This window comes from Thermobia domestica, chromosome 9 (assembly GCF_964235325.1).
Source record: "Thermobia domestica chromosome 9, izTheDome1.hap1.1, whole genome shotgun sequence".
NCBI classification, from domain to species: domain Eukaryota; kingdom Metazoa; phylum Arthropoda; class Insecta; order Zygentoma; family Lepismatidae; genus Thermobia; species Thermobia domestica.
The window spans coordinates 131,894,502-131,966,590 of NC_137462.1; the positions used below are offsets into that span (position 1 = coordinate 131,894,502).

Below are 72,089 nucleotides of genomic sequence, written 5' to 3' on the forward strand. Positions count from 1 at the left end.
TCACCTTATTATGATAGTGCAAAATTTTGAAAGTCAATCTATGTTGCAGGCTAATAGTAATCGTAATCAAGCCAATACTAATCGTAATCAAGTTAGTTGTGTACCTGTTCGCAACATTAATGTCAGGGAAGAAGGTAATTTTAATGCTAGAAATAATAATAGATTCCATTGTAACGAGAATAGGACCTAATTTTACCGGTAATAGAACCGAATCTAATTTTAGGAGAAATAGGAACAATAATCGTAATGCATTTAGGAATCAAGTGAACAATAAGTTTAAGTTTCCACGAAATGGATTTCACAATAGATTCATAGGTGGCACAAGTTATAAAAATAGAAATCGGAATACCGTTGAAGTACATAATAGGCAGGACGGTACACAAGATTGTAGTGTACAATGTAACTTAACCAAAATCTTTGGCAATGAACTAACTTAAGCTAATGTTGTGGCGTCCGACGAAACATATTCAATTGATTTTTTGTTTTATTTCACTTTGGATACAGTTAGTTAAGACATTCTTTCCTTCAGAAGTTTTATCCAAGATTAACATAGATAATATTGAGTTTTCAGACTGATCCTTGTTATGATATTTATTATTTTATTTCATACGTATAATGAATTGTTATAATTTCTTTGTAATTCGTAATTTTTCTGAATTATGTTATTTACATCTATGCGACGATACAAATATTGTTTATCAGTATTATACGTTTGCTCAAATGAAAGAAATAAGTTATATAGTATGTCAACATATACTGAGTTGATTCGTTTATGAGCTCCGACGATATTGAACTAAAGAATATGCCTTAGGACCTGAATAATTAAAAGAAGTTAATCTCGTTTTGGATAAGTGATTTTTGTTCATAAGTTTATAAAAATAAAATGGAATTGATTGTTAAATGAATATAAAAATGAGATAAAATGAAATTAATATATATGTATTATAATATATATGAGGGCTATTCGGCAAGTAATGTAACCATATATGTAAAAATAGGTAACGGTCCAGGATTCTTACTTAAATTGTAACCAATTCAAGAAGTCATCGTAGGGAGCCATATATACAACGATATTGTATATTTATTTTTTGAATTTCCTCCATTTTTATATCTTGGTTTTGCGCAACGGTGCATACAAGTACACAATCTGTCATGTAGAAGAAGAAGAAGAAGAAGAAGAAGAAGAAGAAGAAGAAAAGAATTTATATATTGTTGATTCTATACAGAAAGAAATAAGATTTAACCTTAGTAGCTAAAGATATATGCTGATTTTATGTGTATAATAAGTACTCTTCGTTATCATAACAGCGGATAATTGTTTATTTTAAAATGTTGCTATGACAACCACCGAAAAAAAGGAAAAGTATTATTAATGAAGTTAAGTGAAAAGGAATAAAAAGCTAATAGTGTTACAAGATGACTTGTATTATTTAATGTATTTTGACCGTGTTGATATAGCTAAAAATTACGCGACCTGTGGGCTGGAATGTAACATAAATATAGCGTTACAACAGTGAGGAAAATCAAAGATCTGATCATGGAAGACCGACGTTTAACCATCCATAACATAATTTACCATTAACCGATGGCAAGTTTGGCTAAATTATTGTAGTGTGTTGAAAGTTATTCATGAAGAATTGAACATGCTAAAGTATCAGCACATTGGGTTCCGCGTTTGCTGATTGCTATTCAGAGACTCAATTGGTAAGATGCGCCAGGCTCAAGAAGATACATGCATTCACAAACAAAAACTTGCAAAGAATAACACGTGTCTGGTGGTGGCAGTGTTTCATCTAAACAAAATTTTGAGGAGTTGTGCCCTCCTGGAGTTGGAGAATTAAGAAACAATTAAGTTGCTATCCAGCCCAGTCCCCTGACAGTTTGATTCTGCCCAGCGGAAAAAAAATCTGAAAGAAATCTTGGGTAGTATTTATAAAAAAAGCACACACATTGAGGCGTAACTTTACGGCCAGCAATGCAGGAGAGCTCGTCATGGTTTAACGGCCCGTAGACTCCGTCCATTTCTGATTGAGAGACGCCAGATTATGTATTACGGTAGTTTTATAGTATAGCCCTAAGGATGGACGCCCGCAGAAGGAAGCAAGAGAGGGAATTTTCCCTCCCTGGATTTTCGAAAGGAGTTTGGTTCTTCAAACAACACGTAAAAACATATTAGGTTTGCTTACTCACTCACTACAGTGTTTAATATATTTACTGTAGTTAATAAAGTTATAATAAATAAGCGTCAATGATAATTGTTTTACTTGAAGAATTAATTGCATCAAGTTGCATATATTTATGACTTAACTTGTGTATTAATTTCCCCCACCCTTTGCGGACGAGGAAAACTCCTGAGGTTGTTTCTGGTCCTAAATATTCATTATCGATATAACAAAGGTATTACCAAAATATGAAACAATTTAGTATTTTAATTTTGGGCTAAAGTCGGTGCAGTTTTAAGAATGCTCACTGTCTCAAAAACTGTCCAATATCGGGTCTCTGTAAAGCAAAATGTTTCCCTTTCGTTTGGTATTGTAATACTACTCGTTGTGAAATCGAGAGATTCCAACATAGAATACCAGGAGGTATATCTAATGAAAAACTGAAGTACAAATGTAGCAAACGATTCACAAATGTTCAATGGACTTAATATTTATGATACTCCTTCCCATTCCATTAATATCTCAATATTTTTCACTGTCATATAAGTAACTTTCATGAAATGAAATATTTCAGTTTTACGTACCGTAGTTATACCATGTAGGCTAAAGGAGACGGTAAGGATAAAAATGAATGAAATGGTGGAATAAAGAATGTAGGAGGAACGGGAAAATCCCGAGAAAGCCCGCTCACATGGTGTTTGTCCACCACAAAGGCCACTTGACGTGAGCTTTGGTCAATCTAGGGACCCCAAGTACCTTTTAATCTAGGTAATACCGTAGTTTGTGACAATGAAAGAATGATATTGGGGATTTTAATAATAAATTATTAATCTTACTATGTACAGAAGTCTATTTTGCTTAATCGGTACGTTAATTTTGATTTTGTGGGCGCGGTGACTCAGTGATAGAGCTTTCACCTCCGGTGCTTGGGGTCCCTGGTTCGATCTCAGCTCGCGCCGTGTGGACTTTGTGGTGGACAAACATCGTGCTCATGGGTTTTCTCGGGGTTCTCCCGTTTCCTCTCACTTTCTTCATTCGACCATTTCACTCATCTTTCATCATCACCGTCTCCTTTAGCCTAACCGGCATAACCGTGGTACGTAAAACTTAAATATTTCATTTTTATTTTTTAATTTTGATTTCACCAAATTCTGTTGTTTAAAGCATCATTACAGTTAAGAATTGAAATGAGAAAGACTCAATAAGCAAACGTACTTGTAGTATGATGTATAGAAGAATAATAAACCAAATCAAATCACATAAACATTGATAATAGCAGAAATATCTAGTGTTTGCCATCACGGTACGTTCTTCTTTCCTACCTCTAAATATACTTCCACCACTCACAAAAGAGAAATTCCGATATTCAGAGTACTTTCAGCATCAAATTAAATATTTTTCCAATTCATGATAATTCCCATGGATTGAAAATCGACAATTCGTTCCAAATATTAATATATATATTAAATGATGTCTCGAAGAAAACCCTGCTGCAGATCTAGTGACTAGAGCGTATGCCTTTGGTGCGCCTGGTACTGAGTTCGTTTCCGGAGGGAGAACACAAAAAGTAATCCCTCAATTATACACTTCCATTAATCATCTGTCCGTATTAACTTAAAGGACATAACCGTGGGACATTAAGCTAAAAGTTAAATTTCTTTCTTTCGTTTTTTTCTATTTTGAAGGGGAAAAAATGTAGATTTCATGCTTCTTTACGAAATGAAATGAAATCTTTTAATTTTAAGTCCCACTCTTATCCCGGCTAGAATAAACGAGATGGTGATGATCAGAAATGAATGAAATTGTTGAATGAATAAAGTGGGTGGAAACGAGAGAACTCCGAGAAAACCCACGAGCACGCTGTTTGTCCACCACAAAGTCCACTCAGCGCGAGATGGAATCGAAGCTGGGACCAGAAGCACCGGAGGTGAAAGCTCTACCACAGAACCACCGCGCCCCCTTGTAAAGAATAAAGAAGTAGATTCTGAGAACTCATTTTCCCGATTTCTTTTAGAGCTGAACAATAAATTTTCTAAAACTAATTTGGTTTTGATACAACATTGTGAATATTTTCTTTGACTCTTTTCTGTTATTTCCTGTGCTTGGGATCAAAATTAGTCAAAAATGAACACTAAATTTAGTCCCCTAATGTGGTATGGATTACTCCTCCATCCCCCTCAGATTAAAAAATATATGTCCGAGATATGTTTCGAAAAAAAAAAAAAAGAAATGATATTAGATTTTCATGGAATATGATGAATAGTTTTGAGGCTTCACAATCATTTCCACTGCTTGGATTTAAAATCAATCAAGAATTAGATAATGAATTTCTTTTCCTGTCTCCCCTCCTCCCCAAGATTTATAAAATGTATTCTATGATAACTTTCGTAAATATTATTCGAATTCAGCACAATATGATATACCGGTACCTTATGTGTTTATTGAGGTTTTCACGTAATGCCCACTGTTGCCGTTGAAGGGAATCAAATATCAAGACTCAGTTACCCCCCAAGGGCGCCGATCCTTGGGCGGGGGCCGCCCCCCGAAAGCTCATGTGGGCCCACCTGTATTTTTATGGATATGTATATTTTTTCTTGTTATATGTATTTTTTTAATGAATGGACCCACCCAAAAGTTACAGAGAAGTCGGCACCCTTGCCACCCCCCGCCTGAAGATTTAAATAAAAATTTTATGGTAACTTCCATAAAACATACAATTTTGTCATATATGGTGTATTTTGTTCTGAGAATTTCCAATGATATCAATTGCTTGTAGTTCAAATGAGAGAGGAGGTTCTACAAAATTTTCGATATTTTCCTGAATATCTATTAATTACACTCAGATTTTTATAAGACATTTACAAGACGGAAAATAGAGTCTTAATCTTATACTTTGGGGTTGAAATTAGTGAGAGGGGGATCACGTTCTTCAACCCAACACTCCATCACTAGTTAACTAAATTACGAATGGCTAAAGGTAGTTCTCTTGTGAACTCCATTTCCTCCCAAACTTACGAGAGCTTTATTATGCTATTGACATGTTTCTAAATTGACTTCAGAATAGAATGTACGTTTTATTGAAAAAAAAAAAAAAAAAAAAAACTCTGCGCAATTTTAAAATAGTTTCTACAAGAGTAAGTGTGGTTTATCGTATGTGGAGGTTTTAGCAAAGTAGCAGTCTTCTTCTTTTTCTTCTTCACTGAGAAAAATCTGTTACCCGGAAAACAGTATATTATACAAATATACGATATCCTTATGTTTACTACAGAAATCAGCACGGAGCATACGTTATCCATATCCTACATATGTACTTCCCCTTTTTCCCGCTTCGATATTACATCATGCCTTTGCAGGATGTCTGATATCTAGCAGTCTTCCTTATATTACATACGTATTCGTATCTTACATAGGTAAATTTGTATGTGAGATCCTGACCGCCGATATGCAGCTCTTTCGGTCGGACGGAAAGTACGTTTATTCGGAACACTTATACGGAAGGTACGTATAAAATATAATTTTTCAGTTATACGTTTGCTGTACGTGAAGTACAAAAACTACAGGAACAGGAGAATCTTTAGAAAGTTCGCGAACAAAACGTTGTTCACCGCATACTCAGTAATCGAACCTAGGACTCCTCGCACCAAAAGTTAGCGCTCTATCACTAAGCCACCTCCTTCACTGCCATTCTTTTGATTAAATCTTGAATGCTAATACAAGAATGGTAATGGTAATATGAAGAATCAAGCAGGCCGAAAATGAAAATAAAAGACAGAAACTGTAAAGAAGAAAACAAAAAGAAGACAACATGTATCCCTAATGTAGTACAAACACAATCTGAAGAAAGCATTGTGCTGAAAAACAGACGATTCAAAGAAATATATCAACAGCAAGAAAGTCAAAAATACATTACATTTAATGAAATGCGTGAAGACCTGCAGCTGCAACGAAAGAAGGAAAAGAAATTGCATTCCTGAACTTTTGCACGACTACAACTAACTTGCATCTTGAGTTGCAAATAGCTCTTCTAACGAGGCAGTAAAGGAAAATCCAGGCAATTTCTCATTGCTTCATCGTACAACAACAATAACAACTTTGTAATGGGTGTGTGTGTGTGTAGGTAATGCATACTTCTTCAATGTTACAGTAAGAAATAATAATAATGGTAAAAAAAGAAGTATAACAAATCTACACACGCCAGGCTCGCCACTCCTATATCAAACAGAACCGAACTGGATATGGAAAGTTGAATGCTCCCGAATCTTTTTGGTTTGCAGATGTAATAGAACAGAGGAGGGGAAGAGAGGACGGAAACTAGGTGCACCAATCTTGATGTCTTCCGTACCAAACCCGTCTGAACGGACGAAAGGGAAAGTGCTATGATATCCATGTGTATGAGTTTGTGGATCGGGCAGGGGGCGCTTCACTAAAAAGAAGTTTTCAGGGACGTTCCAAGAGAAGATTTGTGGCAGAGAAAGCTAATACTGCTTGGGCAGTTTGAGAAAATGTGTCGTATATAAGACTTTGAGGCGTGGTAGGAACAGTATTCATTTCTCTGTCTGCCACAAAACAAGTGACCAGTGCTTCTTGTAAAACCTTTAAGTGACTTTAAACCAAAAATGAAGATCTCGGTAAGGGAATAGGCTATACATAGGCTTTTGCCTATATTAGTAGCTTCTAATATTCATGTTATTGTTAGTGCAAGTGTCGTATTTGGTATGTTTGTTAATGAAAAGCAGAACATAAATTATTCTTATAAACTTTTCTTTCTGTGAAAGATATCTTACTGTCAAATGAAAATAAAGATGTATTTTAACAATACATTTTATTGGGAAAGTTCTAATGAATGTAACTGCGATTGAAACGACTCAATACCGGACCGGGTTGTTTTATCTTACTGCAGACAAATCAAAGTGTTGTTTAGCCCTTCCTGCTATTCTAGAGGATAGTTCGCGCTCCTTTAGTGCGTAGGGTTCCGGGTTCCGATTCTCGGAAGAAACTGACGTTTGAGATTCCACCTTAAACTGCAGGTTCACATCTCATATAGTATAGCTACTGAAAAGAGACACTTAACTTCAACCAAAAAACAAATTGCTGTCTTTTAGGATTATTATGTTTACTTGTGGGGTATATCTACCCATTCAGGTTTATTACATAGATGCAAGTATAATATCTATTTCTAAAAAGACTTTGATGCCAGTTTCATCGAACTAAATAACAAAAAAATCTAATATCCATATTAAGAGTCCCACAATTAATAACTTTTATTCTAGCTAAAAGAATCCTTCAAACAAGTAGATTAAATGTTCCTTAGATAGCGCCCACGCTTATGGCCAAATGTTTCATGAAAAGTCATAGATAAAATTTCTGTATATGACTCCCCCTCGCCGCCAAAAATGGCTACAATGTACCATTGAGACAGATGAAAAGTTTACTTATTTATAATGTTTTAAAATTGTTACTAATATAAAGTTTTAAAACTTTCGAATAGAAGTTATAGATAAAAATACATTTGTTATTTAAAAGAAGTTATACCAATATATCTCAACGTATTTTGTTTAAAATAACTTAATTGATTTATTTTAATGAAATACAAATGTAAAAGATAAACACAATTTATATTTCTTTGTTGCATTATTAAATGTTTAGTTTTCTGCAGTACAATCTATCCTTCAAAATTGCACTTTTGAACTTTCATAAAATTTCCTAAAAATTAACTTTAAATTTATAATTCTATATCATAGCCACTAAATCATTATAACTGTTAGGAGAGAGAAAGGTAATATCTTGGCAGGTATAATGGATTGATTTCTTTCTACCGCAGTACCTTACAAAGCGACCCCTTTGAGTGTCTGTAAATTTAACATTAAATAACAAGAGAAATATCAAACCAAGTTAATACTGTCACAGAAATGAATACAAAACGTTATTTAATTATTTTCTTCACGATTATGCACTGTAGCCGAAAAGAGTATTATATAAAGATAAATGATTAGGGAAGTATTAGTTGATAGTAAAAATGTGAGAGAAAACTGGAGAAATCTAAGAAAACCCATGGATATGTTTTATTTTTCTAATCTTTATCTCAGATAGCTTGGTATCAAATCAGACTCATCTTATACCAGAGGTGAGAATTCTATCAATCACCCACTGTGTTCTTTATTGTTGCCAAAAAGGTAACATAAAAAATAATAATAATTTTAAAACATATTACCTGACCGCGAAATTATCGTTGATTAATATAACTAGGAATGTAATACTTTCTATTTTTACCAGGTTTCCAACATGTCTTCGTCTTTTTCCGGTCCGCGATTTTCGAAAAGTTGAAAACAACTGTTATATACTTAACGGATTACGTTGTGATCAGAATAGTTTGTTTTCACTGAGATTACTTTAAAACAAAGAAAATAAAAAGTCAACAGGCAAGTGATTAAAAATGAATAAGTGAATTATTTCAAAGGCCCTACTTACATGATGTGGTGTGATTTTGAGTTTAGCGTCCATTTCAGCAGCGAGGCTATATGAGACGTGGACCTGCTGATTAACGTGGAATTCGAACCATATGAGCTCCTGCCGAGAATCGAATGCGGGTCTCCCACGCCAAAGACATTTACGCTAACCGCTTAGCCACGGGGGAGCTCTCCCTACTATGTATAATGAAGTCATTGTTATACAATAATTATTAGAAATTTACTCATATAAATGCTAGGTTAATTGTTTTTGGATCGAACCAATTCTAAAGAGTTCAAATCAGGAACGTATATAGGAATTTATTTCGGAGGAGGTCTAAATCCAATACAAGGATAAATTTCTTAGTATATTAACAATTGTAAAATCACCTCTAAAATTATACTATATTTACAGAAAAGTCTGGATTTTGTTTGTGACACGACCCCCCTCCCCAGACCCCTCTGTGTACGTCCCTGGTTCAAATCTATTATCTATATCACTAATTTGCCAATAGTTAGCTCCTTGGTTGATTGGTTTGGAGTGCAATAACGTCCCTTCTTAGCGCCAAATCTATGAGACATGGATCTCCGGCGTGAGAACCGAACCATGTTAGATTCTTCGGGGAACTGATCCCGGGATTCCTATGCTAAAGAAGCGTGAGCTAAACCAAACAACCACAAAGAATATATACTATATTTTTTCAACAGTAATATAACATTAGCAACTAAGATATCACCTTAAAATTGACATCTATCGTAAGCTTTCTCCTACATATCTCAAATCAAGAAAAGAAAGAAAGATAACATTCAGTCAAATGTGATCCTATATAGGATAAGATATAATTGTACGTGACACAGGATAATACGTGACTATCAGATTAAGATTATGCAACATACAACATACAACAACATACTGAACAATTCTCTTTCATTTTTATTATACAGTATATTGGTAGTTTATTGAAGTTTTGCCGCAAATTCAGGAAAACGTTGTATACCGATTCATAGGTATTTATATGGTATTTACTCAAGAAATGTTGTTTTTCTGTTTTATAATATACACGTGTATAATGTTAATATATATTATTAAAATTATAAAGAACAAATCTCCACCGTTATTTCTTCTGAATTTTAAATATGTTTCTACCTTTGATGTGGCACTGTGAATTTACTATGAAACCATAGCAGATGTATTCACAAGTTTTCTGCGCCAAAGTCGTGTACGCTTACATGTACTTCTAGCCAGAATGGGAAGTGGGTGACAACGAAACTCATACAGCGTATAGTAGTGTAACGTGGAAGCGCGTTAAGTTAATTTGAACGTTTTATGTTCCGTTGATACAGACATTTTTACATGACACTCTTTACACTATAGCCTATGCTTACTCAAGTATAAAATACTTCATTCTTAGCAATAGGGACAGCATTCAACATGAAATTCTGTAATAGTAAAAAGTAAATGTAATTATCACTTATTCAACTATGTCTTCGAGGCGAAACAGTGTGCGTTCGATTTTCGAAGGGAGCTCATGTTCAGATTCTATTTAAACCTATGGGTTCATGTCTCATAAATTGCTGAAAGTAATATAAATTAGAAGTCTAAACTTATTTTTGATACATTGTATAACTAATTGCACACGTTCACAAAACATAATAACGAAAGAACCAGCATGTTTTTATTATTATTATTATTATTATTACAATGTCAATTTGAACGTAGTGTATCAGATGACGAAGTTTCAGCTCAAAGACCAAACTCGCACTCAGGAAGGCAATATTGGAGTGGGGTCAGATTTCCAGAAATTTTCAAATTTATACTGAATAAACTAGTAAGTCTATGTTAAATCTCCATTATTATAGTTTTCAGATTCTTTATATTAGGTCTCCTTACAAAACGAGTCTTCAGCCCTTCAGACAGTTCAAGTCATCTACAAGACGACGACGAGACAAAAACGAGACACAATTTTAATGATGAGTTATGAGACGAGACAGAGATGAGAAACTTTTGCAACACATTTTCGAGACAAGATAGCTTCAATTTTTCTCTCACAGGCAAACCTAACAGTATTTGGAACTGTTAAACACTGCCGTCTATTTTGATTTAATCCGGTTTTCATGTTGAAGGCGCGAGCCATGCCTAGCAGACCTCTGCCTTATATAGTAGCTATTTTCTTATTCGATAACTCATTTCCAAAAACGGACTATAATTTATAAACCGAGGATGACATTTGCTTTGTTAGAAATTTAAAAGCATGACCTACACAACTGACGAAATCAAGACTACAATTATCAGCTTATTTCTATTAGAATACTATTTTTTAATTATTGATTTCTTGTTAGTAATGAAAGCAAAAGGTTTCGACCTGTCTGTGAGCTAGATTTGAGAATCTATTTTGTTAGGATAGCCAGATTTCAGGTGTAAAAACGGAGCATTGTCATTCAGAAGTGTGGTTTGTGTATCTAGGTATATTTTAAAATTCCTCTCCAGAACATGAAATCTGATCGAGAATCGAAGGCATTTTATCCGCTCAAACAGTAACCAGTTAGCCAGGGGTGCCCACAAGGGGGGGCTATGACGCAAACTGCGTCATTGAAATATTTGGGGGGGTTAAAATCTATATAAATATGTTTGATGAGGGGGGGGGTAAAATTAATCGAAAAGAAGATTTTTTCATGGAAGAACACCTACGGATAGACAATTGGGGGGGTGCGTCATAGACATAAGGGGGGGTGGGCACCACTGAGTTAGCCACAAATGATCTTGTTTCCCTCTGGGTTAGTTTAAATGAGCGCTAACCACCACAGATGGCAGGGCATTTCCCCTCTTTCCAATGTTTTTCGTTGGAAGGGAGTGACAATATGCGCACAGTTCACTCAAATCTTAAAAGTGAATATTCAAACACTGTCCAAAGACAAGCTAAATAAATAATTAGATTGTAGTCTATGCAGTTCTCTTATATCTGCTTTCTTTCATTGTTGATAGTTTCATTATTGGAAACATTTTTCTGAAAAGTGCTCTTAACATTTGAATAAAATGAAATAATTAGAAAGAGTATGGATTGTTGTTCTCTGATTATTATTTGTTCAACTTGTCTTTGCTCAAAGCTTGAATGTTTGGAATTTGATTGAAATATTTTGAATATTACCACTCCTTACAAAATACATTGGATAGAAAGAGAAAGGTGCTGCCATCTGTTGGTCACATGGGAAATTTACACACACTTTATGAATTTCCATACAAGACAAATAATAAATCTCTTGACGATACCATTTGTAACTCATATTCGGAAGGATTCTTGATCGATTGTAAGACTTTTTTATTTATTTTTTTTTAATCTGTTAGTTAGGATTGCGAATATTCAATTAGTTACTTCATAGTTTCCATCCAAAGCTCTCTTCAACGAACTGTGGTTTATTTTGTGTCTAATCAGGACTAAGTCTGATTTACGAAATTTTAGTCAAAAATTATTTTAAATTTAATTCTCGTGGAGGTCAATATTCACTTATTCAACACCTATCTATTATACAGTCATTAATAAGACAGGATAAACTGATATACAGTTTCTTTTGTCAAGAACTTTAAAGTGATTTGTTCGATTTGAGTATATACTATATTGTATCTTGAAGGAAAGCTTGTCCTCTTTAAGTTACATTAGTCTGTACTTAAATAGTTGTCTTCATTTCAGAGTTGTTAACATATGGGAGCTACCGTAGTCGGCTTAAGACATTCTTTAAGAACTAGTATGTGTCCTATCCAAATATCCATATTTCAGAATCCTGTGATACTTCCGCAACAATTTTTATAGAGGTTAGCCAAACTACCTCTATAAAAATTGTTGCGTGAGTACGGTACCTTACGATTCTGATACATGTGTTTTTGGATAGCGCACATGTTAGTTCCTAAATGAAGGCTTGACCCGACTACGGTAGGTCCTATAGTATTGGAGCTATGGACCACTAAACTTATTTTTTCATGTTTTTCGTAGCCTATAACTCCGAAATTAAGAATTTCTGCACCCATGTTGGTCTATACTTTTCGTCTTATCTTGGTGTCAGGAATCACCTCCCAAACGTTGTCAATGTTGTTTTGAAACACCCTGTATATAAATAACATCTTAACTTGTTTTTGTCACTCAAAACACTGAAAGAAATAGCCCCTCGGCCCCGGTCTAAATCCGCCACTGCTTTTGAGAAGCTAGGGTACATGAGATGTGGACCTGCAGTTGATGGTATAATCTGGACTACCATAACATGTTGAAATTTCAAAGCTCTCCCACGGGAAATCGAACCCGGGTCTATGTGCACCGAGGGCACACACAGTAGCTACTAGATCAGCAAGGGAGGCTGTGTGTATGTGCATGTATGTGTTTTATAACAAAATACTTTGGTTTGAGTAATATTTACCTGTACCTTGGGCAGAAAGTACTCATACATGTGCACTATACTTAGTAGAATGTTCATTTCATATTAACAAAAGAAGAATGTTTTTAATATATGTAAGTGATTATTATGGGATAGTTGTTGATATGGACATGTTTTATGGTTACCTAGTCAGTGAGTTTGTGTGCTTGAAAAGTTAAGAAAATGATATTATAAGTTATATCAAATAATAAATCAGTTTAGCACCGTTCATAGACTTTGTCATTCTTGTTAAAAAGGTGAGATTAATGGTATTTAAATATCGAAGCTAATATTTTCATGCCAAAGAAATACTACCACTTCAGATTTTTATCTCAGCAAACGAACCAGGTTTACGACTATCTTTTTGATAAGTCGTTGTAAAAATTTTGGTTTACCTCACCCGGGACTTTGTAAATTCAATTCCCGAAGAAGAGTAAGGTTGAATTTACTTTTATACTACAGTTAATGAATACGAACTTAACCATATTGCGAAGTGGTAAAGTGATCATAAGAAAAATGGACAACGAAACAATGCAGCAGGAATCAAATACTAGTGACAAAGGTGAAACTAGTGTAACACCAGGTTTGACATCGGAGGATCGATTCTTATTAGCTTTACAGCGACAATTAATGCAGATGTCTACCGAGATAAAGCAGACCATAGAACAGAAGTTCAACGAATTTAACAAGACCATGGAACAGAAGTTCAACGAATCTAACCAGACCATGGAACAGAAGTTCAACGAATCTAACAAGACCATGGAACAGAAGATAGAACTGAGGTTTGACGAAGCTAACAAGCAATATGAAGAAAGTTGTCCGAAGAGTACTGATGAGCGAAACATAGATGGTGTGACGACACAGCACGTCATGGATAGGAACTATCACTCAACAAGAACAAGGAATGAGAAAAAGAAGGTAAAATTAAGTGTTAAGATAAGTGAAATTCGAGCTATGAGCAAATTCATTGGTAAGTGTAATGAAAAGGACTTTTTGCTGGCGAATAGAGATGCCACCCTTAGAAATCAACACTTCAATCCTCGATTGCACAAATCTGTTGTAGAGTTTGTTGTAAATGTCTACAACGAATTAAAGGTCGTTAATCCTTTGCAATCGGAATCGAGAATAATAGCATCGATTCGAAATTTGCTTCCATTTAAATTGCAACAGATCTTATTTTCCACACAGTGTATGAGTTTCAGCCATTTATTGATGCTTGTCCAATGCTACGAAACTCAATACCATGCCATGAATCCACAATCAGGAATGGGTAAAAATAAGAATAATTCACATCATTTGGTGCCTGTTCGGAATTTAAATATCCGAAGTGTGAATGATATGAAACCTAACCTAAGCCGAGTATACTCTAGCAATCCAAATGAGCAAAATAAGCAAAGTTATGTAGGGAATCCGCCTAACCTAACTAATCATGGTAATTATGATGTCAGATCACCCAACAGCAGTAGATATAAAAACAATCGAAGTACCGAGAGAAATTCCAGGAATACAGCGAACTATGTGGATAGACGTAATTGGAGATCAAGAGATGGCACTTCATATCAAAATCAAAATCACGATGAAAGACATGTACAACATAATGTAGAACCTAATCATGATTGTGCGGTACAATGCACTTTATTAGATTAATATGCAAGTACGAATGTAACATGATTACCGTCAATGAAATTAGGTTAAACCCATATTAGTTATAGATTCTTGTGAATTTTCATTTTAAAGTTTATGTGTTAATATCAATAATGAAAACGATTCTTCATACTTCGCTGGTTTCCAGCTTTCTCATTTGAGGCATTGTTTACAGTGTCAAGTCCTGACTGAGGATATTACGAGCTTGTGGACGCAAGCCCGGCAGTTCTCAGTGGCGGGCGAGAGGGTGAGAGAGACAGAGGGTTTCACTCGAGTGGAGACTGCACTACTGTACACGTTAGTGTGCATATTTTTGGAAGCTTGCTTCATCATCATCATCTCTTCATCTTTCGTTCAACATACTGATCTTCAATCATTGGTTTTCCATCCACCATCTTCATTGGCCACTATGGCCAGCGGACAACACCAGTCTCTTCCTGTGACAGCTCCTACACCATCAGGCCTCCCTGCGGCTGCTCATAAAGTAGAGAAACGAAAGAGCTATAAGGATGCGTTTGAAACACCAGTCCTTGTGACACCACGACCAGATGAGAATACCAGGATTACGGACAACGGTAACATAGCATCTACATCTACATCTCCACCTCACAAGAAGCACCATGACGATAACATCAGTATTGCTAGTTCCGACGATAGCTCCCGACTCATGATAGTAGACGGCATCCAGCAACTCTCTCACAAACCTCAACCAGACGTTCATAACTTTCTTCTACAAAACTTTGATCCAAAACTCCGCAACACCAAACTGTTACTTCAACAAATTCTTAAATACCGACCACGCACAGAAATTTTACAAATTGTTCAAACACAAAACGGCTACATCATAAAGTCACCTCTGCCGCATTTTGCTACAACAATACGAAACAAGCACAGTTTCGAAATCTTTGGCAAGACAGCAAAACTTACAAAACTCCACGACCAACGTACCAAACTACCGCCGCCACCCAGACGATCTCCTACACTATCTGTGGTCATTCGCGGAGTGGATCCATCATACAGCGATGACGAAATTGAAGAGGAATTACGTCAAGAAGGGTACGTGTTCAAGAAATGTCTTCGCATCCGTAACAACCAAGGAGCTACTTACATGGTGCGGGTCTTGACCGAATCACAAGACACTATTGACGATCTATTGGAACACGGGGCATACATCTACAAGAAACGACACAGAGTTGAACCGTCGAAAACTCCAGCCCCTCTACCAATACGTTGCGACCGTTGCCAGGAGTATACACATCCAACATCAAAATGTACTAATACTTTCAAATGTGGTTACTGTGGTGGTCCCCACCACACCCGAACCTGTCCAAACATGCAACAACCACCTGACTGCCCTACCTGTCACGAACGTCATCCTGCTTATAGTTACAAATGCAAATCGAAACCTGTTCCTCAAGAAGCACAGCCAGAATTAGTTGTTCCTCTCCGCATGCATGATGCACAAAATCAAACTTCTGACACTCATACTACCTCAGATCAACCTATAACAATCAAACAACTCCTAGCTTTCATCACGCTCACGCTTCAAAACATACATCCGTTCGCACGTCCTCTAGTTTTGCAACACGTTCAATTCGCTGCACAATCAGTCTTTCACCTTCAATTTCATGCAACTTACAATGGACCTACGGCCTACTTTCATACTTTTCCATCTCAGCAAGGCCTTTAAATTCCATCCTGTCATGAGCATTATGGGTTTAGTCTTTCTCTTTCTAAATATTCGTTCACTCTTCACTCACAAACTACTTTTCGAACAACTCCTTCTCGAAGAAAAAGCAAATGCTTTCCTACTGAACGAAACTCATCTTACTCCAAAATTGCAATGCAAAATTCCAGGCTACACATTAATCCGCAAAGACAGCACTCTACCAGCACGACGTGCAAATGGTGGCGTTGCTATCGGCTTCTCACCCCATATCCCATATCGCATACATACATGTCCAGCACAGAATCTACCAGAACATCTCATAATCACCCTTTACTACAAATCAGATTACATCACCATAGCAACAATCTATGTAAGACCAGGCCACCCAATCCCTCTGGGATTCTTTCAGTATATTTCAAACTCGTTTCAGCGCTATATCATCTTAGCTGACATCAATATTCATAGTCGTTCTATCAGAGACAAAACGAATTTTGTGAACTTCATCACCACTGCTACAACAGGCACATATCACCAACTACCAAAACCGACACGCCCAGAATCAAATACGACCCCTGACGTAGCTATTACTTCAGCTACCTTAACACAGCGCACAACACTTGAAGTCTTAGACCCATTAGGAAGTGATCATGTACCGATCAAGCTATTCATTCAATGTCGCACTCCTCGACCTCTTGATGCAACCCCACCTCATATGATCTTAAGATATGATAAAGCCGACTGGGAGAAATATCGTTTATATCTTTCAACACACCTAGAAGGACTTGATCCACCTACTACCGAAGACGAACTATATCATCTATTGGATACTATTACACGCCATATCAATCACGCTTCAGCACAATATATACCACAATCACAATATACGCCATATAAGCCTAAACTTCCGCCGCAATATCTTGCCATGGTGCAGCGATCGCGACACTTTTTTCGGGACTACATTCATACAGGAAGTCGAGAGGCTCTTCGCCATCACAGAGCTCTACAACGTACAGTCCAAAACTATGTTAAAGCCTATAAATTACGTCAGTGGGTAAAAACCTGCAACACTCTTGCAGAGACATCCCACCCGTCACGTTACTGGAAACGCCTCAACGCTCTTTCTGGCAAATCAAATAGAACGTCATATTCACTCATTCTTAACGACAAACCTCTTCACTCTGATCTCGATAAAGCAAATGCCTTTGCCACATATCTTCAGGATATCTTCACACCACTTACTCCTGACCGTCCTGTTCATAATCATCCGGTGGATCAATTTGATTTTTCATCTGCTCATCTTCAGCCAAACAGCAACCACCAGCTGAATATTCATAAAACACTAACAGCGGCCATCACTCCTGATGATATTACTTCAGCCATTCGAAGAAAACGTAATACAGCCCCAGGTATAGACGCAATCTCTTATCGCCATATTAAGGAATGTTCATATGCAGTTCTCTACCTTCTCTCACTAATCTATACTTTCATCTTACGTACTGGATTCATACCATCACAATGGAAGACGTCTAAAATTCTGATGTTTCTCAAACCTAATAAACCAGCTGACAGTATTTCTTCATATCGACCTATTCAATTAACGCCTGTGTTCAGTAAAATTCTCGAAAAAATCTTAGTTCAACGACTGCATATCCATCTTACTCATTATAATCTTTTACCACGGACGCAAGCTGGATTTCGCCCAAATTTTAGTATCAACGACCAATTACTCCGTCTTCTCAATCACATCACCAACCAATATAATACATCACGACCATCTTGCCTTACCTTATTTGATTTGGAGAAAGCATTTGATAAAGTATGGCACGCAGGACTTATGTACAAACTTTTGAGCTTCCGGCTTCCTCTTGCTTATATTCGATTCATCTATAACTTTCTGCATTGTCGCTTGGCATACGTATCTATTAACGATACATTCTCTCATCCTATATTCCTTTACTCTGGTGTACCACAAGGATCTTCACTCTCCCCTCTGCTTTATCTTCTTTATGTGGCTGACTTACCACCATTACCTCCGAACGTTCATGTTTTTCAATATGCAGACGATACAGCGTTCCTAGCACTTGGTAAAACTGTTCACCAACTTAATATTTCAATGCAGTCCGCTATAGATTCATTTATTAACTGGTGTGAAAAGTGGCGCCTCAAGATAAACGCTCTCAAGACCCAGACTATAGTTTTCTTGCCGCCCAAAAAACGCACAAAGGTCCACCGAAACCCCAATCTACTTCATCTCACAGTCGAAGATACACGTATTCAACTCAGTAAATCTGTCAAATACCTCGGCCTCACCTTAGACACACATCTCACTTGGAAACCACATTTACAGGACGTGATTACAAAAGCTTCAAACCAGCTCAATTTATTAAAACGTCTCACGGGCACTACCTGGGGTCTCAGTTCTACAACTGTGTTAAATACTTACAAGGTCTTTTTGCGTCCAGTTCTGACGTATGCTAATCTAGCTTGGATCGCTGCACCACCATCCTTCTATAACAAATTAAAGATCTTAGAACGCCATGCACTCCGCATTGCTTATAGGATAAAATTGCCAAGTCCAACATGCGAATTGTACGAAAGAATCCCTTTTCCACATATTCTCTTCCATCTCGAATCTCTCCGTCTCAAATATATCGATAAACACCTGCATGAACGCCACCCGCTTCTCATAGACACCATGAACGCTCACATAGACTTTCCTATTTCAACTCCCATTATACATACGCCGTTATCTCTTCTTTTCACGATTTACCATTACACTCTACCTCCAAACCACAGGTACCTCCACATAGCAGAAGAATTAAAGACCGACGACCCACAGCCTCTCATCTGTCCATCATACGCACTGTAATACCTCTGTCACTAATCTGGGCTTTCCCTTGTCTTTCATCAATGCTTGGAGCAGCCCCCAAGCGAGAAGATTAACCAGCATCAGTCAACTAACATAACCCAGTGTTGTGTTTGTGATTCGCACTTCACCACATCATGCCATCTCATCTTCACCTCATGATTGTGATCTAAAGATCACAATGTTCAACCTACCAATGCTAAAGATCAACAAATAAAATAAAATAAAATAAAATAAAATCCTCTGTATAATAACGATAACACCTTCCTTCATTCCTATACCCCTTTTCTAACCCAGTAAGACAAACATCCCATAGACCAACCACCACAACTCTTATTTCTTCTCATTGTAATGTTACCCAATTCCCCATAGAGGGCGTAACCCTCGAGCGGGTAGCTAGCTCTGGCTAGCAAAAAAAAAAAAAAAAAAAAAAAAAAAAAAAAAAAAAACGATTCTTAAAAATACTTGAAATGCTTAAATAGAGTTTTAAGTAGACTGGAAAATTGATTTTCAAATGATTTTTATTCTTTCTTGTTAATGTGAAGAATCATAATTCGATTCATAAATGATTAAAAGCAAAGATTATTTATATTAGATTGATTTGTGTTGAAAACTTAATTGTCATAGATTATGTTAAGTAGAAGATCTATTCTATAAAACTAATTATTCAACGACTACCTTGAATGAAATTCTTCTTTATTATAATATCTTAGTGCTACGATGTATATCTTTAAATGTAACATCTAACTTATTTATTATATAATGCGCTCTGACTATTTATAACCCACGTTTGTCCTTTACGATTTTTGAAATCGCATCCTTCGACGACTAATTAAATAAGCGACGATATTTTTAATAAGAAAATGTAATAATAATATAATGGATAATAATGAAATAAATATAATTAATGTAATTAAAGATAAATATTGATGAAATGAAAGATTTGTTATGAATGTATTTATATATATGTATATGTGAAATGTAATGAATAGATACACAAGGTGCGATCAAGATATGATGGACATATGTAATGTAAGAACACTAATGTAAACGGACCAGTGGTTCTTGAAGATAAAAGCCAAGCCAACTCATGACTTTTATATTCAGTCCCTTTGTCGAGCGACATTTTTATATAACAAAATACTTTGGTTTGAGTAATATTTACCTGTACCTTGGGCAGAAAGTACTCATACATGTGCACTATACTTAGTAGAATGTTCATTTCATATTAACAAAAGAAGAATGTTTTTAATATATGTAAGTGATTATTATGGGATAGTTGTTGATATGGACATGTTTTATGGTTACCTAGTCAGTGAGTTTGTGTGCTTGAAAAGTTAAGAAAATGATATTATAAGTTATATCAAATAATAAATCAGTTTAGCACCGTTCATAGACTTTGTCATTCTTGTTAAAAAGGTGAGATTAATGGTATTTAAATATCGAAGCTAATATTTTCATGCCAAAGAAATACTACCACTTCAGATTTTTATCTCAGCAAACGAACCAGGTTTACGACTATCTTTTTGATAAGTCGTTGTAGTTTGACTCTACGAAACGTAAATAGTTTTTGTTCCGTTGTGTCGTAGTAACGATGTACCTTCCTTACATATCTTGGAAACATTTTTTTTTTTTTAAGTAATAACAGGCGTGCCAGCATTTCACATTTCAACAAAAACAATAACATGTAAATTTCGCAGAACTATTTGCTGAGATAGTAACTTGACATCAAGAATATCCATGACTGGATTTTTTAATACTGATAAGAAATTTAACATCGGTTATCAGTATTATTACGATACAATATATGGGCATTTTGTATAACGTAGAAATCGAATTAGATGTGTACTCATCGAAGTGTTATTGAGCCTTGAAATGAATTGCAGACAGTCGATATAGACGCCGATACATAAGAGATTGTTAAAAGGCCTTTAGACATTTATTAAAGCTTCTAAGCAAGGAGCAGGGAGATGAAAGATTTTTTCATTATTATTGTGAATATTTCAGTATATTTTAAAATGTATTTATTATATATATTAACCTTGCTATTAAATCTACTAGCAAATTTATGCTTATTGATTTTTTTTAAAACTTCTAGGTATTTATAGTACTGTTAGCCTTCGTTCTCTGCATAAATGCCGAAGAACCTTCTAAACAACCTGCAACAAAGAAGGACAAGCGTGGAGCGCTTGGTCTTGGAGGATATGGCTTAGGAGGATATGGCATTGGAGGATATGGATTAGGAGGATATGGTTTAGGAGGTTATGGATTAGGAGGTTATGGCTTAGGAGGATATGGTGGTCTTGCTCTAGGTGGATACGGAGTAGCCGCCGCAGCTCCAATTACGTCTGTGACATCAGTAAATCAAGCTGTACCTGTCCCAGTGCCACAGCCCGTTGCTGTTCCTGTCAACAGACCCGTAGCTGTTCCAGTTCCACAACCTGTACCAGTCTCTGTCCCAAGACCTGTTCCAGTTGCTGTTCCTCATGCTGTTCCTTATACAGTTCCAAGACCATACCCAGTTGCTGTCCCAAGACCAGTAGGTGTTCCTGTTCCCCAACCTGTAGCCGTACCAGTTCCTCAGCCCGTTGGTATTCCTGTTCCTCAACCAGTGCCAGTTTCACAACCAGTAGCTGTTCCAGTCAAAACTCCAGTGGCAGTGCCTGTCCCACAACCTGTTCCAGTAGCAACTAAGCCTGTTTATGCTGCTCCAGTATCGCTTGCAGCTCCAGCTTTATCACTTGGATCCATCGGCTATGGATACGGATACGCTGGTTTGGGATACAAAGGCTAAATTCAACTTAAGGTAAAGTAGAAACAGATATTAGTTTTTAAAGATATCTTTAACATACACTAGAGACTTATTCTCCATAACTATGAAGTTTTATTATACATTAGCAAAAAGCTTCTCAAATCTTAGATTATTTTAGTGCTTAACTCTTAGACTTAAAACATGAATGTTAGACATCAGGAGATTGCTATAGATAACTGGATGAGTATTTTTGATTCGATCAAGTGCTGACCTCTGTTCATCCTGATTTCTTCACAAATCCTTTTTTCAATCTTTATATTCCAAAATTCATAAATCAAGAACTATAGATAATATGAAAAAGCTTGTGTAAACATTTAAATTTATGTAATACGGATTGAGCATGAAAATAAACAGAGACATTATTATACAAGAAGTATTAAAATTTTACGGAAATTTATCATTGAGTTATGGAGGACTGGTATTCTTTTATTTTGCTTTTATTTTTAGTACTGCATCATAAGCATCAAATCTAAATTTAGTTCATATTATCTAGAAATTAGTTGATTAATTTAATTTAAACCAGGTAATTTGTGTAAATGAATAGAGTAATAATGCTGATAACTAATGAATTATATTCTTTAACCCTGAAGAAATAAAATAATAGAAATAACAAAGTTTATCATAAAGTATTTTTTGTCAAAACAAGTATTTTTTTAACAGTTATCATATTACATATTTGTTATATTCGGTGTCCCACTAAGGTCACCTTTATCACCATTAATTTTCCCTCTCTTTGTTCTTTCACACTTTTTTCTTTATAAACAACTACGTAGCATTACATAGTTTGCATTAATGTATTTCTGAATGTTCATGATAAGATTTTACCGCTGTTGACAATTTCATACATCAGATCAATCTCTCATAGACTAAAGAACACAAATCTTTCATCACCCGATGCTATAAATGAAATTTTACTATCACCGTAACTGAAACTTAAGTCATAGTTTACATACCTCCACGTGAACTTTCAAACATATCACAGTGAACTTTCAATAATCCGACTTGTAAGGTTCTTTTTTTAGTTTCCACCTCATTGATGGAGAATGAGAAAATTTTGTCTAAAAGGTGAATTTTGATATTTTATGTGAAGTTACAATATCAGCCCTGATATAAGGACATAAAATATATAAGAACACTAAAATATATTGAACATTTTTATTTTATAATCATAAAATATATTTCCCCATTTTGTAGCAAACATCCCAACAGCGACCTATAATTCAGTATGGCGTTGAAGCCTTTAAGAGGCAATCGGGAAGAATTTTCCAGTACTTCAATGTTGCAATATCCCTGCCAACATTGCATGCCATTAATACGATTAGTACTATAGCGTACTCGAAATTGTAAATATTCTAAGTGGATTCAGTGTTACTAAAGAAAATTGAATTTCTGGAAAATTCTTTGCGAGTTGTACGAACTTCGAGATACTGAAGTACGAGTTGTTTACTGATTCTTGCACTTAAGAGTTAGAGATCCTTGTTTCAGGTCTCACCGAAACAGTCACACGTTAGCTATTGTAGTCTTCCACTATCATTTCGCCTAAGTCTTTTAAAAATGAAATATTGTTAGTTGTATTAATGTTATTAGAAGCAACTATTTGCTCAATCCAAAATAATGTTTCTTAACTCAGTACCTGCATACGGCTTCCCTGTCTGGAGATTTGGGAAGATTTTTTATTGTGATAAAGTTGCATTCTTGAACGAGACAAATACCATGCGTCATTTTCTGTATTCTACAAGACATTTACACATAATATACTCTCATATTTTTACCATTCTAAATCAACATCTCGAGGCACTCAAAACGTATTTCATTACAACATTCTACATACGTCAGTAATTTCTACGTTTGAAACCACACTGTTTTATTGTCGTCGCCTCTATGCTACTATATACCCTTTACATACTATTTTCACATTTCATTGAGGTACCATATACTGACCACCTTAATCTTAATCTGAAACTATGATATATGTGTTCACATAATTACATCATATATTTTTTACCGCAACCAATACTATTCTCGCCTATTAATAAGTTCATAACAATTCTTAAGCAAAAAATAATTATGAATAAATTTATTAACATCATATCATGTCCTGCAGCTTGATAGTAATTTATGCCATCATTTCCATCATTATTAGTATTTTATTACAATTCTTTACAATAATCACACAAATAAGATAAGTACAAAAATAAGTTTATTTGTGTTTTGTACATGTTTAACCATTAGTGTAAGTCTACTTAATAAGTTAATTATAATTATGATGTTTATGGTATAATTAAATTGTTCTTATTGCAGGTGAACTGTTGGTGAAAATGACAAAAAATAATTCATCATAGATGTTCATCTCACTCATCATTGTTGTCATTAATTCATAGTCCTCCATCCATTAACGTGTCAATCGATTGACAAACAAACGTCATAGTACCTATGATTATTATTATGTGTCGATATTTTTTATACCAACTCGCGTCAACGAGTACGTGATCGTAGTCAGTATTACATTGACTAATGTTGGTTTACGTTATGTAAAATATTTTGTATATTTTAATAAATAATTATGTATATTTATGTTGTCTGGACAAATTATTTAACAAATCTAACCTTTTTTCATGCTGTGTCGAAATCAGTGGTATATACAGAATATCATCAGGAGTGGGTTTAAGCTTCCAAATTCTATCGCTTCAAAATATACCTGATACTCATTTATAGTCTTTTTTTTTTTTTAGGACTTCCGAGGGTTTTCGAGTCTCACTCCCTAAAATGGTTCAATTTCGTAAAAAAATAACTCGTAAATAAAAGGGCCTTATTGAATAATATTAAATGGGACCCAAGCGATCTTAAGTTATCGATACATGTACCATATACCTAAAATATGAGCAAAGTCACCTTGTAAATTTAGAACGACTGAAGGGAGTGACACCATCTTTTGCCTATTTTCACCCACTTTTAAGTCAGATCATATCTGAAAATTCTGTTGGTACCATGTCTGGAAATTATGCCATATAAGGAAACCTTTGTGCGCACTTTCTGCATTACTGAAATATTCATTTTTAGATGCGGTACATTTGATTTTGTTTACACTGATATGAACCTCCACTCTACGGTTTCTCATGTTTGACACAACGGGGAGCTTTAGCTATGAAACTAATCAGTTTTCCCCATAGGTATTATGAACTTACTTTATTATCTTGGTTTCAGGAACCACTTCTCAAACGTCGATATTGTTTTGAAACACTTCATATGCTTTCAAAGAATGAAAACATATAGTGAAAAAATGGGTTGCTCAACCTGAAGCAAACATGTTTTGTTACAACTAATGATATGAATATTATACAAGAATTTAAGATTAGTTTATCTGTATAAAACAAGTTTAAGTTAACGGGTGATTGAGAAACAATAATAAAATTCCGATTTTAAAATTTACAAATGTGAATATTAAATCCAGCAATATTACTGTACAAGAAATCACGTAGAAGTTGTTGCTACTTTCACAGAGCATATTTACTTTTATAGTGTCAATGTTTGCGTGTACTTGAATTACATACACAGATGTTAGTATTCTACAAGCAATCATTTAATATGAATATACTGGGGCCAGGCACGTAGCCAAGAAGGGTCCGGGTCCCCCCCTTCGAGACCAGAAATGAAAAAATTAAGGAAGGATTGAACAAATGACATGAGAAAAAGAAGGATCAGCGTTAAAAATAAACTACAGGAAGCTTTTGGTTACTCTTTCTTATGAGGAGATTTGTATTATATTACTTGCAAATACATGGTGGCGAGGTGAGCGAGATATCCTGGAAGAGTCAGGGAATTTGAAATTTCTAGAAAAGTTACGGAATTCTCATAATTTCTGCTACTAGTCAAGGAGATTTCAAGCTTCCGAAAGCATAGTGCCGTTGTAAGCATAGCATGGACATTTTTATCATAATTTTTCATCATCGCATCCTTGGAGTATCAAACATGTTATTTCAAAAACAATTTTCTACTGCTCGTTTAACCTGTCATTTGGAACAGACAGTAGTTGACGGAATAATAAAAACAAAAAATTATGTGGAAAGGAAGTTCTATTAACATTTGATTCAACAGAGAAAAGAACACAACATTTTACGAGACATTATTGAGTATGTACTTTCTATTATAGTGAATATGTACCTTTTATAATAGTTGAGGTCATAATGAAAGGAAAATTGTTATATTTGAATAAACAGAGAAAGGACGTAAACATTATATAATCTCTTTCAATACGTTTTTCTATTATTTTAATCGAAATTTCTTCATAGTTTGTTATTAAAATACCAACATATCCTCATTTTATTGTCCTAACAAACCAATATATGTTGATAGTAAAGTAGTTTAAATTGATCGAGCTCCTTGGCCTTCAGAATTTCATGTCCCCCCCCCCCCTACGAAATCCTGGCTAAACGAACCAATATGTGTTCCAGTAAAATAGTTTAGAATGATCAAGGCCCTGGTGTGATGACCAGGACTCATGTCACGGACCCCCCCCCCCCTTCACGAAATCCTGGCTACATGCCTGCTGGGGCTAATTTTTTTTTTCTGGGAAGATAATTAAGTTTTTCTAATCATTTCCAATTTCGTTTTTCCTAAGTTTAACGTTCCGTTTTTAGCAGCGAAGCTATGGAAGACGTGGACTTAACGTGACAGTTTAACGTGAGATTCATAACATGAGCTCCTTCCTGGAATCGAACATTCAGAAAAGGAGAGGGATACGAACTATATGAGGATATATAACTTTTTTGTTATTCCTTAATACACTGGAATGATTCAATGTACTATAGAGTAGTTATTATTTTTTTCTTGCGCAGCTTAATTAATTTTCACATCAATTGTTCGTGTTATAAATCAAAATCATTTGTGTTTGTATTATGAAAATAAAATTTAATCAATCAAAATATAGATAAAAATATATCATATTTCAATACAATATTCCACATATATATTAAAGATGATAGTGAATAATGAATTTCTAAATAGTGTAAACAATTCACAACAGTGAGTGTGATAATATTTCACTTCTAGTGGCTACCAAGACTATATGCTTAACTATTTAATTTTCAATTTTTTCTTTTGTTTTTTACTTGTTATTTGCTTTAAGAATAATTTATCAGCTTTATTAATATGGGTTTCAACTGTATGCTGAAAACTGCATTCCTTCTCCCCCCCCCCCAAAAAAAATACTACTATCCATTTCATAAAGATAGGCCCCTGACTTCGCGGTGCTGCCGTGACGTCCAGTCAAAACTTATATTTCATTGTCGTACCTCGTTGGAATTGCTGGAATGTTGTATTTTCAATACTTAAGACATAAAAAATTTCTTTGTACTATGTAGTGAGAAAAAAATAAAAATTAATGAAAAAGTGCGTATTTTTTGTACTTTTTTGATAGATCAATGTTTATAGAGCTATATCTCAGAAAAGAGATCACGTGAAATAATTTCCTGCGTACAATATGTAGATGCATCCATTAACTGTAAGTTGTAAAAAGTTCAATTTTCATCACTTGATATTTTTTGTGTAATTAAAACAAATGTACGACGCTCTGATCTCCTTTACCATGGTAGGTAGAGAAACGTACAATACACTGTTCGAAAATTTGTAAGTCTAGTGTTCCAAATATTTGGAACTATTAACAAAAAAGGGTTTAGTTGGTAGAGTATTTATTTATTTTTTTTAAAAAAATGTTTACTTCAACATATTCTCTGCGTTAAGTGGTGAGCCATGTTGCAGCCCAATCTTTAAATTCCCTGCGCTTATATGAAGAAACAGCATACAGTAAATGGAAGTGCGGCAACGCTGTTCAGGAAGCTTGTAGCGCGAAGCCTACTTCATAAGAATGTAATAGGAAAAAGTATTTATTATAACCTTTCACAACATCATAAAAATATTAATGCATGTACACTCATGTCCAAAATTATTGTCGCATGTCTATAAATATGTTATTGTAGGAATATAATTTGATAACGAATTCGCCTGGTATTTCTTATAATGTTAGTATGTGTATGATCGGCAAAGACATGTAGGCTATGTGGAAAATTTCATGTCAAAAGAGCAGTAAATAAGAACAATAAAACGAAACTAAAATTTTCTTATCCATTTAGCAACATTTTGTTTTATTCATGCTAATTTTCGTATTCTTTTCCTATGAAATTTACCACAAATATACATTTCCCGACTCTACATATAGTATCAGTATTAAAAGTACCCTGCAAAATCATTATCAAATTATATTCTTACAAGAAGACAGTTATAGATATGCGACAATAATTTTGGACATGAGTGTACACATCTCAATGTAATCGAAATAAAACGTTGAAGTTACACATCCAAAAACTCATCTCTTAATCTATTTACTTCATTCACTTTCGTCATGGCTTTGTTGACTCATCGCTGCTCCTGCTATCTTCCCTAATATTTATAAACAATGGCTCCATTTCTACCTCAAGATCTATCAGTATACACACTCTCCAGCTTACGAACATGTTAAAGGTTAAAAAGAAATGTACTGTAGCCTTGGCAATCATGTGTTCACCCAAGTTCTGCGATCAATTCCCCTGCCGAATGTAACACAGAATGAGTCCTTTGTTTTCTTTCAACGAAAGTAAACAATGCAATGAGTAGGTGACGAGGGCTGTATTTGCGTCTAATCACGTCGCACTGATTAAGTCTTCAATACTTCCCTTCGGTTCGTAGGCGTCAAAAACTTACACACGCACTCACACCATATGGGTTCATTGCAATGAGACGGACGAATGGGCATTTACATTTTCGTGAGTATATCTTGTGCTTTTTTATTTAAAAAATTGGATATTCTTTCACGAGCGGCGGTATTACAAAAAGAAGAGGCAAAATGTTTAGCGATAATGAAATTGCAGAACTGATGAATGACTCCGACTCAAACGGTTATGAGTTAGTAATTAATAGTAGGGACATTGATTATTCTATGCTCAGTGGCGTATCCGGGAGTGAACAAGATAGTAACTCTGTTTCAAGTAAACCTGAGGCTGCGCCGAAAAAAAAAAAACAACTCGTCATTCCTATTCAAAGGCAGATTCTAATGTAGCTTGGAGCTCTTAGATCTGAAAACAGATTTTCTGTGAAGTGTAAACTCAATATTACATATCAACTAAGGTTGTATCATATAGTAAACTTTGTGCGTGTTTTTGTTTCTGTGCAAGTGTATTTTGTACTGTGTGCAATAAGTGAAGAACTGACAAAAAGCAACAAATTTTCGAGGACTATCACATCCAATTGATACATTTACTGTATATCCTGTTAATTTCTAAGAAATTGGTTTAAAATCTTTGGAGACATTACATTTTAAAAATATCTCTAAAAAGTGCGTGACAAGTTTAAATACCCGTCCGGCTGAGAGTGAATACGCGTCAGGAAAATGTGGCAACGTAGCACTCCGTATAAACTGCGATAGCGAAGGGCGCAAAGCAGAGAAAATCATAATGTCATATTTGTGATTGTTTATCTTTTAAAACAAGTCAAAATAGTTTGGTTGAAAAAGCTACTTTAAGATCTTTCTAAAAGTTTTTTTCAGATTGTTAATACATCGCAGCAATTCAGAGATAATGATGTCTCACTTTTTACTGAATAACAAGAAAATTACTACGTGTTGAGTAATGAAATTTTCAGAACTTGCAGGTAATATATGCATCTACATATAGTGCACAGGAAATTATTTCATGTTATTTCCTTTCTGAGATATAGTCCTATAAACATTGATTTACCAAAAAAGTACGAAAAAATACGCACTTTTTCATTAATTTCTATTTTTTTCTCACTATACAGTACAAAGAAAATTTGTATGTCTTAAGTATTGAAAAGACAACATTCCAACAATTCCAACGAGGTACGACAATGCAGTATAAGTTTTGACTGGACGTCACAGCAGCACCGCGAAGTCAGGGGCCTATCTTTATGAAATGGATAGTAATATTAATTCCACAATTCGAGGACAATGGGATGTAAAGAACGGGTATCTGCTTTAGCTTGTGACTGTGCATGTGCACCACTGAATCTGAATCTTCGATAGTACAGTGATGGACAATTTATAATGTCCCCCGAACCAAGACAAAATAAAAACTATACTTGAGAACCACGGGTCGACTGGATATATGAAAAGGGCGATAATATAGATTCAGGAAGAGCGCCATACCATTGATCTGACAGGAGATGGAGGGTTCGTGTATTGAAAACAACTTTTCTTGAGATAATTCGATTTATGAATTCATCTGCCACATATACTAACACCAACAAACAGAAACCCAACTTAAGACATAATACTAACTTCGAATGATATGAAGGTGCTGATTTAATTTATGTTTGTTTACAGTAGACGTCGTGGCAATCCGGGAATGTAGCTGCAGTTTAAGGTTAGCCAACCGTAAACCCGTCTTTAAAGTTATTACCAACAAACATTTACAAAAATTGAGAATTATTTCATGCATTATAGAAAAATAATGCAAATATTTCAGGGAAGTTTATGCATCTATTTCCGTTATGAAATTAGATGTGTTTTTTGCATGTTAGTATTCTTCCTTCCTGTTTCTTGTGCCTATACCAGTGGTTCTCAACAAGTTTGTCGCGACACATTGGTGGTGTCACGCAGTCTCATAAAGTGTGTCGCAGAATTTTAAAATTTAAAAATCAGTTCACATTAATTAATTAATTTAAATCAATTTTGAGATAGACTGTACCATTCAGTTCCTCTAAGGACAGCAACAATGTTTAGTATTATATAGAGTCTCTACTTCAAAGAAATTTATAGTCTTACACTACTATATTTTTTTTATTATTATTAATAAGAAATCAAGTAAATGTGTCACACTCTCATGGGTCCCAGATAAGTGTGTCGTCAGTCAGAAAAGTTTGAGAACCACTGGTCTAGACCAATTTAGGACTCGAACTACGAATAACTCTGTGAAATAAGTATTTCTCTAAAAATCAGCTCGGTACCAACGGCCTTACCTTGCAGAATAGGGTTGGTACTAATCAAAATGCTAAACACAATACCTTTACAGTTAATTGTGAATTTTCGATTCAGGTATATTATGAAGGCTAGCTACACTCTTCCTGTTCGCATGGAGTTCAAAGAAAGATCAATTTATGCTCATTATTTTGCAAATAACTTAGACCTAAAGCTTATGAAGTTCGAAAGTTAATCAAAGAATGCATATTTTTAAGAACAAGACTTCTTGTCCTCCTTGCGAATCCTGAAAGAGAAAAAATAGTTTATTGATAAACGACCTCGTGAGCAAAGGTATCCCTTAATAACTAACAAGGGTTCTATACTTCGTTATCAAGATAATTTCGATGTCTTAGTTTTCTTCCTTCATTTAGAGCTCACTCGCAGAAATCCAGGAGATAATAGATACTTTAGTTCACCCGGTAGCACATAGTCTATAGATCGTAAAGAGTATAAATATGGTATTATAAACGAGTATAGGGCTAAATATTATTGGTGGAAATTACTACTCAACTATACCTACTACCTAATGACTACAATTAAAATTTTATTTTATTCAAATGAATTTTCTAGGTAGGCCTAGGAAGAAAACAAATATATTTCTTCTACCCATTTAGAATTCTAATATTAAATAAAATTAAATTAACAAACTTATAAAGAAGGCGTAACCACTTCAGGGAGCAAGCTTTGACTTGTCCATACTACAACTACTACTACCACTGTCAGCACTAATAATAATAATAATAATGGTAGTGGGGACGCATTTAAGAAAGCCCAGGAGAAAATCTGGTCCGAAGTTGGCGTACAACAAGAAGATGTTGGCAGAAAGTATTTTCCAACATGGCGTAGTGAGCATTTAAGAACTACAAGTCTTTTGCAGGGTTCAAAAAAATATACAATCGGATCTTAGTAGGACATGCAACCACCCCGAACATCCACACAGGTCTCATAAAGGTCCACCATCATGTTACTACGTTTGGTAAAGATCATTTATGTTTGCTCGATAATATAGATATACTAATACAAGAAATAACCTTTCACTAAATCCAAACTCCAAGTTTGATAATCCTTGAAACCAATCATCTTCAGAGCATAACACAGAACATAATAGAGAGCATAATGCACTTAATATGCTTACTAAGCTCCTGGAGATATATCACTATCTCAAATTTGGTCAAAATAAGATGAGCTTCTTCCATCGTATACGATGCATAGGCTATTGTGCTATCCATCAAATGAAATGATAAAACGAAAGCGCAATTGATGAAACTGAATCCATCTTGATAGAACATACATGACGATAGACTTTCATGAGCCTATTACGCATATGAAACATTATGGTATGGACACGTTTGGGTTTCGAGCTATGGCCATCAAAGTTTGGGTTAGACAGTGAAATAAAAAGAAATTTCAAGTGATCAATGAAAGTCAAACCTGGCTTGGTGATTATAGATCTTGGTGATAAACCGAGTGAAAAATTTCAGTGTTGACATACATTCAATAAGTCAGTTGGGGGAGGGGGGTCACAGTGGCTCAGTGGTAGAATCCTTACCTCTAATGCGTGGGTTCCCTGGTTCAGTCTCCAAGTGGTTAACAACATTGTGTCAATTAGTTTTCTCAAAGTACTCCCGTTTCCTCCCACTTTCTTATTCAATCACTTCTTCATTCATCGTACACTTGGTTTAATCATCGTCTCCCTTAGCTTAAAGGGCATAATCGTAGCACGTTAAACTGAAATTTTAAACTGAATACGTGAGGAGCTATCCCATCAAGATCCTGCCGCCTACAGTCGGACAATTTGTCCATGCCTACCAGATGCCGCGGTCGGATTGTCCGCGTGATTTTCGACCGCGACGAATAGTTGTCTTGCCGAGCAGTCGGCAAACAGCCGAGAACGAGCATCCGCCGTAGAAAAAAGGCCGGTATAAGGGAGTAGGCAGAGGGTCGGAAAGAACCCTTTCCGACTGTTTTGCCGACTCTGACGCAACAGTTGGCAAAGAGTCGGCAAAGAGCATTTTATTTTACGATTTTCGACCGCTCTCGGCAAAAGGTCGGCAACTTTGAACAAGTAGATCGTCGTGCCGCCGTCGATGGCAGCGATCCCTCTTTCCGACCGCGACCTCCTGATGGGGTAACATTGCCGTAGATGTCGAAAGTCCAGATATCTAATTTCTGATCCTAATCGGAATCAGTTAGATCTGTTGGAACTTAAACAAGATATTTGGATATCCAAACGATTGAAAGGCATGCTGTATTTAAGTCAACTTCTAATTATTTCTCGTGAAAAAGCAGAAGAAGACGAAGAAGAAGAAGAAGAAGAAGAAGAAGAAGAAGAAAAGACCTTTAGACTTTTAAACCCAGGAAAAATGCTGATTGTTAGGTGGAAGAAAGTTATCCAAGAGCAAGGGCGCCGATTTCTCTGTAAATTTGGGGGCAGGGCATTCAGATGCAGAAAGTATATATATGAGGATTTTTAAGACAAATTGCATTCAAATTATGCCAAATATTGTATATTAATAAGTACAATAGGGAGCCCACATGAGCATTGTGTGTTTGTGTGGGGGGCAGGATCGGCGCATTTGTCCTAGAGGCACATGCTCTGTTACGTTAGATTAATTTTATTGGAGTATGTTGTTCATTTGTAGTTATTGTGATTAATTAGTAATAGGGATGCGCACGAGACAAGATTTGTGGCTGTCTCATCTCAAAAATGTGCTGTAAAAGTGATGTCTCGACTCGAAAAATGTATATTTTACTATTGGAAGAGTCGTATCTCGACTCGAATTTGGTCAAGAAAATCCTGTCTCGACTCGTCTCGTGCGCATCCCTAATTAGTAATATCATCTTCAAATGAAGAACAATAGAGTGCTTAGAAGTTTTTAAGAAGAATATTAAAGATTGAAGTTACTGTTTGAAATTGCTTTGTTGAAATAGCGTCTGTTGTCTTCTACTTAGATAATGGTGTGAATTATACCTTTCGATATACTTTAATGAAAAAGTCAAAATATTATCCTAAATATTAAATAGGTTTACACCATTGTTGACTCGTCTTTTATTCCATGCCCAAAATAAAATTTCTCTAAAATCAATCAACGTTTTTCTTGCTTGAGTTGAATCCATAAATTTTCCAATATTATCTCTTTTGGATTTATGTCGACAGTTTTCGATTCTCTTTTACTTCCATAAAAATTATTCTCCATCACATACCAAAGTTTAACATGGCCTGGGATCGAACGAGAGTCTTCGAGCACCAGAGGATACGGATTTACCAGTGAGCCACCGTTTACCCTAGTTTACCGATGAATTTCAATGACTTAAAGAATTGGTTTACATGGTATAGAATTATTTACAGCTCTTGATAATTGTGTTTAGCTTGTGTTCTTCAACCGTTTCAGTGTCTATGTCCATTATCATGGGTGTAATTTATTGCGTTATTTTCCATTCTTTTAACATATTTCAGTTGAAAACATCTGAGTTCGTAGACGGACACTAGATGGTAATGTCAATAGAATAAGTTAGCTTTAGTTATTCGTATCAATTTTAACTCCTCTCACGTAAATATATTACTGAATGATTAAAGAAAAATCAAGCTTAGAAAGGCGAAATAGGTAATGGATAGCTGCATTAACTGTATTGTATTTACTAACTGAAATCCTCTTCTTCCCAAGGGAGAAGTAGTTATGTTCAATAAATAACTCTGAAACAAATACATGAATAATCAATGTAACATAGTATGTTAATGTTCTGTCTCGATATTTGATATCAGTGAAATCAATAGTGAAGTAGAAATGGGTACCGGTATTAAAGTTTTCACAGATTAACATTTCCTTTTCCAATGGATGTAGAAAAAGTATGTTTAACAATGAAGTACCAGTGTTGCCACACCTGGTACAATTGTACCAAATTCAGCCCTTTTTGTCATTCATCGGCCCGTTCATGGTGGAAAGACTACAAGGTGGTTGCATGTGCATGTCGTCTGGAGCGCTGTCGTGCCTGTGACGTCTTCTGGTTTGCAAGAAACAACGGGAAAAGGCGCGGCTTTAAGTGACAAGTGGAAATTCTTTGTTACTTTGTTGTTAAATGATATCAAGAATGCCTAACTGTGCAGTGTACGGCTGTACTAATTAATACAGAAAAACTAAAGGAACTAATATAAAATACTTTAGATTTCCTCAAAAATAGGAGGAATGTCTCCAGAAATAGATTTTAGCTTGCAGGCGACAGGATAAAATAAATCTAAAATATCGTAAGTTTTACATAAAAGTAATAAATAAATGCAATGTTAAATGAAATTATAAAAAGCGATTTCATTATGTAGTTTCTTTTTAGTATTAATAGTATGTAATAATAGTATATAGAGCTACAGTAGCTTGTATTGATTCTGCATACAAAAATCCAATAGTACGATTTAAAAAGACGAACTTTGAAGCAAGATCCGGATGCGAAATCATGAGGGAGGCGAACCGACAGAGGTTATCAATTCTATAATCATTTCCTTCTACATAAGATATTGAGACAAAATTTTCCTCACAGAGGCAGGCATGTAACTCGAGAAGGGAGGCACGATGATCTAGGAGGCTTACCTCCCTCGAGTTACGCAAATGGAGAGCATTGAACGCATTAAAGTAGTTCAGGTCCCATTTCATTCTGGAGGTCTGCATTCCCTGTAGCCTCGGTGCTAAAACGGGACGTTGCACTTCAAATTAACTACTCTGATTTTCACGAAGCTTTGCACTCCTTGTAAACAATGCAGACTGCAGTGCGCAAATGTTGCCAACTAATTAAACAAAAAATGTTATATGCAATTTTGTGCTAAGAAATGAATAAACAAACTGAAGGAAGAAAAACAATGAGATTAAAAATAAAATGGCATGGGCTTGTGATAAGAGAATCAGGAACCATTTTCTCTCGTTTGCAGTGGCGTACGCGCTGCTCTCCTGAATCTTTGAACTACTATATAAACGCATACACGCATCAGGAGGAAGAAGGGCAGAACGTTGAATTTCTTCTACCAGTGTAAATTACAAAAACTTACTATCCCCACTCCTAACATTTCCTCTAGCTGAGAATCTACATAAAATGTTAGGATTCAGAGCCACTATTACATGATGACTTAGTGTTCCTACTAGCAGATCTATGTTGGATGGATGGATTAAAGTTTATAGTCCCCTTCAATAACAAGGTTCTATAAGATTTGGACCTACAGCCGAACGAGTGATGCGAACTACATGAACTTCCTCCGGAAATCGAACGCGGGTCTCCCGCCCGACGACGAGTACGCGGATCATATAGCCACAAAGGAGTCAATTATCAGATCTAGAAACATGTGCAGTTGTACTCACGACTTCTATTCAAAATTGAGCTTTTGGGGGACCGCAGTGGCTCAGTGGTAGAGCGTTCACCTCTGACACATGGGGTTCCTGGTTCGATTCCAGTTCGCGCCAAGTGAACCTTGTGGTAGACAAACACCGTGTGCGTGGGTTTCCTCTGGGTCCTTCAGTTTCCTCCCACTTTCTTCATTCCAACATGTCATTCATGTTTTCATCACCGTCTCCTTTAGCCTAGCCTGCATAATCGTGGAACGTAAAACTCGAAAAATGTCATTTCATTTCATTTCAAAATTGAGCTGCTTGTACGTTTCCATTATAGGCAAGCGAATGTTTGGAACAAGCAATTGTTCATTCTGCAAGAACTTGAAAACTACTGAGTTTACTTATTTATTGTATAGAGAGTTTATTATTTTATTTCCTTTTTTATATGTAATAAAATACCTATAAAATATATTTTGAATTCTCGTGACTTATCCTTTTATTTGATATCTAACAGAAAAGTTACGCCATAAACTAATATCAGTCATGAAAGTATGAAGACTCTATCGACATCTTATTCAACAAATTCCAAGAAACTTTTTAGATTCTACGTAGGAATAAAGACACATTATTTAACATGCATATAGTACATCCTCTTAATTTCACTGCAGCCAGAAAAAAAAAAAAAGACTCAAAAGTTATGAACATTCCTATCCAATATTATAAAAATTCTTAAATGTTGAAGATTCCTTTGTACATTATTTCATTTCTGGCACTGCATATTCGGTTTTTGCATCTTTTAAATGGTCATTTATTCTGATCGCATTTTAAAAAGGCGATATACAAATTATAACTGAAAAAATTAGCCTCATATTACTTCGTAGTGAATCACTAAAACAGGTTTTATCCTCTTTAACTTCTCTCTATCCCCCTCACGCTCTCTCTCTCTCTCTTTTTTAAATTGACTCATCTCTAATGAAAGGTCAAACAAAGATTTGAAATACTATAAGGAACTTATTATCTTCAATAAGAACAGCGAGTTCATTTGATTTCTCTGTTTCATTTTCTTAGCCCATTTTCATGAAATGACACAACTGTTTGACAACCATTCTTTGTGAAAAACTGAAAAATAACTATGAGTTAGCAATATTGAAAATAAGACTAATAACAGCTTATTCTTCCATGAGCAAATAGTACACAACAAATGCAATGTATTATGGTAATTCATGTATTGTTAAGGCACAGTAAGAACATTTAGGTTTCGACTCAAAGTATGTATCTATATGGGATCGAAATCTTGAACCAAAATCGAATTTGTAAGGGAAAACTGTTACAACAAATGACAAAACACAAGAAGTGCGCGCCACAATTTAAAGATGTCGCCCAAGGAAACCAGCAGGTTACCTGCTGCTCCGAGTTATTCTGTTAAACATAAACAAGGCAAACCCGTAAGTGCAGAAGAAAAGCAAATACATTATCAAACGATATCAACGTTGTTCAATTCACTTGAAGAAAATTAAGACCTATAATAGCTAATTTTCATGTTCTCATAGAATATTTATTTACTTACTTTGTAGTACTAAAGTTAGTATTTGTACATTCGCATGCTAAGAAAGCACATCAATAAATTGAACTAAAGGGGGAAAAGTACCATCTGTTTTTCATGGATATGCTTAATGATTTAGATAATAGATGAAAAAGAAATAATCTCCCATAATGATGAATATGCTTGCTGTTACATACCAGCGCCATCTCTTTATCGTTCAGTTGATAATTTGACATAACTCATTGTAATTTCATCTATATGGGAGATTATGAAATTAGTTTACAGTTACAGTTTGGAGAAAAATAACAATGTTCAGTTGCCCTTAAAGGAGGGGGATTATATAGTATTGGGTATTTTACCCTATATCACGGCAATGGTGTGAGATTGAGACGAGTAATGCACATCGCAATAGCAGGAATACATGCACGTGCTGCAGCAGAAATATTGCGGGAAACAGACGAAACAATTTCCTCTTCACCAATCAGCAAATAGTCGTGTGCGCAGTGATACAACATCAAGTTACGCGGTTTGTTTTTGAAAGGTGCAAAGGACTGTGAAAAACGCTTTAACGAATGGAAGGTTAGATCAAGAGAATAAAGTATCCACCCACCATATCAGGGCGACATTGTCGGGACATTTTTACACTCAGATTTTGAAATTTTTGTTCATTTTAATCATAACTTTGGATAATTACATATACATATTTAGGGGCCCCCTCCAGAATTACAAAATTAAGAATAACTGCAGTAAATTTTAAAATATGGTAGATTCTCAACCAATCAAGGAAGCACGGTGGCTCAGTGGCAGAAGGCTCATCTCTGGTGCAAGGGATACTGGTCCGCTTCTCGGTCAAGTGAGTTTGTGGTGGACAACATCGTGTCCGTGAGTTTCTAGGGGTACTCCCGCATTCTCATTCCACCGAATTCCACATAATCATTCACTTGCATTTATCTTTTGTCTTCTTTAGTCCACGGGACAGAAAAGAGAAAACTTGTCAAGAAAATTAAGAAAATTATGTAATTTGATGGTTTATATGTTTTCTAGTCTAGCTGTAACACCCCTACATCGTCTTCACCTACGCCTAGTATTTTGTTTCTTGCTTGAAATAGTCATGTTGCAATTTCTTTGTTTGAGGTGCTTCGTGTATACATATTATTTATTTCTAAATATTTTTAGAACACAATAGTATATGTGACGTTTTATTTCGTACAAATGTTTAATAATACATTTTGTTATGGCGTAAATTTTGACACTAATATTCAGAGAATTGTCAGTTTCACCAAACCTTTTGTTTAAATACAAATTCTATAAATAAGCGATCAGCGATTTGAAATAAGATGATTTTTTATAAACCAAAAATAAAAACAATGTTTAAAATATTAAATACGTGCGTCCCTGCTCAATAAAGTTTTTAACCTCCCCTGAGATTCTGACGAAACTTACGTGGGAACAACCTCTTTAAAAAACTGTCCAAGCATAACGAAAATATACGTATGTGCATTTCTGTTTACGAAAACCATGAATTCTCCCTTGAGATATTCTCAAAATTTATATGGGGTCATCAGTAAAAAATTCTCTTTCAAGCGAAATAATAATAATAGTAAATCAAAACCGATCAATGTGTTACGAAAATATACTTGAGCATACATAAATATATAATAATGAAATGCATTAACGACACACTGTGTTATAAACTATTCAGACCTATACATACTCGAGTGTATTACTTCAGATGTTTAAAAGAGAAAAGAAAGAAAGAAAGAGAAAACAGAAAATGTAGTGAGCAATAGTTGCTTGTTCAAGCTTCAAAGTTGTTTAATATGAACTGACATTGCTGTTTCTCTTGCTATTATAAATATCTTCCTTTGAATTCACTTAGCTTAAGCATTGATTACATTACGTTTATATAATTATTGTTTGTACTAAAATTTTTACTTTGTTGAAGATCACTATAAATAGAAGAGAAGTTTGCGTGTAAGATACCAGCGAGCAAGCGCTTGTTAAAAGTTCATCTGACTCTCGCTGGCCACGTCTGCGACCAAAATGACGTCAGGCGCCAGAGTGACAAGAATGTAGCACTGCATTGCATCCACCTTGTAGTCTTTCCACCATGGGCCCGTTGGTACTACGCTGGCATTTTCAGCCCCTTTTGTGAAAAAGTTGGTACAATTTTACCCAATTCAGCGCCATTTAACAAATATTTGTCACATTTTCAAAAGTGTCAGTAAGACTTTTCTTACACCTCACGTTACCTATAGTGTTGGACTCTTAAAAATGTTGAACATTCGTTCTGTGACGTTGCACCGCTGAAAATTCGTACTTCGAACTGTACCTGGAAACAAATGACGCTAGATAGGCACATCCGCGCCGTGTATGAAGGAGACGAGAAAGAAGTAGTGTAGTTTAAATTTTAGCTTGAAATCTTTAAAAAAAAAAAAAAAAAAAAAAAGCACACACACACGTTGAATCAAGTGTTGAATATTCTGAAGAAGACCAGCGTGTGCTCAAGTAAGTCTATGATTTACCTGTCGTTAAGATTCTACATCAAAACGATAATAGCACGAAAAAATACATTGACATAATTGCCGGCTTACCGGGCTATCTTGTTTAGTAATGACGCCATATTGAGGGGAGGTGTTCTAGATTGTTATATCTTTTACTTCTGTGTTATAGAGCCATGTATTATACTGGTATAAAATAATGAATTCAGCCTTTTTGTTTTAATTTGGTACTATTTTTCAGCCCACTCCGGGGTTAGGACCGTGGCAACACTAGAAGTAACATTAATTTAAGTGTTCCTTTTTTATTTAGTTATTTTGATAGAAGTGAAGTTCTTTGAAATTCTACAGCCAGAAAAGTAATTTTGGATTATAATTATATAAGTGGTTCCCAACCTTTTTGGACCTACGACACTACTAAACGCCATGAAATCGCAACACCTTTGTTTGACTTTTTATTATTAATAATGGAGTATAAATAATAATAGTATGAGCCTTCAAGTATATATTTATATATTTATAAAGTAAGTGACAATATTTATTGAGCATTTCCGCAACACAAAATCCGTAATAAAAAAAAAAAAATCATTTCCAGGATTGTATCTCACACTACTGTCCACGTGGAGATAAAGAAGAACAGACGATGATCATGTTTGCTTTGTTTGACTTAGCAAAAACATTCTTTTAAATGCTGTGTTAATATACACTTTGTTACACACTTCAAATATAAAGTACTTGTTAATAGCTCTAACCCAGTGGTTCTCAACCTAATTCCTATCACGACCCCTACTTCATCACATCCTCTTGCCAGCGACCCCCTTATAATGGTTTGTAATAAACTTGTGTGGGATTTTTAATATTGTGGAGATCTCACGATATCCATCTATTTCAATCATAGTAGAATCCATTTCTTGTATATAGAGTAACTTCCTTAAAAACGAATGGATTAAAACCAAACTTGGTCAGTTTATTCATATTTCAAATATCGAATCCGATCCGGCATACTTTTTCAAAATGGAGGCCGATTAAAATTCTTAAAACTTCATAACTCTTTCAATTTTGGGTCATATGATAAAAAATAAAACTTCCTTAAAATTTCTTTGAAAACTGCGGTAATATAAAAACTAGTACTCTCTTTACTTTAGGTTTATATTTCCTGCTTTCAAAAACTGTTAAACTTTATTACAGTAACAGTCTGGCCTACACTTGGTTTGGACTCTTAAGACACACACATACACAAAAAAAAATCCTAATAAAAAAACTATCTACAATATTTTAAAAAAATAAAAAAAACTTAAAAAATTAAAAATAACAACCGTCACTCATGGTCCAGCTATTATATTACGTCTATCATTTAAAACTATAAATTTTAAAAGGTAAAACGCACACTCTAATACTTTCGTACACGAAAGTTGCAGTGTAAAAATAAAAACACCAGCCTGGCTTCACTACCGCCTGACTTTGCGGAAGTCAAACCCAAATCGCAACCTAAATTCAAATTTCATAAAAAAAAAAAAAAAAAAATCAAGCACCTGGAAATTTCAAAAACCTAAGTGTTCTGGGTTCACTCTCTCCCTAGAATCAATCCAAGAGCAAATTACTTTTCACTCTTTCTAACCATTAAACTAAAGCTCATTTAAGCCATTATTTTAACGTAGAGCTCAAAAATTCTACTTATTTTTTAAAATTTTTACTCCTATCTCAAAAATTCACCTAAGTTATGGCCAAAAACCACTTTCTCTAGCGAAACTGGAAGCCAAAAACTAACATATTTACTGGACATCTAATAACTACTCTAAAGGGCAACTCCCCAAAAAAAGTTTACTTGCTAATTTCCTTCGGAGTAAACAGCCACCTATATAAAAAAAACCTCTACCCTACAGGCCTCCTTTGCTAAAACAGCAAAAGCCATTTTAAAAAATCCGCCGTTTTATATGTTTTGCCGGGGACAAAAAATAATAAAAAAAATAACTTTGCAGCGGTTCTAAAAACTTCTACAACAATGGAAAATTACTAAAAAAGCAAACAACAAAAAATGTTTGAAAAATTAGCCTCTCTACCAAGTCTATAATAAAGTGGGCGCGAGAGTAATATTCAATTTAAAACAATCTTTAAAAAAATAGTATATTTACAAATGATTGGGATAACTCTCTAATTGATATTTGTATACATTTACATATCATAAACATAGTAAAATTATATATATTACACTATACTTATATCAAATAAATAGTGTCAGATAAATGCGTCAGATAAATGAGTCAGGCCTGACTTACTCATTAATATTCACATCTTAATTTTATATATATATATATATATACAGTGGCGTATTTAGGGGGTGGCTTCCGGGCTTAAGCCCCCCCCCCCCGAAATCTTACTTAGTATAGTAAAGTAAATTAAATATCTTGCAAAATTTTCACATTTACAGGCAAAGCCCCCCCCCCGAAAGTTAGCAAAGCCCCTCCCGAAACAAAATCGTAAATACGCCACTGTATATATATATATATATATATATATATATATATATACAGTGGCGGCGGTTGGACGTTAAAAGTGGGGGGGCAAGACATGATCTTAACAATTGTATATCAATGTTAGATTTCCTGATTGTTTCTAACACTGTTTGATGAAAGGTTGTATAACTAATAGGATATTATCTTTTTTCACTTAAAATGCCGTATATCGTATTTCTATTTTATAAAGTAAATTCGTAAGAGCAATACAGGTAGCTACTAGCCCTTTATACTCTAAAACAACGAAGGTGTAAGAAGAGGTTTGAGTTCTTGCTCATGAACATCTTAAAATTCTGTCTGGGAAATTGTGTGATCAGATTATTTAATAAATTTGCAAAACAAATAAATAGAAGGGATAATATTAATCATAGTAATGAATAATGAATAATGACGCTTGTTTTTCAGAAGTTATATTGAAACTGGGAATTAATGAACAACTTATACTTTTAATTCCGCACATGCCATTAAATGAATGTTTTTACTCTTAGAAAATAAAATACAGTAAGTACTGCAAGCATACGCTATGACATTTAAGGAAATATGCAATTGCAATATTAATTGCTTTGAATTGCAATTAAAACGCAATTCCTGCAGCATTGTTAACTCCACGGGAAGACAAATACTCAATACGTACTCACGCAACGACAAATATCATATGGCACTATTTTTTCTATGAAACAGTAATACATACAAAACCTTTACCAGGGTGTCCACATTCTGGAAAATAAGTGAAAATCAGGGAAAGGTCAGGAAAGTAAAAATGTATCAGGTGAAGTCAGGGAAATGGCAGATTGGTCAGGGAAAGTCATAGAAAAATCAATTTAGGTCCATTGTTCAATTACTGAATGCAAAATGTGGTGTTCTCAATGATGATATTGAGGGAGGCAGTGTTCTCTGATATAATTGTTGAAACTAATTTTCTGCGAAAAACACATATCAAACTGCATCCTGGCATATTTGCTCAAAAGGGTATTCGCTGTTTTAGAAGAATTGCATGGTGCCAAGATGATATCTGGACAAGTGGCTGAGAACGCGAAGAAATAGTATCTCCAGCTCAGAGTGAAAGCTCAGACTGAAGAATTTAAGGAACACTCGAATTCATAGCCAATGACAGAGATAATATTGAACTTGATGGTTTTTTTTTTTTTTTTTTTTTTTTTTTTTTTTTTTTTTTTACTTAGACTAGTCTTAGGAAATGGGAAGAACTTCGTTGACTTATGGTCAGTAATGAAATTGTGTTTTATCTTCTTTCACGGAAACGCATTTTGTGAAAGTGGTTTCACAATAAAATTCTTATTGTTGACAACTTACAAGAAGAATCTCTGGTGAAACAACGGGTCATATATGATTCTGTGATGAGAATAGGTGGATCATCAGGATTAATAAGGTATGATAAATTCAGTGAGAAGTTCAATGAGACAATATAAGGTGTATTTGGAAAAGAAAAGAGAAATAAATGCTGGAGACGAGAAGAGGAAAGAGAAACGGAAGATTCAGCAACAACTAAAGGAGCTAGAGGAAGAAGAAAAGAAAATTAAACTGCGGAGAAGGATATTCAGATCAATGAGAAGAAAACTATGCGAGAAAGGATGAAATCACATTTCTAAATGGGTTGCATTTAACAACTGCACCAGCAGAAGCATGTGTTACATAATATGTGTGTGTGTGTGTTATTTCCTTTATTTTTATTTTTTAATAATTAGTAAAATCATGTATGAACCATTTATTACTATAGGCAATATTATAGTGCTGTGTAATTGGTACTATAATGTGTATTTTTTTTTCATATTTTTAGTACTCTGTATACTGCACACTTTCATTTGTAACTTTACATTTTGTGTAATATGTGGGTCTAATTAATATCGGCCTAATGCATATGTTTGTAAATTTACATTCCTTTGGAAATAAAATTGGGAAAAAAGAAAGTAACAGAAACGGAAGAGAACAAGGCCAATTATGGGGAGTGTGAAGGCTGGAGTTTCTTTCTTTTTTTCCATATTTTTAAGTTATTCAGGGGTCAGGGAAATCTGGAACTTTCGTCATGGCAAGTCAGGGAAAAGTCAGAGATCTTTTCTCCAAATTGTGGGGACACCCTGTTTACATTTCCAAATGAAATTATATAAGTTAGGGCGTCACTTCAAAAAAGTGGGGGGGCAACTGCCCCCTCTTGCCCCCCCTAATCGCCGCCCATATATATATATATATATATATATATATATATATATATATATATTTAATATTAAAATATATCATGCATAATCAAGCAAGGTAACAAAAGTACCGCTAGCACTTGAAGCGAAGAGTGTGTCAAGTGCACTTTGCATCACACTAGGAATTTGAACTGGTGTCCTCTGAGGTGATGCAATGGAACAGGTGATAATCGGATGTATAATGTCCGAGAACTATGGCGGATGCATAGTGTTTCCTACCGAAGGCTTCAAATGGTGTCTCGGGTCATCATATTCAAGTCAGGCTTAGCGTTGTCCTGTAACAGGAAGACCCCTTTGCGATTCAGAAGTGCTGGCTCCAGAGTTTTGAGTTTTTCTTGAACTCAACTGCTGACAGTATATAGTTGCATTGATGCCCTGACCAGCTGGTAGCAGTTTCCAATGCACGATACCGTGAGCAGTCTATCAAACAAACAGGGGGATCTTCTTATGGTGCAGTGCTGGTTTCGGCTGTTTTGAAACCGGTTCATGGGATGCTAACCAATTATGATGGCGCCGTGGAGCTTCGTACAAGACCCACTTCTCATCTCATATCAACACCTTGTTCAGAAATGGTCCTTCCTCAGACGAGACAGCAAAGGAACACAGGTGTCTGCTCGCGTTGCCTTCTGGTCTTTAGTGAAATCATGTGGTACCCATCGATCCAACTTGTAGTGATTCCAAAGTTAATGGAGGTGCTGGCGAACGGTTTTTCCACTCAAACTGAACTGTAATCCCAGTTCCTCATATGTCTGGTCACTATTCGCCTCAATTGCTGCCTGAAGATATTCATTTTGTACATGTATTGGTCTCCCGGCATGTTGTGCACCTTCGAGTGTTTTGTCATCGTCATTAAACTTGTTAAACCACCGTTGCACTGTCTGCGTAGTCACAACACCCTCAACAAAGGCCTGACATAACTTCCGCCTCGCTGCAGCTGAGTTTGATTCCAGTTTCAACTAGTACAGCATACACGCCCTTATTACGCTCTGTGGAGGTCCCATGTTCACTCTGTCCTTAAGCAAGTTCACGATGTAACTGAACTGCCACAACAAAGTAGTATGTTGGATATACGAACACCAATACCTATACCTATACCTTATCTCCATTTGCACTCAATTCACTGTATGAGGCTCAATGGAACACCTACCTCCACAAAAAGCGACAGAACTTTCTTGGTAACCTTTATAGTTTTCTTTTTCTCTTCTTTCATATTTTGTACACTGAAAAGGTTGGTTTTAAATTACTTGATCTATGTTACAATGTCTGGGGGACCAGTCGAGAGGCGCAGAAGTAGATACCAGTGGTGAAGGCACCTGCCCCCTCTAGCATCGTCACTGCCAACGACAATCAACATTGGTGATTTTCACTCACTCATTTGACTAAAGACTGTTTTAATGTTTGCATCTTAAAATATGTAGAAGTCAAGCTTCACACCGATTTTCAAACTTATTTCCCAACCCCCTACATATTTAGAATAACTACATCAAAATGAACTTTTTTAGGTGTAGCTTGTTTATAGAAAGGCGACAGTTTAATAATAAGGGGCAAACAACACGTAAAATGCAAAATATCTCAGGCGAAGAAAACAACAAAAACATTTAACCGCAACTGACGCTTAGAACTGAAGAACAAACTGATGAAATTATATATATCGAACGAACGTATTATGGAAATGGTAGGATAAATAAGGGAATAGGTATATAGGGTGTCTGAGAATTTTTCGTATCCCTAGATTAGAGTATAGCAGAGAACAGTGTTAGTTTAATATTAATTGCAATTTTACTAACACTGCCTTAATGATCACAGCACTCACTGCCTGGTATCTCTGTGTTCAATGCCATGGAGCATTTCAATTGTGATGCCATAGCTAATGAGAAGGGTTGCAGTTACACACTGAAGGATGGTTAGTGCATGTGTGTAAGTGAACGAACGAGCACATGTAAGGCAAACAATGACACATAATAACTAAGTTTACAAATCCCTTTGGTAAGGACCCACTTGGTAAAGCAATCCCACTTGATTGAGAAAATTTGTACATTTTCTTCAGGATGTGTCAAAGATAGGCCGCGGAGTGGACGTAAGGATACACATGAGGGAACACATGGTGCCATTGCCAGGTCAATTGCGATATTCCTAACTAAATCACCTTGCAAAATACAGTAGATTGCTCTATGTGATACTTATACTGTAACGTTATTTCTTCCGTTACAACCCTTGATTCCAAACATATATTGAATATTTATGTACTACGTATGATTATGATAAAATCACACCTCGACAAGGGCGCCCATATTGTAGTTTCCAAAGGGGGGCAAGTATACGCGACATTTCAAATATAGATTCAAATTTTGCTGTAACTAATGTAAAAATTCTATTGGGTTTTCGATCTTCCCAAGTACAATTCCCTCTAGGGGGCGAGCGCCCCCCCTTGCCCCCCTGATGGGCGCCCTTGCACCTCGAGTATACACTTCAGAATATATATTTCGTACTATATACGAATTTGTCACATTGAAAAAATGAACAATTACATTCCCACAAGATGGTTCTTCGTTCTATCTTTCTTTTAGTTACCATATCAACTAAACAAACAGGTTGTCTTAGCAACTAATAATAAGATATATATCGATATAATACAAAATATTTAAAATCATTTCCTTATATCTTTTTCTTCTTCTTCTTCTTAACAGCTTGTGCCTTTTAAATAACACTTCCGCCCGTAAATAGAAACAATATTTAGAAGTACATACAAAATATACACTATCGTTGTAATACTTAGGAGTAGAGAGACTGTCGACTATGTTACAAAGAAGAAATAGAATGATTGAACGCTTTATGAAATATGGTGAAATCATCATATTAGTTATGGAAGGAATGACAGAGGGAAAATGACTATGGGAGATCACGATTGGAATATACCTATCACATAATACGAGATTTAGTGAAGGAAAACTAGAGTACACATAAATGAGAAATCTGGCTTAGATAGGGAAAAGTAGAAAGTCTTGTCATACCAATCGAAATATTTCTCAGCCGATAAGTAGAAGGTAGATAGAAGATTAACATATGTAAAAAAAAAAAAAAAAAATCCAGGATTGCGAAAAAAGAAAAGAAATTTAAGCTGAAAAAAACACTGCATGTGATAAGCAAAACCCTAATAAAATACTTAAATTCATGAGCAGAAAAAAATAAACTTTCATAATTATTACAAAAATTATAATTGCCTAACCATAAATTACATATCGTGCATTTTCTAAAAATATTGCAAAAATTATACATAATAGCCTATACAGAACTGTATGAGAAAAAATGAAACGGAATCTTTACGTTTTACGTCCCATGGTTATGCCGGCTAGGCTAAAGGACACGGTGATGATGAGAAATGACTGAAATGGTGGAATGAAGAAAGTGGGAGGAAATGGGAGAACCGCGAGAAAACCCACGCACACGGTGTTTGTCTACCACAAAGTTCACTTGGCGCGAGCTGCGATCGAACCAAAAACCCACGCATCAGATCTACCGCTGGGCCACCGCGGTCCCACAACTGTAAGAGAATTCAACATCGTATTTACTTGATAAACGATATATGATAATGGTATGATGTTACAAAATTGTTGTATCGTATTTCTCAGCTAAAGACAACTTGCCTAAAACTCCGACGATCTAACTTCTTTTCTTCTAGGTTACTATGTTCTCCAAAGGACGAGGGCAAGACTCATTTTATTGTTCAGGATTGACATTTTTCCAGACCTTAATGTGTTTGCATTGGTAGTAATTTTCGAAAGTAGTTTGAGTCACTGCACCCATAGTCTATATTTACAGGCCATATGTTTCTTTTACGAGACTGAGAAAATCAACATAAAAAGATTCAACTGGATTCAAGCTCACTATCTGAGATAGCGATGGAAAAACCCTAAACTTTTTTTTAAAAAAAATAAGATTCAATTATTTTAATTTAAATTTTCTCGGGTATTTTCTTTGAATTTTTAACTGTTTAATATATATTTTGTTTTACTTGGAAACAACAGAAACGCTCATGCAATTGTGATGGGCAATCATAAACGCATACCCAAAGTAAAACTCGAAAGCGTAGCAGATTCACTTCGCAATCATGAACCGCTCATACCGCCTCATACCGCTGGACTACTGCAATCGGCAAACGAATGATTACCGAAAACTTGGTGTAATGAGATAGTGGTAGAAAAAGAGAGACTCACAGGAAAATTAATCTCCACACGATATTGTCCATAAGCAACTCCCGTCATATTTGATATAACTAGGAATTCGTCACAATAGAGATGATTTCTGTAACTATTGATTTACAGTGTCTCTGTTGTTCATCAATGTCCGCTCGGTGCGTCTAAAATTTGTCGTATCTAAATAAGAACATTCACCTAAATACTAAATGGAAACATTGGTAGTTATTTTCATGTTATGTGTCTCATATTATAGCGTGATTATGGCAAAAGAATTTACCAATATTTCGCTCTAATTGTGAAGATTATAATGACGAATATGTGATAAGTTAATATTTTGGTGTTTATGTTGCTCAGCATGAATAAAGTCTTTATCTTCGCAAATTCATATAAAATACTATTTACCTTTCATAATTATAATAATGAGATAAAAATATGCGTACACTATTACTTAACATTATTATATAAATCAAAGATATACTAGTTGATATAATAACGTGTCTTTTTTTTTTTTTAATATTTGCGATGTAATTAACTAAACATATGTTTATGGAGTTATGAGTTTAAATACATGTACACTTGTGTCCAAAATTGTTGTCGCATGTCTTTAGAAATTACATAAATAGAAATAACTCTCTTTCTTGTGATAGAAAATGTCATATTTCTTCTTGGAAATAAGCAGATAAACAAAACACATATTTCCAAAAAATATTTCAATAAAAAATTAAGAAATAAGCAAGTTATAATTAAAAAAAGAAATCTCCGAAACTTTCATCGAAAAATTCTAAGTTCCATTTTCGTAAACGTGGCAAACGCGCAGCGAAATTTACATAGAGGGAGGGAATTTTATGCTTTGTTAGAAATACAACGTAAATCTGTCATAAGGTTAGTTACTATACATGTGGCACAGCTCTAACAATCATTGCTATTAAGCATTTTACATTTAAACAAAGGACTAAATAGAAATAAGCTACAAAATGTGCGAAGCGATCAGGCATTTTGTGTTAGTGGTTTCGTTACATGCGTCTGCCAAGGTGCAGCCCTTGCAGTGCCTTCGTAGAGTAGTCGGTTAAAGCTTCTTCTTTACATACTTTATTTTTCCACGATCATCACTTCGAATCCCATACCCTATAGTAACTTTTTTTTTTTTTTTTTAAGAAAAGCTTGATTCTGTGAATTCCTTAAGGAACAATGTTTTGTTCTAATAGTGCTCCTTAGTGTAGCCAAACCCAAATTATCACATAACTCAGTGTAATGTGCTTATTCCGTCGAAAATACGAACATTTCATTTAGGGACCATTCAAAAATTTTGTGCCATTGATTCTGAAATTAATTCTTGGCCAAGGTCGTAATCTCTTGATTCATTTTTTGGATCATTCCTAAAATTCTTCTTTTATTTTTACGTTTCGACGATATAGTCAAGGTTGATTTCATTTACGCAATATACTAGTTGAAATGCCGGTTCTTGCCACGGGAAGATTAGATGTACGGAACATATTTGAAAGGTATATTTGGGGACTCCTCCCCTTTTAGGATGCCTCTATTAGTTAAAGTGAGATGATAAAAACTCAGGTAGACGCAAGTCACAAATTCATTTTAAACGATGTAACTAACCATTTTCACATTTTGGTTATTTTATGAACAGATGGAAATTGATATCCTCATACCCATAAATCGAAATGTTCGAAAGCGCTGGGACTCATACTAGCTTAGATTTAATAAGGAACTTATATACTGAGTTTCATCTGTTAAACTTGAGTGATTTCCAAGATATATTTTTGGTATACATTTTGAATATCTCTAATCTTTTAGCAAACATATTTTAATGAAGGTAACATGATAATAGCTACACATAGTTAGCACTGGCTTCCACCTCAATGTTTTATTCATTTATTTATTCATTTTACATTAATAAGGACGGACACATATACTAAGGAGGGCAACATGATTCAAAGTATACATAAAAATAAAGTATCTTACGAGATCTTTAAGTTAAGAATATGAAAGTCATCGTATATATTCCTAATTTAAAATACATAGGCACTCGTTCTAGTATTTTGAACAATTCCGTTTTCACGTAGGGAAGGAGCAATTTCTACCATGACTTTTTTCGCATTCGAATACAATACAGTCTCATCATGATAGGAAAATTTCTTAAGTGTTTAAATTGAAGTTATGAACAGTTAACTCGACATTGCTTTTGTCATGTCAATTTCATTAAAATGCTCTAGGAGGATAGTCGGTTTAAAAATTATGCAATATATATATATATATAGTATATCACGAACTCCAAATGATTGGAATATGGAATCTGGTATATAAATTCCTTGTTAAAACTCGATGGACACAAGAGCCAAACCGAAAATTTCGCTTTTAGGAGGAAGCGCAACTATTCCTCTGTTTTCTCAATAAACAGTATAAAATTGCATCGATATTTTCTGTTTCTCCACGAAAAACGACTCAACCATTTGAAATGAATTTGTGCACATAGTAAGCACTTGAGTCGAGCTTAGTTTTCATCAGTTCACTTCAATTCAAATATGCATTCTGAGAGGAGAAAGAAGGTCCAAACGACATTCAAAATATTTTTCAAATAAAACTACTTTTCCCGTACAATGAACGGACATCTTTGCTATTAAAGAAATAAATGTTGAAATTTACGTTTTTCTCTGAAGCAATCAGATACAGGTTAAAACGCAAGCACGAAATGCACCCTTGATAAATAGATTACAGCCTACTATTTCCTAGCGATGGCCAAAATTTTTCGCGATCCGGAATCCAGAAAATTTATTTTCCGGAATCGGTAAGTTTACTTTTCGGATTTCGGAAAAATTTCTATGTCTGAACAATTCCGGAATTTAGAAATATTCCGGACTTAGGAAAAAATACGAAATTTTTCCGACATCGGAATTTTACTGAAATCCGGAATTTTCCGAAATCTAGAATGTTTCCGATTTTATTTCCGGATTCCGGGAAGTAAAAATTCTGGAATTGGTCATCACTATTTCCTATTTCAGTTTACTTATTTTACCGGTAAATTGTATACATACATTAAATAGGATTTATTGTTACGAAGAAAATTAAAAATGGATTAAATAGGGTCTATATGTGATTTAAAGTGGTTCAGGTATACATAATTTAAAGGAATGTTGCCTTCACTTGCGGCTAAGGGGTATCCTTGTGAAAGGAATGGGGGCACTTTGGATTCGATTCAGGCCGGTAGCCAGCCCAAAAATGTAAAGGGGGTCCGGCTGAAGTTAGGGGAAGCCCGATCCAACCATATTATAGTTCATCACCATATTATAGTTCATTTGCAAGCCTACCGTGAAACTTTTAGGAGGCAGCTAAAATTTAGGGGGGACCGGCTCCCCTAGACCCCCTGGATACGGGCCTGATTCGATTATCGGTGAATGTGCATTTGTTCAAATTAAACGCTAGTCTGTAAGTCTACGTCTTATATAACCTCGGTGCTGTAAGAAGTATTCTAGATGTCATTGAATGAAACTGAGGGATATACATATATACTGTTACTAGTTCTGAAGTTAAGTGTGTTTGGTTATTGAAACGCCTAGAGAATACAAGTTACATTATGCACATTCAAAGGTAAAGCTGAAAGAAAATGCCTCTGGCTGTGTTTCGTGTGATACTGTAGGGCTATTAAGTAAGGACTCAATTCACACTACCAAATATCTGATATTGACAACAAATCAAAATTCGATAAAAAAGAGTTCGTGTCTAGTAAATGCCACGTAATACATGGGGTTCTTTTAGATAGACATCCACTTACATTTGAGTGGCAGACGTCATGGAGGAAGCAAGAATTCGTTTCATAACGCTTCTTGACGAAGGCTACAGCGCTAAGCAAGCCGCGGAACATGTAGGCATTCACCCTAGAACAGGTCAGCAGTGGGCACACAGATATCGTGTTACCGGGGAAACAATTCGTCGTCGTAGTAATGGGAGACGGCGAGTTACCACAAACGAGCAAGACCGTCGTCTGGTTGAACAAGCCAAGGAAACTCCCCATTCAAATTCGCGTCAACTGCGACAAGCCGCTGACTTTCCTGGATCACGTCAAACAGCTATTAGGCGACTCAGGGAGGCTAATCTATTCGCTCGGCGTGCAGCCATTAAGGAATTTCTTTCTGCGGAACACATCAGACGACGACGTCAATTTGCAGAGGAAAATATGCATCGGAACTGGACAAGTGACATTTTCAGCGATGAATGTATATTTTATTCTGCAAATGATGGACCAGTCTGTGTCTTTCGTGAGAGAGGTTCCAGGTTCGATCCTCGATACATATGGCACAAGCGTTCCAGCGGACGCATATCAGTGGCTGTCTGGGGTTGGATCTCTGCAGATGGATTTGGATATCTTCACAGGATTGATGGGTGTCTTACAGGTGCGCAGTATAAGTTCATCTTGGAGAATATTATGCTGCCATCTGTTCGCGAACGTTATCCTGAGGGAGCAATCCACTGTCAACACGATCGGTCACCTGTCCATATGTCACGAGTTGTCCAAGAGTGGCTGGCAGAGCAATATGATGTAGAGGTAATCGATTGTCCTCCACGCGGAGCAGATCTTAACCCAATGGAAAATGTCTGGGCAGAGGTAAAGAGGTGTTTGAGGGAGAAGTGGGCTAATGAAGTTCCTAGAACTTCCAATGAGCTCTGGGATTCGGTCGTTAATGCTTGGGAAGATCTTGCTACGAATGGCACGGACTATGTCCTTCGAATGATAGAAAGAATGCCTCGTCGAATGTTAGCGGTTGTTGAAGCAGGTGGTCACTGGACATCATATTAACAACGTGTTTAGTTTCAAACAGTCCTTTTAAGGGCTACATTTCATCCATAAAATGTTATGTGAATATGTGATTAAGCATGCAGAAAAAAATGTGATGCAATCATCGAAATATATTTAAAAAAATTTTTTTTCTTTGAGTGGGATTCGATCTCGCAACCCTCACTACGTAAAGCCGAAATGCTACCTCTACTCTAACCTCTCACTAGCGGTTACGCCTACAAATTCCTTGCACAATTGCTGCCAAGCCGCCAAAATTTCATACGTAACATTCCTTCGTAATTAAAAATTATATACAAGAGAGATACCTAATTTCTACCATTGTTTGGCATTATTAAGAAGACGTTTCTCACATTGAAAACGTAGGACTTCATTATTGACTGATGAAAAAGGAAAATGCAATAGTCGAAAATTGTATTTTCTTTGCAAGTGATTTAAAGGAAATTCATAACCAAACTTGAAATGAAGTTGGGTTGAGTTGACTTTGAGTTTAACGTCCCGTTCAGCAGCGAGGATATATTAGACGTGGACCTACTAACTCACGTGGAATCCGAACCATATTAGCTCCCACCGGGAGTCGAATCCGAGGCCTCTACGCCATTAAAATAAAGTGGATTCGTATCTCTAAATTGGGATAAATTTCTTAAAGTACTTTTGAAATTCTTAACTAGATTTTCGCGTGTTTCCAAAGCAAATTTGATAAACCTTACTGAATTTTGATTATTATCTTTTTTATACTTCTGAACCATACCTATTATTTGGTATCAAATACACAGAATGTTTATTCGATCACCGATAACGTTTGGGAGGTGATTCTTGAACCAAGACAAGACAAAAAATATGGACCAACCTGGATTCAGTAATGTTTCCTTTCGGAGTTATAGGCTGCCTTAAACATGAAAAAAAAAAAAAAAAAAAAGAATTTTAAAGGTCCATAGGTCCAAAACTATGGGACCTACCGTAGTCGGGTCAAGACTTCACTTAGAAACTAATATATGCGTTATCCAAAAATGCATGTTTCAGAATCTTAAGGTACTCACGCAACAATTTCTATAGAGGGAGTTTGGCTAAAGACATATAATTTGAAGTACTCACCAACTACCTCTATAAAAATTGTCGCGGAAGTACCGCAGGATTGTGAAAGTTGGATATTTGGAGAGAGCACATATAGTTCCTAAGTGAAGTCTTGACCCGACTACGGTGGATGTCATAGGTTTGGACCTATGGACCTTTGAAGTTCATTTTTCATATTTTTGGCATATTATAACTCCGAAAGGAAGCATTTGTGCACCCAGACTGGTCTATACTTTTTGTCCTATCTTGGTGTCATTAATCACATTCCAAATATTTTGTCGGTGTTGTTTTGAAACACCCTGTATAAAACCATTAACTAGAAGGATTGCACATGCTAGCATTCAATCTTATCTGAATAACTGAATCTCTGAAATTAGGGAAATTATTTGATTATCAGTATATATACAATATGGTATGCACATTTATTTTAAACGTTCATTTAGAATAAATAATTTATATTTACTGTCTTCATTGAGCTGTATAATGTTTGGTAAGAGTATGTTTTGACTTCACTCTTGTATTCAATGTGGGATCAAATTATGGTGATTGCGTTATGTGTTTTATTTATTTAAAAGATTTTAGATAAAGTTGATAGCCCAAAAGATCCAGGTGCACTGAAACATTAACAAAAAGTGAACAGAATATTTATTAATTCAGCTATGGCCTATATATTAAAAATATGTATCCCTGCCTCCGCGTAATGGGATGGAGAATCTCTAGCCAAGAAGGCATATATTTAATTGAAACACGGAGACTCCTGATTTTGAAGCGCCAGTGCTAACTGCACACCTACATTCATTAGTTACCATTCATGTGATAAAGTTTTTGAAACAATTGTTTTTGTAAAATATTTATTATTATCTGCGAGAGTTAATTTAATTATGTTCCCTCTTCAAAATAGTGTTAAATAATAAATAATAATTTAACAATAGAACAATGCTTAATCCCACACCCCTTAGCAGTTAATACACTCTAGAGCAGCCTAATCATCAGATAGCTAAGGACTCTCTTCCTATAACTTTTACAGTATAAACTCTCAAGCCGATATAACATATATAACAAGAGTTATACATCATATTAAATTAGAAATAAGTGTGGTTATAATAATTGCTTGTTACGTCAGAAAGAAGTTTCTTTGATTAATATCATAGGTATTAATCTATGTATTTTCGTGTACAGAAAAGAAATAAAGAATTACGCTAGGAAGTCAATTAACTCGTTAGACAACAAACTCTGGTATTTTCGTCACTTACACTGAGAAAAAAAATGTAGGTGGCATACTTAAAAACGTAGGTTACATTCGTAATTCCTGTAGTTTCTGGACTTAACGTACAACCGTATATAACATCGTGCAGCAAACGTATAGCTGAAAATGTATGTATTATACGTACTGTCTGCACAAGTGCAATGACGTCATTCGTGTGACGTTATCTGCAGTAACAAGTATATACGGAGGTAATATCTAGCTTTGTGACGTCAGGGTCGTATGTAGCATGTGGGTTAATAATGACGACATACACTGACTATCAGGACGGAGCATGATTTCAAGAAGTATGCAATATACGTTCTGTACGTATGTTTCTTGCGTTCAACCCCGAGACAGCATCTATATTGTACTTGTGCCCCATACGTACGACTAGATACAGTATACTTATTGTACGTATGTATTATACAGATTTTCCTTATGTCGTACACAGCTTGTCCAGATACAGCATACAGAATATCCGTATGCACCATACAGAGTGCATATATGTAGCTTACAGACTGTCTGCATGCAGCATATAGATTATACGTATGTCGCGTACAGGTTGGCCATATGTAATGTATAGATTGGATGTATATAGCTAATAGGTTGTCCATATGAAATATACAGATTTTACCTGTATCGAATACGTATTGCCTTCTTGTAATGTATGGATCGGACATATGCAGGATCTAGAGTGTACGTATAGTGCACCATTATTAAAGTGCTGCAACATACTACAAAGTGCATGATACATTCTTACTGTAATGTTGTCAAATATTGTTTTACTCTGTATGAAAACAAAAATAGCTTAAAATATGGTTGATCTCCTTTGTGCCAATAATAATAAAATTAACAATACTACACTTTTCAAATCTTAGTTTGGAGCAGTGAAACTGTCCAAAGAAATGTATTTACCTGCAGGGTGTCCTATAAGTTTGGGCTTCCTGCTAATTCGTTGGAAAGCTACTGCAAAGTCAAGTGTTGAAAAGTGACACAAGCGTTAATTTTAAAATTATGGGCACAAAGCAGGGGCGGATCCAGGACGGACTTCTGGGGGGGGGCGGTCGGCGGTAATACTGCTACTTTTAAGAGCTCCAAACTTGTTATGGATGGGTTTATTTATATATAAAATAAGAAAGTTTCCTCTTGTGGGGGGGGGGCGATCGCCCCGATCGCCCCCCTCTGGATCCGCCCCTGGCACAAAGGAGGTTAACCATATATTAAACTATTTTCGTTTCCATACAGAGTAAATCAATATGTGATATATTACTGTAAGAATTTATCATATGGTTTGCAGTTAGTTAGTTGCAGCACCTCAATAATAATGCAAAATGCACAGCCTTATACAATCCTATATTCAAACTCAAACAAGATTTACGTACAATCATTTATTAAGCTGTTATCATCCATTGCTTGTACGATATAAAGATTATTTTACCTCATTCTTTTCCTTAATAGTATCTTCTACTAAAGTGCAGTTGTTACCACAAGAGGCCTGAATAGAATTTTCCAGAAATAACTTCTCTGTACATTTTAATTAACAGGTTTTTTTTTTTTTTTAATGTCGCAATAATTAAAAGTGTGGTGTCAGCCGGAAACGCATTCGCTTACAATATTATTCCTACTCAGTACTCGCCATTAAAAATGAAACACCAAGAAGGAGACTGGGTAGATGCGCCAAAGTTCCCAGGCCGATACCTAATAGTAAGTGCAGAATACTCTTAAACGTTCGCTGTATTCGCTGTGTGACAACGTGGTGACAGCGGAGGCGTTGTGCAGCCATCGACTAAACATATTTATTCTTCCCTGCTATAGACATTCTGCAAATTTGGACTTTCCTGGATGCATCCTTCTTAGTGCAACATTTTAAGGAAAGAGCAATTTAACAGTCTCATACATTGCTTAAAGAAAGAGCAATGATTCTCAGAATTACTCGGAAGATATATATACACAATAATTTAAAACGGTTATTTCAAGCTTTGCAATTCAAAGCACGAAAAGAACTATAGATAAAGGAACACTGATTTTAGCCAAATAGTAATTAGTAAACTCAATCACACTCAGTACCATTAGTTGCTTGGTGTTATCCGTAAGTCAGAGATCACGGTATCTCATTTCGTATAGATTTTTGCATTTGTTTAACGCTAAAAATGTATTTTATCGCTAATTGAACCCAGTACCATATATATACCGACAGGACGTACCTTAGTCACAAGGTGACATGAGTGAAACACTAAACTATTCGATTGACACCTGCGGCCTTGTCAACACTAGAGAAAGTTACAAAGTGATTAAGTAAATACGGAACATAGTTCATACAAAGTATAGCGATGTATGAAGTCTCCGTTTCATACGACTTGGATAAAGGATACATCTGAAATAGCAACAAAGAAATATATAATGATTTCTCTGGATAATTTGGATTAGTCCAGAATTCGAACACACACACGCTGGTAAGTCCAACATTTTTTTTTTTTTTTTTTTAACTTCTTTCTTCGGATTCCCAATAAAGTTGACTACTGAAAAGCTGAGTTATAGATTCTGTATTAAAACAACACCTTCGCTAGACATGTTCAGTATACACATTGTCTTACATACAGAACAATACATTAGTTATTAATGCATGTCTGAAATAATAGTGCTTCGTATAGAATTTTACTTCATCCAATCGCAATAGCACAAAGATAAAAAATATTGCTAGGGATAATGTTCTTATTACAGAGAAAAAGAATTAAAATGACTTAACATTAACAATCATTTTCTTTAAACAGAGATAATATTTTATTATAATTTATGGAAGAAAGAAATAATTTGTAGTACAGTATCTTTATTAGGGTTATATATTCGTACAAAATAATGTAAGTACAACTGAGTCTGTCTTCAGAAAGGGCGTACTTTTAGCCACAACCTACACTGCTTCTTTTGACTGTCTTTCAAGCAGAATCCTGGTTTGATGCACGAAATACCTGCAACAAAAATCAGAAAATATTTAAAATGTTATATTCAGTGTGCTTAATTTGGTTGTACTTAACAATACAAAGTATCTTAACATTTTTGAGATTAAATGGACAAAATCTGTTAGGTCAGGTATGGACTTTTGGGTTGCACGTAGAAAAACTATGAAGTGTTTATTGATGCTGAACAACAACTCAAAATGTATTACCATTCAAAAGTAAGTGGGTACCTCAATGGTGTTCGGGCTACCATGGGGTACCTAATGTCTGTATTTTTTAGATATATGAAAATATATGTCTCTAAAATGTAAGGAACTGACATCTGTTTACCGAAAACCTCAACTCGGTAAGCCTTATGGATATCGAGATATGGGAAAATAAAGAGCGACACTACAGAACTGTGGAGTTTGCGTACTAGATGGTGCAGTTTCGGAAACGTAATTACGAGGGCTTACAACAACCTCAAAAGTAGTTTCAATTAAATACACTACACACACGCCCTGATGGGGGTTTTCGGGTACCATGATATTCCCAGAACTCTCATTTCTAAATATTCTAAAATATGTCTTAATAACGTTTTAAAGAACGTTAGAGGTGTGTGTTTACCGAAACCGCAAGTCGGTACGCCTAACAGTTACCGAAATATGGTGAAATAAAAAGCGACACCATAGGTACGTGGAGCTTGCATATTAGACAGTACAATTTAGAAAATTAATTAAAATATGACTATCAAGATATTGTCAAATAAAGGGAGGATCCATATAGTTATGGGGTTTTCGTGTTAGGTGGTAAAATTTCCGAAACCGGTCATGTAAAGTTAATAAGCATCAGTAGCAATTTCATCTTAAAATAATTAGGTATTTCCATGGAGTTTAAGAACATCATGGGGTCTACCAAGATTAAATTTTAAAAGTTTTGTAAAATATATTTTGACATTTGTAAAGAGTATTAGAAATATGTATTTACCTAAAAGTTCCAGCTAGTACATCTAGCAGCTAGAGAGACACCATACAATAAAAGCGTATTAGATCTTGAAATTTCAGAAAACAATTATTGATCCTAACAAAAGTTAAATAAGATGGTACTTATATGGGTTAAGTGAGAACCTCAGACTCGTCAGTACAATTTCGATCGAAAGATTAATTCAGCTCTAAATTTTCTTTGGACAATTCCAAGCGTTCATCGGGCTCTGAAATAAAGTGAACATTTTTTGTCAATATCTAATATAGCAAGCGAGATATAAGGAATTATGTATTTTATGACGTCGTAAAAATAGAGACCCACATGGATTTGTACTTTTGAGTATTTGCTGTAAGAAGAAGAAATTTCAGAAAACAACCGTATATACCTTAATAGACAATTAAATGGGCGGGGGCACAGTGGCTTAGTGGTAGAGTGCTTACCTCTGGTGTATTGGGTTCTTGGTTCGATCCACGGCCAAGTCAGTTTGTAGTGGACATCGTATTCGTGGGTTTTCTCGGGGTACTCTCCTCCCACCTTTGCATTCCATCAATTCTGTCAACAACATTCACTTGCTTTAATCATAATCTCCCTGAGACTAAAATGCATAATCGTGGGTCGCTACACTGAAATATTTCCTTTTATTTAATTTTAAAATTAAATAGGGAGTTAAGTATGATCGTATTTCTATGGGTTAAGTGAATACTCCAATAGTTTCTGCAAAAAAAAAAAAAAAGATTAGTTAAATACCCTACCACTAAGCTACTGTGTCCCCGCCCACTGAATTGTCTATTAAGGTATATACAGTAGTTTTCTGAATTTTTTTTCTTTTAGGAAAGACCCAAAAGTACAAATCCATAAAGATCTCTATTTTCACGTCATAAAATATATAATTCCTTATATCTTATTTACTATCTTAGATATTGACAGCGAATTTTCATTCTTTTGCACAGCTCGATGAACCCTTGGAATTGCCTGAAGAAAACCTAGGACTGAACTAATCTTTCGATCGAAATTGTACTGAGGTACTGATTTAACCCATAGAAGTACCATCTTATTTAATTTTGTTGCGACCAATAATTGTTTCCGAAATTTCAAGCTTTTATTTCACAGTGTTTCTCCAGATGTTAGATGTACTAGCTGGAAGTTTTGGGTAAATACATATTTCAAATACTGTTTACAAATGTCAGATTATATTTTCAAAAGCTTTTAAAATTTAATTTTGGTAGACTCCATGATGTTCTAACACCCCATGAAGATATCTAATTACTTTAAGATGAAATTGCTACTGGTGTTTATTAACTTTCCATGACCGATTTCGGAAATTTTAGCATCTAACACGAAAACCCCTTAACTGTGTTGGTCCTCCCTTTATTTGACAACATCTTGATAGCCGTTAGTCATATTTTAATTCAATTTCCGAATTGTAGCGTCAAGTATGCAAGCCCCACATACCTATAGTTTATTTTCCCATACCTCGGTATCCATAAGGCTTACCGAGTTGCAGTTTTCAGTAAAAAAAAAAAAAAAAAAATCAGTTCTTTACATTTTAGAGACATGTATTTCCATATATCTAAAACGCAGAAATTAAGTACCGCATTGGAACTCCATTGGAGTACTCACTTACTTTTGCATAGCAGGGTAAAAACGCCAGTGGTTCTCACTTTAAGGTTGAAAACATACTATTTTGTCTCTTCTCTGAGCATCGTGAATCTGTCGGAGCTGTACCATAGTTGGAAAGACTCACTGATCCTTCCTATAATGACCATGTAGTTAGAATTAAAAAAGGAGTAGCCGTTGGAGGAAAAACAATATTTTAAAATCCTTGCACCAGTAGTCGTCACCTTAAAATCAAAATGTTCCAGTAGTAGTCAGGATTTTCTACCAGTGTTCGTCACTCAAATAACTTGACATAATTTATTCAAAAACGCACTGTGTATCAGTTTAGGGTTAAGAATACAATATAAAGTAGTAAGCTTAATAACTTTGCATCACTTTTAGCACTCAAGAAATAAAATAAAAACGTTTTTACATACTTTTTAAAGCAATTTCAGAGAGAAAAATGTTAACTGAATTCAAAAGTTAACTGTATATCACTTCCACGTTAAGAGTACAATATTAAATACTATGTTTAATAACTATACGTCACTTTAAACTCTCAAGAATGAAAATAAACGTTTGTACATACATTTTAAAAACAATCTGAGAAACAAAATAAGTTAACTGAATTCAAAATTTAATTATACATCACCTTAAGCTTAAGAATACACTATAAAATACAGAGATTAATAAAAAATGAAATCTTTAAGTTTAACGTCCCACGATTATGCCGGTTAGGCTACAGGAGACGGAGATAATGAGAAATGAGTGAAATGGTGGAATGAAGAAAGTGGGAGGAAACGGGAGAACCCCGAGAAAACCCACGAGCACGGTGTTTGTCCACTACAAAGTCCACACGGCGCGAGTTGGGATCGAACCAGGGACCCCAAACACCGGAGGTTAACACTCTACCACTGAGCCACCGCGCCCCCCTGAGATTAATAATAATGCATTACTGAAGAATGAAAACAAAAATGTTTTAGCTACCTATATTGTATTTACATGTTACCGGTATTTCTCATTAACTTTTTTTTTTTTTTTTTTGATACCTCATGATCAAGTGTAGGGATGCGCAAGAGAAAAGATTTGAGATTGTCTCCTCTCGAAAAGGTGCCGCGAAAGTTATGTCTCGTCTCGAAAACTGGATCCGTTTCTATTGGAAGAGCTCTATCTCGTCTCGAATTTCGTAACAAAAATTCTGTCTCGTCTTGTCTCGTGCGCATCCCTAATCAGGTCCATAGCCAAAAACTTCATTTCGGAGGGGGTTCGATAGGGCTTTGGGATATCCGAATTTAGATATAGATAATCGATATTGACAAACTATCGAAACTTGTTCGAAATATCGAAAAATACAGCAATATCGAAATATAAACAATATCAAAAATCGAAAATATAGAAATATGAAAGAGATCAAAAATATGGATATATCGATCAAAAATGGATATATGATCTTGGAATACGATTTGGTGGAATAATGAGGGAGAAAAATAATCATTGATTAAATATTAAATTGAAAAGAAATAAGAGCCTGACGCTCAAATACTTATCTATCCGGCACCCATCTTGATCCCCATAAAATATCATGAAGTGCTTGATTGATTCTAAACCCAATAATAGTAATAGTAATTTAACAACAAACACAGAATATATAATTTACGCACCTTGAAATGTAGAAATTAATGATTGTAATCCCCAGCTTTCCAATAGGCGTTTGATTTCTCCAAATGAAGATTCGGATATCTTGTTTCTTCTCAAGCAATAATGGGTTACAATAATCAGTTGCAGTCCAAAGCCAAGTCACTAAGTTAAGCATGAAAATAAAGAATTCATTAGTTAGATGCATACAAAATCCTACGCATATAAATCCGAATCTACTTGTATTAAATTGTAAATTTAAACAAACTAAATTATACTACTTTGGAAAGCGTCTCCAAATATAATGTTTTCATTCTAAAGTGAAGGAATTTTTAAAATCGGATGACCCGTTTGCGCTGTACACTCGCTATGCGTCCAATGTGAAATGAAAATGCAACATTGCCATTTACCTGGACCCACAACGTAAGTGAGTGAAGTTACTGTCTTTTACGCTAACATGTCGATGGCCAGCCCCCGTTTCAAACAGTAACTTCATTCACTTATGTTGTGGGTCCAGGTAAATGACAACGTTGCATTTTCATTTAAAATTGGGTGCATAAAGAGTATACAGCACAAACATCTCGTCCGATTTTTTTTAAAAAGTGTTCACTTTAGATTGAAAACGTCATATTTCGAGATGTTTTTCCTCTTACATTTTGTTGTAACTCTGATAATAACAGAGTTATCCTATGTCAGGGAACGTTTGAGACATCCTGTATACATCATAAGAAGTTCCTTTCTAAATTCTACACGGATGTGGTTTCATTGAATGTGAGGTGGGTGATACACATTAGGCCTTTTGGGAGTACGTCACACGGACGACCGTAATTTTGTGTTCAAAATTTTTATGAATTGATGGGATATGTGATACATATGGCCACGGACTAGAATTTTCTCAGTATGTCAAATATGCAATCAGATTTCATGCAGCTTAATTTGGTGAAAAGCTATTGCCAATTGAACGTTACATTTACCTCTTTCTTGCAGATGTTGAACCATGCCGTTAGCACGTGAGGAATGGATCGAAATAATCAAACTGTGGGGCGGGAGGAGTATATGTGCAGTGGTTGCCGATTGCAGTCATCCACAATGTGACTCTGTGTCACATGTTTCAGTGTCACAGTAATTAACTAAATTTGAGAAGACGGGGACATTCGTGAACATACATCGTAGCGGTTCAAACTCGCGGAACCTTTTTCCTTCCCCATTTTGAACCGGTACATGAAAATGCCATTTTCTCCATGTTTGCCTGCGCCGATTTTGAAAATTCCTTCACTAATCGATTTCTCTCGTCGAGTACTACAAGATAAACAGTTAAAATCTCGCGGGCCCTTTTTTCTTCCCCATTTTGAACTGATACATGAAAATGCCATTTTCTTCATGCTTGCCTGCGCCGATTTTGACAATTCCTTCACTAGTCGATTTCTCTCGTCGAGTATTACAAGAATCAGTTAAAATCTTGCGGCCCTTTTTTCTTCCCCACTTTGAACCGGAAAATGAAAATGAGATTTTCTCTATGTTTGCCTGCGCCGATTTTGAAAATTCCTTCACTAATCGATTTCTCTCGACGAGTACTACAAGAATCAATTAAAATCTCGCGGTCGTCTTTTCTTCCCCATTTTGAACCGGTACATGAAAATGCGATTTTCTGCATGTTTACCTGCGCCGATTTTGAAAATTCTTTCAGTAATTTATTTCTGTTGTCGAGTACTATAAGAATCAGTTAAAATCTCGCGGGCCCTTTTTTCTTCCCCAAGCCAATATTATTGTATATTTTGAATGTATTCAAGTATGGAACAAAAGTATTATATAATTCCCTTAGTAGGTTTCTCAACTTCATATTTTTCAACTTAAATTTTATTTATTTTAATTATTTTCTTGTGACTCAATATTTAATTGCAATCGTTCATTGGGGAGAAGGGTGGCCATTCTCAAATATATAAATATAGTATTCTTAAAATTTATGTGTTCTCGTACTATTAGTTTCTTCCACTAGACCTGGAAATTGAAAAATTAATACCTGGAAAACCTGGAAAATTCAGGGAAATTGAGTTCCATATTTATATATGAACACTGCTATTTACAATTTTTTTTTCGAATAGGGAGAACTGTACAAAAGGGTGTTTTGGGAATGGTATAACAATAGGTTTCTGGGAGTGTTGTTCGAAATGAAATCTTTAAGTTTTACGTCCCACTATTATGCTGGCTAGGCTAAAGATAACGTGGTGTTGTTCGCAGTGTTGAATTCAGACATTTACACCCGGGGGGGAATGTCAACTGCTCGGGGGAGGGTTATTTTTCTGTATTTTTTTCAAGAAAGCAGCATATTTAACAATTCCATTCACATACACATCTTACCTAATATTGAGACTAATTGCTGATAAATATTCAATGAGATTATAATTTTAAGAAAACAATCGTTTGATTTCATCTAAAACATTAAATAAAGACTGGCAAAAATAGTTTAGACTAAACTTTAACTGCTATTTACAGTAACTATTTTTATTATTTCCTATATTCAGTAATTACTGTTTGTTACTAATGTAAAAATTTTTAAAAAGATTTAAATTAACTGAAATATTTTTTCTCCTAAAACAAACATACTTAGGAATATCTTAATAAAAAGTTATCATTCTTTCTCACACTTCTGATTCTAAATCAAACATATTAGCCTTGGTTTCTTCACTGCATATACATCAATAGTTTAGTTGACGAAATCTTCAGTAGGATTAGTGCCGTGTCGTGGAAAATCAGCGCTTGGCGCGAGAGTATACGACGGCATCCCCGTATATATGAGTGAGGTCGACAGACCAGCCGCCAAAGGTGGGAAAATTTTAAAAAGTAAACCCTGCTTTTCCTTGATTTTGAGCACTTTTCATTACTTTTTTCCTTTCATTTTATATATGTCCACATGTATTTCATTCCTCTGTTTTTCTTTCCTTCTTTTTTCTTTTTCCCTCCCGAATTTTTCACCCCTTACTTCGGCGCCCGGGGCCGTCGCCCCGCTTGCCCCTCCCCCATGGAACGGCACTGAGCAGGATCTTGGCCACCTTCAATAGCAATCTTTCACTTATATACTATTATCATATTGATAAATTCTATATAAGTCTCTAATCAAGGAGGGATAACTGTTCCTCCCTGATCCCTCTAAATGACGCCCACTGAATCTCACCCTTTAACTGAATTATTTTTAATTAAAGAAAGATGTGTTTACTTTAACAATCGTAAAACACATTTACGTCTGTTACTTCCGATGCGAGAAATGGGATTTAGGCGCCCTATTTCAAATAATGTAGGAACTGTATATTTTCAAGAACTGAAGTCTGCTGACATGAGAGATTATATGGAATGATCGAAAGATCTTCCCTATCTTTCCTTTCGTATCTCAACCTGTGCTAGTGCTACCTACTAATATATAATATAGGGCGAGAGTATAGTACCTACTAAAATACAAACCTTTCTTCAACAGTTAACAATTTCATGTTCTGCCAAACTCAGTCATAGCGTTAAGAAATACAAGTTTTATTCACTATTTGGTATTCTATCTTAGATGTTACATGTTAACATTTATATAGAATGGGTCTGCGTCATTTATATGTATATTGAGAGATCGGATTTCGTCTGCACGTACACGGACAGAAAGCAAATAATTGGGTGAAGTAATTTCTACATTTTGTGACTGAAATTTTGGGAGTTTCTCCGGGGGGGAATGAATTTTCTTCGGGGGGGAGATTCCCCCCGGGCTACCCCCTGAATTCAACCCTGGTTGTTCGGTGGGGGTCAATGTTGCCAATTTTGGGTAAAGTCGCTAAATAAGGGGAATTCGACCTCAACGATAGCGTAGGTTGACCATAAAATTTTCAGTTAAAAACGGGACAGGTTCTTGCAACCCTAGACTTTTAGATCTACCTTTGTTCTTATCAGTGCCTTGATATCAGATTTCCTCCTCTCTCTCTTTGTTACAGAACGGGTACTTATGAAAAAGGAAAGACACGTTGAAATTTGTTCAACACACAACCAACTGCTAAAACCTCTGCTGCCTTTCGAGCAGTACTGCGAACTATAGAGTATGTTTAATATAGGGAATTTCAGTTCAATTTTTGCCTCTTTGTTATTATTAATTATTAACACTTTTAAAAGGAGTAAAGATACTGGGTTTGTTATTTACTTCTTTCATTTACATAGAACGGGACGAATACTACTTTTTCCATCTACTGACGGGACGGCCGGGACACGCCACTAAAACGGGACTGTCCCGGTCAAAACGGGACGTATGGTCGCCCTACGATAGCGACAAAAAATATTTTTTTCCGATTGGAGACTTTTTTGGGTGATTTTTAAATGACGATTTACCTACTTATACATTTAGCGACTTTCTGCTCCAAACAAAATGTTCATCTGTAGAGAAGCATTATTAGTTCAAAACAGTTTTTACGTTCTTTTTTTCTGTTTGTTTGTTTTAATCAGCGCAACTGATGAAGAGTTTGGAAATACAGCATACTCACTGCCCCACAATCCTGCATTGTTATGTTACCCTTGCCCTCTAACGAAGAACAACTACAAACTTGATGTCCTTTAGTTCGCAGAGTTTCCGTTGAGAAACACACGTAATACATCATTACCGATAGCAACAAGATTAGCTATAGATTGCGTGAATAAAGGCGAAGAAGATGTTTGTTATATTTGTCCTTTGGGGTCTTTTAATTATTCTGCACTTTTTCTTTTACAAAAAAATGATCCCTGAATTAAAGGATTGGTTGCGCCCTATTTACAAAGATGTGAGTAGAACCAGCGGCGCAAATCTGTCTTCAACATTGGGAGGGGGGGGGGGTAAGACCGTTACCATACTTTTTTTTGACGATGTCCAAAATACTTATGAAGTTGAAAAACAATGTTGTGGAGGATCAGAGTTGTTTTCAGCGTTGGGAGGCTGCAGATTTGAGGCTTATCTGGGGGACATCTATTTTATCTCACGTTCCTTTGTAGCAATCGGACAAAAATAATCAAATTTCTCCCAAAAAACACATTTCAAATCGGATTATTGGGGAGAAGTCCCCCTCAGTTCCAAGATTGGAGGGGACATGTATCCGTCATCCCCCCCCCCCCCCACGGATTTGCGCCAGTGAGTAGAACATATTGTTTAGTTTACATCTACAACTTTAAAACAATGCTTATAGACAATGAATTTCTCTATTATTTTTTATAGCGACTTTTCACCCAAAATTGGAGTCGTCATATCCCGTTTCGCAAACTTATTGCCAACATTTTGGAAACTGGTTGCGAAGAGAGCTACAATGGATGAGTCGAGTTATTTCGTCGCTTCCGCTGTGAACCTAAGTACAAGATTCCAAAGAGATTAAGAAAAAATGAAATGAAACCTTTGAGTTTTACGTCCCACAGTTATGCCGGTTAGGCTAAAGGAGACGCTGATGATAAGCAATGAATGAAAGGTGGAATGAAGAAAGTGGAAGGAAACGGGAGAACCCCGAGGAAACCCACGCACAAGGTGTTTGTCCATCACAAAGTTCATTTGACGGGGGCTGGGATCGAACCCGGGACCCCAAGTACCGGAGGTGAACGCTCTACCACTGAGCCACCGCAGCTCTTAAGAGATTAAGAGTCACAAACATAGTCACTTTCAATTTTGTAATATATATAGGTCTATATATTGCATCACTGACTAATAACTAAAATCCTTGGATTGTATATATAAAAGTCGCCCCCTGCCCGTAAAAAGCTTCATTCGAACTCGGAATCGAACAATTGCATCTGTAAAACAGTGCTGATTTGATTTTAACGTTCCTTTCAGCAGCAAGGCTGTATGAGACGTGGACCTACAGATTAACGTGGAATCCGAACCACATAAGCTCCGGCCGGGAATCGAAAAAATGAAATGAAATCTTTGAGTTTTATGTCCTACGGTTATGATGGTTAGGCTAATGGAGACGGTGATGAGTAATGAATTAAATAGTGGAATGAAGAAAGTGGGAGGAAACGGGAGAACCCCGAGAAAACCCACGCACACGGTGTTTGTCCACCACAAGGTTCACTTGGCGGGGCTGGGATCGAACCCGGGACCCCAAGCACCAGAGGTGAACCTTCTACCACTGAGCCACCGCGGCCCCCGGCCGGGAATCGAACCCGGGTGTCCCACGCCAAAGGCGTGTTCACTAACCACTTAGCCACGAGGGAGCTCATCTATAAGGCAGTGTAAGCAAACAAAAAAACGCACACTGGATGTTTGCGCAACTGAGGATCAAAACATTCTCAATGGAGTATGAGAAATAGTTAACGCCAATCAAAGTGTGCTTTTGCTTATTTATTACTTCGTTAATACTTAATTCCTTCTAGAAATAGTGAAACTATACTATGAAGAAACACTAATAAACTAATAACAATTACGTTGTATTTCTTACCACACCACGACCATTTTTACCACCCATAGAATTTGAACCTAGTACTATACTGCATTAGTCACGCCGTAACGAAAGATGAACATCTGGCACTCGTAGCTGTTGAAGCTACCTGTATATCACGCGGCCTGCGTTGGTACTCCTCAACATAAATACCTCACAGCCCAAAGCCAGGAAACATCACAGACAGAAGACAGGGGCACAAGCAGTGCCTGACACTTCACGAACTCTAAACCCGCCAAGACTCAACTCAACATGACCTTCAATTACGTTCTAGAAACCAAACCAATGCTAAGGCACAAACTTACCAACTTCCTATATGAAAACACAAGAAAAAAAATCTAACTTTTTTGGTTCCAAAGTGATGACATAACAATAATACTAAAAAGGTTTTAATTTTCAGTAACCCAAACATTAATTAACTAGGGAACATAACAAAGCAAAAATAAATAAAAATAAAAATAAATTAAATTAAAAAATAAAAATCTGACAAGTAAACTCTCCCTGACTACTTTTTTTTTTTTTTTTAATTTCAGTGAGGCTGTAAAATATGTTAGTATCTTCGTAAAATATATATATTTCAATGTAAACAAGTTCTTTAAACAAAAGAAAGCTTTGTAGTAGAGCGCTTACCTCTGACGCGTTAGGTCCCTGGTTCGATTCCTGCTCCCGACAAATAGCCTTTTGGTGAACACTGTAGGTGTGGTTATTCTTAAGACTTTCCAGTTTCCTTACATTTTCTTGATTCCACCATTATCATGTATCTCATTGTCACCTTCTCTCTTACATTGATGTACAATCATGGGGCGTTAAACTAAAAGCAAAAAAAAAAAAAAATTTTTGCAAATATCCTAGTAAAAATGAGTTTTCTAGACTACACAAGTGGCCCCGCGTAGGGTAGTCGCTAGCGCTCTCGCCTTCGGTGCGAACGGTTCCGGGTTCGATCCCGGGGGAGAACTCGGTCGAAAAAGTATCAAAAGATTTTAAGTCCAGCCATCCTGAATGAGGTTTCCTTGGGTTTTCCTCATTCACAGCAGGCAAATGCCGGAGTGGTACCTAACATATAGGTCCCAGGCCGTTTTCTTCCTTCCCCAATCCTTTCTTCCCTTCCTTTCCCCGGATAGTGTACTCGCCGAGGAAAGTCATCCCTCATATGGGGTAACAAGGCCATTGATGCCGAAAGCCCAGAAATCTAAATCCTAAATCTTCACTACACAAGGAAATTTCCGCGCTGAAAACGGTTTATTAGCAATTATGTTAAGCAGTCCTGTAGTAAATCTGCACCAAGTAATAAATCGTCACATATAAAATGGAATGAATAAACACATAACATTCATTTTGCTACCTTGAAACATAATATGTTTCAAAACATTAATATTCAAAGTTTTTTCAAAATTCAGATTCACCCATTCCATTCTCCTCAATCATTTACGAGTTACAATAGTAAGAATTGTAGTCATAAACTACATTACTTACTTAGTACTATATTAAAGCAAGTTACACTAAAAGAATATATAATTAATGGGAATATTTAACTAAAGTAATAGTTAACTATTGTACTTACCCAGGCTTCCCAGGTTTCCTTCCTCTCTTCTGTTCCGTTTGTAAACAACCTCGTTTCGCAAGCAAAAGACGGTAGTTCAATGACGTCAGCCATGGCGAAAGAAAGAGTGTCTATAGGCGGTCTGGATCTTACACACAGATGGACGTATATAACGTATAGCTGAAGTATTTAACATACGTATACGTATGTAAAATACAGAAGATTGTTAGATATCAGACATCCTGCAGAGACATGATGTAATATCTAAGCGGGTAAAAGGCAGTACCTATGTAGTATATGGATAAAGTACGCTCCGTACAGATTTCCTTAGTAAACATAACGAATCCTTGTATTTGTACAATATACCGCTGTCCGGATAATGGATTTTTCTCAGTGTAGAATATAGACGTCCTCAGATTTCTGAATTAAGAATTACAATTAGGAATCCATCAAAGTATTTTGAATTTGTTTAAAATTGTCTCAATGCTCAACGAATTATTTTTCAATTGAAAGTTTTGAATAAAAATCTAAAGATGACACTGCTTTTTTACTTTCTTGTGCACTCTCCTTACGAACAATTGTTCG

At 35.6% G+C, this 72,089-nt stretch overlaps 1 protein-coding gene across 1 annotated transcript; it reads left to right on the forward strand.

Annotated features, from left to right (window-relative positions):
* Positions 1-6,640: 6,640 nt before the first annotated feature.
* LOC145695034 (uncharacterized) lies at positions 6,641-24,574 on the forward strand. The gene is made up of 3 exons (XM_081771863.1): positions 6,641-6,790; positions 21,287-21,994; positions 24,302-24,574. The coding sequence occupies exons 1-2, from the start codon at positions 6,779-6,781 to the stop codon at positions 21,980-21,982; spliced, it is 708 nt and encodes a 235-aa protein (XP_081627989.1). The 5' UTR covers positions 6,641-6,778; the 3' UTR covers positions 21,983-21,994; positions 24,302-24,574.
* Positions 24,575-72,089: the final 47,515 nt, after the last annotated feature.